Source organism: Dipteris shenzhenensis, chromosome 2, assembly GCF_047967505.1.
Source record: "Dipteris shenzhenensis isolate YYH24624 ecotype China chromosome 2, Dip_SZ_1.0, whole genome shotgun sequence".
In the NCBI taxonomy this organism is placed as follows: Eukaryota; Viridiplantae; Streptophyta; class Polypodiopsida; order Gleicheniales; family Dipteridaceae; genus Dipteris; species Dipteris shenzhenensis.
Genome location: NC_141597.1, coordinates 9,754,085 through 9,826,173, shown reverse-complemented (window position 1 = coordinate 9,826,173; position 72,089 = coordinate 9,754,085). Strand labels below are relative to the sequence as shown.

Genomic DNA, 72,089 nt, shown 5'->3' with positions numbered 1-72,089 from the left:
ACCTTCCAACAACCATTTCTTGTCTAAGGTGCCTTCTAGATGAGCAAAGGTTAGAACCTGATCCCATGGAGAGGGACTACAAGGAGAACATGTTACACGCCTAGTTGTTCGATATGAATACTGTGGAGAGGGTGAATATTCTATCCTTTTTTCTTGGTTTCATGAATCATGTCAACCGACCATAAGCTAGCTTATGATATAAGTTTGTGTAGGAAATGGAGCAAGCTCAAAGGTGTATTGAGAGAGAAGGAAAATATGAGAAAATATTGAAGCAAAAGGAGGAGTTACTGTTCGCTATAAGGAGGCAAAAAATTGTAAGAAAGCGGTGGTGAGACTTTGTCAGGAGGTTTGCGAGAGTGCACGAGACTGGCCACGAGATCTGTCATTGGACTGCTTTAGAGAGATTGATGGAATAGTCAAGAGTTTAGAATTCCACTGGTATGTGGGCTGCTGACCCAAAGAGATGCCAGATTTATTGCTGCCACATTTTCTCCACTTAGGCTAGATTGGGCTACGTGGTATGGTGACCTTTGGACTTACGTGGGAGGATCACTGATTCAGGGATTGATCTCTCTCAGTGGGCTCGGCCTGCCATTATAGTTGACGTGTTCTTGGTTTGGTTAAAGGTCAATGGGAAAGGTATGTGTCATTTGATAGGCTAGAGATTTGGCCGCTTAGATTATCCTGGGTGAGGATTGCTACATGATCGCTTCAGCTCAATTTTCTTCTTGTGTTGCTGGGGGGGATTTAAGGCTCTCAGCAATTGTTGAGTCTTTATAAATGCAATCTATTTTGTTTAATTTTTACTCCATGGATCTCTCACTAGTTGCAGAGTTGATAATTTTTATGAACTGTCTTTGGATGTAGATGTAATCTCTTTTGTTCAATTTTTGCTCGATGAGGCTCTCAGCAATTTTTGAGCTGTTATAAGTTGTCTTTGGATGTAATCTCTTTGTTCAACTTTTGCTCTCATTAATGGCTGAGTTGTTCTATCCTCATCCGATGTAACCTCTTTTGAGTTTCAACCTTAATATAAATAATACTATCATCACAGTCATTGCTAGTAGCTATTGTTGCTAGTTACAGTTGTTGTAGAAGCAATTGGTGCACAAGGAAACACATTTTCTTTGGTTTTAGGATTAACTGCAAGCAGCTCTAAAGTAGTTCCAAGAAGCAGCACTGTGGTTGCAAGGAAATACATTTTCCTTGGTTTATGATTAATTGCAACCCACACTAAAATAGAACCAACGTGGTGGTTGCAAACAAAAATATATTTCCCCTTGGTTTTAGGATTAACTGAAAGTAGTTTTGAAATAGTTTCAAGAACTAACATAAGAACCAACATGGTGGTGGTTGCAAGGAGATACATTTTCCTTGGTTTAGAATTAACTCCAACCCCCACTAGCATAAAACCAGTGCAGTGGTTGCACAAGGAAACACATTTTCCTTCATTTAGGATTAACTTTAAAACAAATGAAAATGTATTTCCTTCGTTTAGGATTAGCTTTTAAATGGAGGAGAATGTTTAGCTTTGTGCAACCACTGCATAAAATAGAACCAATGTGATTGTTATAGGAAAATAAATTTTCATTAGTTTAGGATTAATTGCAACCCACACTAAAATAGAACCAACATAGTGGTTGCATAGGGAAATACATTTTCCTTCGTTTAGGAGTAACTTTTTACCACTTGTTTTAAACTTGATGCAAAATATATGAACAATTGTGGGACTCCAATTCGGGTCTCACATGACCCATCCAATTAATGCAAAACATTTCCTTTGGTTTAATTAGGAGTAGCTATAACCACCTCCAAGAACTAGTGCGATGGTTGCTCCAAGCCAATGTCAGCGCAATGGTTGCAAATCTAGGTTAGTGCATAGATGACAGGTGGCAAGCTACCGGTAGTTGACAAGTGGCGAGTTGCAAGTGGATGATAAGCGGTGAGTAGTGGATAGATAACATGACAGACTGTGGACAATTTGATGTACAAAGATGTGCATAGAGACTACGCAAAGCAGGGTAGAATTGCTTGTGTAGTGACATGTATCAAGCTCTATAGAGCATCAAGTTTTGACAAATTGCGTTTCATTATTATGCCAACAAGCAAATCATGATCTTGGGAAAATTTCCGACGAGAGCTCGATTCCGTCCCAAATTCAAAATATCGCCCACCAGCATGTCGTCCCATGGTTCCAAAACTACCCCAAAATAGTTTCGTGATTGGCTACAATCAATCATGCATTGACCCATGATTATTGTTAGCTTTTGATTTTGGTTACATTAAGTTATTTTGGGGAAACAATTAAAAATATACTACACTTTATTCCATGTCATTTGCATTTTCATTACTAGGTTAACGACTTTAGAGCAAGGCTATCCATTTATGTAAAAGTGGCTTTGATTAGAATGACAAGATGGCTTGTATATATATACAAACCACTTTCCTATTATAGTTCTTATTGTACAAAAACCATTATAGCCAATGTTTTGTAATATGAAGGTCATTGTAAGCCTTGTTTAATGAAAGAGAACCCATAGGAACTAGACTTTTTAATAAAGTAAAAAGCATTCTTTCACAAAAAGTAGCCACATAACCCAAAGTAGTCTCATTTGAGAGAATGGGGCATGCATGTCCCATTAACACTAGGAGTACTTTCCAATGTTAGAATATATTTGCAACAGGGATAGTGGGTTTTGTACGAGATAGGAGGTTAAGGATACAAATTATGGGGTTGGATGGTGGGACATGAAATTACATTAGGGCATTAGTGTGTACTCTTACCATGCAAAATTTGGCATGTGTTTTTTAGGGTTAGAATAACATCTACAATAGGGATAGAGGGTTATGTGTGAGATAGGAGGTTAAGGGTATACATTTTTGTGGGGTTGTATGGTGGGGCATCTAATTATAGTTGAGCATGAGTGTGTACTCTTTCCATCCAAAATTAGGCACGTGTTCTTCAATGTTAGAATACATTTACAATAGGGATAGAGGGTTTGTGTGAGACAGGAGGTTAAGGGTATAAATTATGCATTTGGATGGTGGGACATCAAATTCTAGTAGGGCATGAATGCATACTCTTGCCATGCAAATTAGGCATGTCTTTTCTTTATAGGGTGAACCTAAATGATAGGTATATTGATGTTAAGAGTCAAAATAAGATCAATTCTGAATAGCTTCCTTGTTTTTTTAAAAATAAAGGTGGCTACAATGCCCCCCATCACTTCTACCACCAACCCCCTAAGCCCACCTCTTCCTTTCTTTTAATAGTAGCCCCCTTGGAGGAGTAGCCCCTTTTATAATGGGGGTGTTGACATAATTCCTTATCTCTTATTTATTATAATGGTTCCTAATTAGAACCCACCCCACCACACCTTACCCTTTCCCATATATACAACACTATAAACCATAATTTATTGTATTACATGTAGTAACAATAGGGTTTACCTTACCTTTGAGATTTGTTTTACATGAGAATACCAAAATGATGTGTGTATGAGTGATGTTTTCTTAGGACTTAGAAAAGGTATCACATCAAGAAGTGTTTATAATTGCAAATGGTCATGGAATCCTTTAGGTCCATGAGAAGTCATCAACTGGATAATCGCACTTAGTATAATTGAAAAACTATTGGCATAAATGATCATTTTATCTAGCAGTTGAAGGTTCGCATGAATAAAATTTGGGGGATGTTAACAACAAAATTACACGAGTAAAAATGGATCGAAATAATTCAGCATGGATTTCATGATTGTATTTAGTGTGGGTCACGATGGCATGCTATAATTATATTTGAAGGGAGGATCATCATTCTACATGTAAATAGAGACTAGAGGACATTATCTTCTTATGATTTTTTTCAATATAAGGTAGTTATGGCAATTCTTTTTTTCTTCTTTGAAGCTTTATTATGGTTGCTAGTTTTACTTCCCCTTATGTTTCACAACTCCACCATGGCCTCTTTTATTAGAAGCCCACCAAGCTCAACACTATTGCTCCCCTAGTGTAAGCAATTCCAAAAGCTCTTAATTAATGCTCAAATTTGATAGCCTTAACACCTAGACTCCTCCCAAGCCATTAGTCGCCTTTCCCAAAAGAAGAGAAAGGGCTTAGATGATGCATTTGCTAAAACTCAAGATATTTAAAAGAAGGAAAGGGGGGGGGACAGTGGATTCTTCTCGCAAGATTATAGTTATTAGTGTCATTTAATATAGATATTTCACGTGGTGTGTTGCTTGGACCCCATTAGGCATGATGCAACACATACTTATTTTCTTATCTTTATAAGGACCTCCCTTAGAGGAGCTAGCATGTGCTTTGCCTAGTCTTTAGTAGGACTTTTTTCTTCATTAAGTCCTCCATGTAACTTTACAAAGGGACCACCTAGTGGTTGATGGGTAGATGCTCAAAGGAGTGGGGACAAGGGTCTCCTTAAAAAATCCTCATGTTGTTTTAGACATCATAAGGTTACCTTCACATAAACAGAAATACCAAGAAAAGATTTGCAATCCCCACTCTTGGATGGAGATTCATAATTGATTCTACAAAGTTCAAATAGACTACCTTTTAATGATATAAATTATATTTTCTTATACTGAAATGTATAATATTTATTATGGGCAAAGCTATTTATACAATCGAATCACACATTCACTAAAGAATCAAGCATCAATCCAAGTAGTTGCAAGTGTCCCTAATACATTGATCACTAACCATACCTTGCCTTGTTACTAAAGCCTAAAAATTGTATGGAGCCCCTTGGGAAAATTATCCACATAGCACGTGATGTACACTCAATATATGTAGAGAATGTGAATATTTGGGGAAAATATAAAAATCCTATTATAAAAAATAATATGAGTGCTCCTAGCTCCAATGACTCATTGTATCTTCTAATAATACAACAATAGATGGGGTTACTCTTTGGTATATGAAAGGCTCGTTGTTAGTCCTTTGCAAAAACTTAGATTCATATTAGATACTAAATGATAGTAGGTAAGTTTTCAATCATAACCTACAATGCAAAAAATAATAATTCATGTATGTCCATTCAAAAATAGACATTATAGCATTCAAAAGAATTGCTTAACTTAAAGCTAGAGTGTTGATGGATGTGTACCTTACAAAACCTATGTTTAATGTGTACTGTCCAAAACGTATTTTAAGTGAAACATTATGTAAAGGAATATGATGCAAACCTATTCAAGCAAATCATTGTTGTGGTACAACTGACTTTCCTTAAAGGGCAACATATGGGGAAACATTATGTAAATAAATATGGTGCAATTCAATCAAATCATTATTGCAATACAAGTGACTTTCCTTAAAGGGTAACATATGCTATGCAAATTTGGCTCGAAGACTTATTAAGGGAATACCACTATACTTGTAAATGTTTAAGAGGAGGCGCAATAAGAGAACTTCAACAAAATCTTGAAGTGATACCCTTGTCCTTCTGAAATGAAAAGGAGGTCATGTGTGTGTGTGCGTGTGATGTGCATGTGCGTGCTTGTGTGCTCACATGCACGGATGTATATGTGCTGAGCTTGGTTCTTTCTATCGTAGACGATGGTTTGATGAGTGGATAGGAAGGGGGGGGTGTGTGTGTGTGTGCATGCGCCTGTGTGTTAGAGAGAGAGAGAGAGAGAGAGAGAGAGAGAGAGAGAGAGAGAGAGAGAGAGAGAGAATATTTTAAAATGAGTAGATGCCCCTTGTGAGAGATTATGACTGGTGTCAACCATGAGGTAGTTGTTAGGGGAACATTGTTTTTTCATACGTTTCGAATGCTAAGAGCTCATTGATAGTGATGGTGAATTCATGGCAAGGATGATAAGTTAACTTCTAATAAGGTGTGGTTTGAAGAGCTAAAAGTTAATTGTGACTTGTTGGTGAAAGAGGTTCACCCCTTGCAAAAGATTACTTAATTGGATAGTTACTTTGCACTCTCGCTTGATGTGATGCTTGTTTTGGTGAATTGGCGACAATACCTTTACCCTAAGCCCTAAAGAATCTCAAGGGAATTTTTAAAACTATGTTAATTCCATCAAAGTTAAGATATGCCTTTACGTTTTACTTGTCAATGGGGAGGATGCTTTTCTCTTTTATGGTAGAGGATGCACTTGTGGGATAGATATGGGTATATATCAGGTTTATTCAATGTAGCCCATTTGGACTACTTAGGGGGATCATAATAGCCCTCATGTGTGCTCTTAAAGAGTCTATTAGCGAGGGCCACTTGGGAAGTTAGGACCTAAGTTAGAAAGCGGAGGAAAGAGCACGGCTCCCACACAATGCTCATGGAGCAAAACTTGGCATCTTGAGCAAATTGGGGGCCAATTATCTTTGTTCCCGCGACCTCTCTTCATGTAGAGTGGTTGCACATTGTAAGCTTAAAGTGGCTTTGGTGAAGGGTGAGCTTGGATGGTCTAGGAGAGGTTGGAGGCCTTTTAGGGGCTATTATCCGATAAAACAATGTATATAAAAGTTGAACCTTGTAGTCATTGTCTTTTTCATTTTGACAAATTTGCACATATGTTCGAATTGCGTCCGATTTTAATTTTAATCCCGTCTAAAGCGCGATGGCCTTTCAGCATTAACTGCCACTTGCCCCAGGACCGAGGGGGCCCGCAAGGGTCACTCAAACCGGCGGCGTGTGATGAGGGGATTTGAATCGGGATTCAGCGTATAAAATAAAATTGGTCCCGTCGCGAGTGATTGTCCCGGGAGTTGTAACTGGGGCACCGGCTGCATTCAAAGGTCAACTTTATTCCATCAAGATATGGTACGTGGAAGCAGCAGATTGAAAGGAAGATTTGAATCTACTGTACGCGAGAGCGTGAATGCGGCACTCAAAAGGGCCAAGGGGGAGGGTCGAGGCGACCGATAGGATTCAGGCTGTGCTGTGTGTACAGCACTGCAGGTATCCGGGCCAGAGGGACAAAGCATGGGAATTTGGGATGGGCTGTAAGAGACTGAGAGCCTCGGGTGGCACACTGCAACTGGACCAGGTACTCAGGAGTCAGGCCTCCAGGTTAGGAGGCCGCCTAGAAGTAGAAGAGGTGCCGGGCAGCCAGAGAGAAGAGAGAAAAGAGTTTGAACGCCTCGACTCGAGGCCTTCAAAGCTCCCTCGACTCTCCAGTCACTGCAGTCTGGAAGACTTAATAAGAGCGGCGCAGCCAGCTTGGGTTTGTTATTATTAGGCATAGATCGTTAAAAACGAAAGCCGGCCGCGGGATTGGAGATATTGTGTCTGGACTCTGCAGGCAGCTGGGACTAGTTTGTATATAGAGCTTGCAATGCCGCAATACGCCCGCCGATCTTCTACTATAAAAATAGAGGGAGGCGAAAGGGCCAGAGTCCGGAGGCCGGACAAGAATGGATGAATGGAGCGAGATTCTTTATCCAGGAAATCGAGATTGAACTCAATGGAAGTGCGGATCCGCCGATCATCGGCAGTTGAGGGACGCGTGACGTGGGCGCAGCCGGAGGCCAGCCAAGCAAGCACCCGGTCGGTTGAGCGTGGGCGGTGCGCGGGAATGGCTTGGGCGGGCGGGGGTTCCGCGCCGACGTGGCACGAGCGTGCTGATCACAGATGAGCGAAACAGGCCCGGCGCGCCGACGTGGCACGAGAGTGCTGATCACAGCGGAGCGAAACAGGCCAGCCGCGTGGGATGTTGTGACGTAAGCGAGATGACGTCATGCAGATGGTGGGAAGGGGAGGCCACGTCATACGAAGTGCGTGTGGTTTGACTTGGGTTGGGTAGAGCTAGTGTCCATAATAAACCTACTGCAAGGAGTATTCCGACCACCATTCTAATTTCTTGAGTGTGGATTCTTCTGTTCTGTGTCGGAGCGCTACGACACAACAAGATTATATGAGGAGGAAGCTGCTCATCACAACAGCTGAGAGAAGAGAAGGGAACAACCATGTCTCTAGCTTCGTCTTCCTTCGATTCTTCAGGTCGTTGTGGCCAACCCAAATGGTCCAGAACTCATTCCCTTCGTCCCCTCGTCTATTCCGCACCACCTTCTTCTTCTTCTTCTTCTCCTGATGCTGCTCCAGCTCCACTACCCGGAACCTTGCCTCGCTTCAACCTCTCCCAACAACAGCAGCTCTTCCGCTCCTTCCTCGCCATGAAACACCTTCCTCCCCTCCCCCCTCCTCTCTCCTCCTCCCCCCTCGACCGATTCCTCTCCCTGAAACTCCACCACTCCCACCGCCTCGCTGCTTCTTCCAGCTCCCTCTCCATGCCCCCCCCCTCTTCCTCCTCCTCCTCCTCCTCCTCCCCTCTCTCCCCTCAAGAATCCTCCACCATCTCTTCCAAACCCCCTTCCTCCTCCTCCTACCATGTTGACCCCTATCGCTTCCTCCGCAGCACCGAGCCGCCCTGCGTCCACAGCCAGCCCTCCTCCCTCTATGGCAACCTCTCCTACAACCCGCGTGCAGCCACCTCTTTCAACCAAGACTTGCAGCTCTCCGACCTTCCTGTCGTTTGCGGACCCGCTGCCTTCCAAAGCCCCGTGGCCGCGGCTGCATCCTTGCCAAACGGCAGCAGCAGCATCGGCAATGTCAGCTCCTCCATCAAAGTTTGTGAGGATGCCAGGCCTAACGAGCAAGCCAAGCGCTTAAAGCGGACGCTAGAGGATTTGGAACGAGAGCTTTTGAGCGACGATTCCGACCTCACCGAACGCTCAATCTTCGATAGGCAGCTGTCCATCGTCGCTGACCTTCCTGAACGGGACTGGACCGACGTAATCGAAGATCTTCTCTCCGCTGAGAGCTCTCCCTTCGCGGTGGAGTCCAGCTCCACAGCCTTGCTCGATCAATCCACTATCACCTGCAGCAGCGGCGAAATCGAGCGATCTACGGATACAACCGCAAGTCAGCCTAATCAACTCCTTCTTTCATGTGCGGCCGCCATTGATCAGATTGATTTCGAGCTCGCTAGCAGCATCTTGGTCACGTTGAAGCAATCGGTCTCTATATACGGCGATCCCATGCAACGTTTAGCAGTTTACATGGCGGAAGGCCTTGCTGCTCGAATAGACTCATCCATTCGAGGCCAGAGCACCTGCAGCTTAAAATTTAACGAACCTTCTGTTGCCGAGTGCCGTCGCGCCGCAGAGGTCCTCTATCACTCCTGCCCTTACTTCAAATTTGGCTACATGGCAGCCAACGGCGCTATTGCGGAGGCGTTCAGGACTGAACCTAGAGTCCACATAGTCGACTTCGAGATCGGCCAAGGAAACCAGTGGCCAGCGCTCATTGGTGCTTTTTCTCGGCGTCCAGGGGGTCCTCCTCATGTAAGTAGTTCTGCACAGAAAGTTAGGAAGGGCTCGCATGGCAAACAATCAGATCTATCGGTCAAACGTTTCGATGTCGAAATTCAAAGAAAACCCACAGGGATCATCCATTCTTGACATGCTTTGATGATCTCTGTTGCAGGTACGGCTCACGGGGGTTGCTGATCCAAACTCCCTAACCAGCCCGAGTGGTGGATTGGAACGCGTTGGACAACGTCTGAAGGAAGTAGCCAAGGCTGCTGGGGTGCGTTTCGAATTCAACGCGCTGCCGATGGAAGCCTCGCAGGTGCAGCCGTGGATGCTGGACAGGAAACCGGGGGAGGCATTGGCAGTCAACTTTGCGTTCCAGCTGCATCACATGCCGGACGAGAGCGTGAGCACAAGCAACCCACGAGATTCCTTGCTGAGGAAGGTGCGGGCGATGGAGCCCAAAGTGGTAACTCTGGTGGAGCACGAAGCGAACACGAACACAGCACCGTTCTACCCTCGATTTGTGGAAGCGCTGAGCTATTTCAGCGCAGTGTTTGAGTCCTTGGAAGCCTCGCTACCAAAAGATAGCAGAGATAGAGTGAACGCGGAGCAGCATTGCTTGGCAAGGGATATAGTGAATATAATAGCTTGCGAGGGCTCGGAAAGAGTGGAGAGGTATGAGCTGGGAGGGAAATGGCGAGCCAGGATGAGCATGGCTGGCTTCCGCCCTTGCCCTCTCAGCTCTTTCATCAACAAAACCATCAAGGAACTTCTTCAGCACTACTCCTCAAATTACAGGCTCAGGGAAGAAGCTGGAGCCCTCTATCTTGATTGGCTTCAAAGAGGACTTATAGTTGCTTCAGCCTGGAAGTAACTACCCACTTTCCACATCTCCTCGTTGTGCATATCTTGTTCTCTCAGCCCAGCAAATCCCTGACGGCACGACAAGCTTACCTGCTGCTGATTTCTGGAGTTGCATTTTTCCTCAACTCTGGTAGCTTGCACAGAATTGTTTGTAACGAAGCCATATACTTACTTACCCCAGTTGGGCTTCCTAATCGAGTCGAAGCCTTACTGCAAATTTGAATTACTTGAGCTGCAGCATCTGTTCTCATGGACTCAGGAGCTGGTGGATTTTGCCTGCTTCCAGCACTGGCCATTGCTCGCCCCTCATTTTCTGCCTCATTGAAACCAGCTCTTAACTTTTTCATCAGACTGGCCATTGTCCTTTGCATTATAAGAAAATTGGGACCCGTCGTTGGCCAGGAAGGGACTCATTCCAAACTTTTATAATACTTTACGTTGATGTTATGCTATCGTCCAAAGGTACTGAATTTTCACGTTCTTGTGAGCATGTGCCGCTTTTCTTGGGTTAATTTCTACAAGCCTGTCTGACCTAATTGTGGAGAGAGAGAGAGAGAGAGAGAGAGAGAGAGTGTTTTCTAATAGATGCGCTCGTTGGACTTTTTTACGTGTGTTCAACGAATGTTACAGGTTTAAGAAAGTTACCGGTATTTCCTTTTCTGTTAATACAATTTTGATTCTCGAAGAATAAAAAAGCTTGAGTTTCGTAAGAAATCTAAGTAATTGAAGCTAAAATAGGTGCCCACGACATTGGAAAATAGGGTGTTACTAATTAGTCGAAGGGCGAGCGATTGCGATTAACCTAAGATTGCAACGATTAATAAGTCGGTTTCCAAAAGCTTCATGTTCGAGAAACTTCCTGTCGCCCCGAGCACCTATATAATAGAAGGGAAGGGAGATAGGAGTAAGGGGGGCTAAGAGGAGGGAGTGGGGAAAGGAGGAGAGGGGCACGGAGAGCAGCAAAGTGGGGCTGAGGGCAGAGGAAATGGAGGGAGAGGGAGAGGATTGCAGAGAGAGAGAGAGTGGAGGGAGAGGGAGAGCGGGTCGGCCGAGTTGAAGGAGGACTCACTAGCTTCGTTGGCTACTCCACTACCCTCTTCACGATGTTCTCTCCTCCGGTCACTGTGTTTGTCTCGACGGCTTCTTCTCTGCTCTCAGCCACGAGGCAAACGGGAAGAAAATTAACTGAAGCACCTTTTGATAATCAAACATGATGTGCAAAAAATTAATGAGTGAGGGAGGGGAGAGAGGGGGAGACAGGGTAGAGTCATGTGCAAAAATTTAATGAGTGAGGGAGGGGAGAGAGGGGGGACGGGGTAGAGTCGTGCTCTAAATTTTCTACATAAAATTAGCGATCTATTGCAATTGATCTTGATTGGAAATCGTTTGTAGTTTGGTAGCAGTGAATTTACCAAGTACACTGAGCGATTAGTACTAGTGGTTTGAAGCTAGTATAGTAATTGAAGCTATTAGGAGGATATATAATTGAAGCTATATAGTAATTGAAGCTATTAGGAGGATATATAACTGAAGCTATTTAGTAATTGAAGCTAATAGGGGGGCCTAACGCTCTAAAAAAAAATTCATTGATTAGTTGAAGAGATGGCGATTAAGATTACGCGAGGTGCAAAAGTAATGAATCAATGCGATGTTTCTCGAAGATTCTAACCGCCTCTACATCTCCAATATCAATGTTTTTGTGTCTCGATTGATGCACAGGCGAGAGAAGGTGAGAGGGCCAAGGGAGGGAGGAGAACATAGGGTGGAGGAGTTGAGTGAAGGGGGAACGGAAGGTGGAGACGATGGCCAACGAATGGTGAGGGAAGGAGGATGACCAGCTTAGGGGAAAGGATGCGGAGTTGGAGAGGAAGGCAGCGGAAGGTAGGGGAGGGGGAGCGAAAGGTAGCAGGGGAGGTAGGCGGCAATCACGAGAGGAAGACAACAGAAGGTAGTAGAGGGGGAAGTTGAGGGGCAAAACGTGTTCCGAAATTTTGAACACAAAATTACAAAAATCATGATGGTGCTAGTTTGAAGGCGATCAGAGCTCTATAGTGAGAGTTCGGAATTTTTGAAGGGAGGAGAGCCATTAGGAGAGCTATTAGGAGGATATACTTTAGTAATTGAAGCTATTGGGAGTATCTATAATTGAAGCTATTAGGAGGATATACTTGGAGAGGACATAATTTTGCACATATTTTCATGTGTGTATTTTTTAAGTGTCTTATGTTTATTTGAGATGTGGCCATTCCAATGGCCATTAAAGGGAATAGCCCCCCTTTAACACTAATAAAGCTAAGCCTTTGTGAGTGATATAGTGCGTTAGAAAAAAAAATCAAGGATATAATATAAACTTAGCACCTTGTAAAAGAATATTAAAATAAATAAATAAACAAGACTTGAATTGTATAGGGTGGTCAATCCTAGAAAAAGAAGACCAAATATGAAGGACTATCCACCTTATTTTTTAAAGCTATGTTAAGGCCTTATGACATTTTGGTAGTTGGGAAATGGGGAATTTAATGCAAGGTGGGATTTGGTCCCCCAACATTTTCCATCTTTTTCTCACAAAACCATTGAGTTCTTGAGGTCAATGGTTTTGTTGGGGAAATAAATTTTCTGAAGGATTTAAGGGTTTAAAATGACATAAATCCACATTTTCACCGAACATTATGATATTTAACATGGGGAATAAGCTTTTCCCGTTAAAACTCTTTTCCCCCCCATGTCATTAGGGTGTAAGCTGGTTGCTTTTTCTCCTCTTAACTTTCTATTTTTTGGCTATACTCTCTCTCTCTCTCTCTCTCTCTCTCTCTCATAATCTCACATAATTTCCACTTTCAATATAGCATAAGCAATGCTCATGGCATTCATGTTCTCTTGTTATGGAATGCTAATTTAAGAATTTTTGAGAATGAAGATTAATCAAAAACATATAACACGTTTTGCTAATCTGTTGACATGCACAAAAGTGTTTTTGTCTAAGATTAGAAACTCTTCTAACTCATATGAAACATACACCTCCCCTAAGTTAAAGTAAATAAAGGAAAGTCACGAGCTTAGGGCCCATTTCCACCTGTGACTATATTACATTATATTACACTACAAACTAAAGGTGACATGAAGAAGGCAATATTGTTTTCTCAGTGGGTCAAATCAACCTAGAAATTCAACACATGTCAAGGAATCACCGGGTCCCATGTTATCACAAAGGGTAAGTGCGTGTATGATGTTATGTATTGTAGGGCTCATACCCACCTATCAATGTGTTACATTATGTTATGTCACATATTACAGGTGTTTCAAAGAAGGCAATTTTGTTTTCTTAGTGGGTCAAATCAATGGGAAAATTCAACACATGTCGAGGAACTGCAATGGGTCCCATGATACCATTCGTTTGGAAAAGAGAACAAAGGGTGAGCATGCAAGAGTGCTTCTATGATGTTATGTATCATTTTATTCATTATTCAAAAGCATTTAAATATTGATCTTCAAAAGCCATTTAAATATTGATCTTCAGAAGCATTGCATGTGCCCTTAGTTTTTGCAAAATTGATTTATATCTAAGCACACAAGGTCCCATTTATGAACACCTATCCTCAAAGTGTTAAGAGATTGCTCGGTGCCCAAAGGCTTGCCACTTTTTCCACAACCCATCAAGGAAAGAGATTGTTCGGTGCCCAAAGGCTTGCCACTTTTTCTACCATCCATCAAGGAAAGAGACATAGTAAGCCTGAAATGGTAAATAAGTATTTAGATGTGTAGCCTTGCATGCTCAAATCATCAATATTGAGTATTCTTGAAATTGACTTTGGATTTGCTTTTGTGCCACATATACATCTCTAGTGTGCACGGAAAGAAATGGTTCCACAAGTTTTAATGGTCACGAAAAGAGCAACATTGAGGTGGGGCAATGAAACAAAGCCCATATGAGTATGTGTTTGAGATTTAATCTCCAACTAACTACACATGCTTCACATGGAAACTCCATGGAAAAGGGGACCATGGCACAAATGCTAAATAATAAAGAAGTAGCATCAAAAACCACAAGGAAGATTTAGAAAATAGAAAGTTCATTGCCATGATTAATTTACAATTGAAATCTCCATAGGAAGGTACTCCCCATTAACTTTTATTGAGGCATATCCTTGTGAAAATAGTATAAAAGACCCTTTATCTTCATCATCCTTGCGAACATAATATATTTGTATGCCATCGTTCACTCTATTAGATATCAATGCTCCACTCTTGTGTAACTATGCGGGAACCAGCTAACTCTACTTGTAAGCCCCCCATATGAGGAGAAGGCAATTAAGTAGCTCGGTTATTCGGTAGGTCCTGGTTTGGACACCAGATGGGGGCCATGTGTGGCCTAATGGCTAGACGGAGTTGGCACATTGCCAACGAGGCTACATGCAAGTGTGGGAAGGCATCTCATGACTGATCGCACTGAGGGTAGATGGAGCATTTCCCAGGGCAGCCCACTCTCGGGTTGCGAGGCCCGTTTGGAGCCTCAGATGATCCCGGTCAGTTGCTCTATTTTGCGCACCGATTCTATCGTGTGGTCAGTGGCCTATTTTGGGACCAACCCCTAGCCGGCCATTTTGGGTAGACTAGGCCAGTCACCCAATTGGCTCTAACCAACTACTTGTGGTGGCTATATAAGAGCAAGCCTGTGAAGCCCATTTCATCATTGGCTACAGCAACCCTGATTCCTTAGCATCCAGCCTCCGTCTTCTACTGTTTCCAGCATGTCATCGAAGCTTCTCTCATAGGAGCGCACGGTTGGGAGGCAATGCCATCTATTGTATCAGTTTTATAGTAATCAAATTTTTTGATTCTCCATACTATCTGCTTTTCTCTCTTGCATACGAGATCCTATTATCTGTTGAGCACAGACGTATTGTTTTCTTACACACTCTTCTTACATATCATCTCATTAAACAAAATTCAAAATCTCTCTCTCTCTCTCTCTCACACACACACACACACACACACACACAGACACAGGATTTAATGGATTGATGTGACAATTATTGTTCTCATATGCGGATTTGATAAGTTCAATATTTTGAACTGTTGTCCTTTTGACCCATGGTATGATGGCATATCTAGTTCTTGACTTCCTACTCCTTGCCATCCCCCTATCAAGGAGTTTCGATTAAAGAATAGTGGAGGGTAGGGGGCATTAAAGAGGGAGCTACAAGAGGTTGGAGGGAGGGGGGACCACTTATGAAGGGGGCATTAAAGAAAAAGGGATGTGCCAAAGGGAGAGAGGGAGGAGGGACCATTATAGTATTATAATTATCTTTAGAGCTATTATTCTAATCTATAGCTTAGTGGTAGAGCTCACGTGTGTGAATCCAAGATTATGGATTCGACTCCCTTCTTGAATTTCACATCTAATGTGCACATTAGGCTTAAAAGATTAGCCTATGCATAAAATAAATTAACCCATGGATAAACATAGGTTAATTAATCTCATGTATAAAGTTGAGTTGAGTGATTATGTTCCCATTAATGTCTTAAAGCTATGAAGAGTGCATACGATAAAGCTTTATAATGGATTCTCATTATCTTTGATGATTACAGGTAAATTTGCTTGAGCTTTATAGTCATCACAGAGAGGAATGCATAAGAAGATCATGCTTAGCTAGTCATTGCACTATAATTTAATCATGAATGTGTGGTGACTTGTCCCATATAAGCACTACAACTTCTCTAAAGAATGGGAACTTCGATTGTATATTGTCTTTCTGTTACATTTAAGATTCCTAGATATTGTCTTTCTATTACTTACATATAAAGATTCCTAGATCTTGTCTACACTTAACATCAAATCTCCATGAAGGGCCTAGTCCTACTTGCATATAACCCAGACTAGAGTTGAGATCCTCAACAAAATTTTGCATTACAATTGGGATTCAAGGGTGCTCAATGATAAATTGGGATGCTATTTTAACAAATTTTGAGGGCCAAGGCTAAGTCAAAACAATACTACATGAGTATTCACATGAAACTCATGAAGAAAAGAACCCATTGTAATTTCAACAATATATAATGTACATCATAGTGTGGAAAGAATTCATTTGGCATGAAAAGAGATTTATAATATTGTAATACCAACATAAAAGAAATAGTCTTATTACTTTTAACTTTGGAATAACCAATTACTAGTGTTTCTTTATAAAGGAGTCCTTACGATGACCTTGCTCAAAGGAGTGACAAGTTAGCGTTGTTTTTCTTATCCATCATGCATAGTACTCACCTAAAGTACTACTTCTAGACATATTAGAATCTTTTTTACAACTAAAATTCCCCTAGCAAATATACAGTTGGTCTAGATTAGTCATACAACATCACGGGAAAAAATATGTTAAAAGAAGTTTTAAAACGTAAAAATGAATTAAAAACTTTTAAGGACAAATGGAATACCATCTAAGTCAAAGATCCATTTCTTGATCAATTAACTGAAGTATCATGCTATGACCATTGCATGGTAAGCATTTTCTTTAGAAAAATTGCAAATGTCACCTGTTGTACAACATCGGACTATAATTTATATTCATTGTTCTTGTTTAAAATGGATTCTCTATTATATTCCCCCTTTGCACTACCCCTTGTGTTTTGTTGTTTGTCCTTTTTTGGTCAAAGTGTAATTAATCAAACACAAGGCATTAGAATAGTACCCCTTTATTTTGTCACAATATTCTCTTTCTGATGATGTGTAATGTGATGCGAGTGTTTTGATTAGGATTAAATGCTTTTCTTTATAGACCTTCTTATCTTGAATATGTTATCTTCTTTATGGGTTGTTAGTGCAAATGTAAGGCATTATTTTAATTATTATGTTGGATATAGCTCTAAAAACTAAATAGAGTGTAGTGAGTACACATGGGTGAGCAAAATATAAAACTTAAAATTCCTTATAAGTGAAGCTAGCTAATACTAAAGTTCTCAAAGGCCATAAGGAAAAGATTTTGATTCTATTGAAGGATAATGGATTGAAGCCTTTCTTGTGACATCGTATCTCTAACATGCCTTTCCTCTAGAATCTAGGTTGATGAATATACATATCGTACTCCATCGTAATTCCCTTAGGATCATAAGGAATACAAATAACAAGTGCTGAACTATTCAAGATGTATCACTCCTAAACCATGTTTCACTCCACCACAATTGGAAGAAGGAGGCTTTTGTATTCCTAGTTCATTTGCAAACGAACTTTCTCTATGCTTCCTTGTATTTGCAAGTGGAATAAGGTTATTTTGCCATGATCCCCCAAAATGGTCTTGGATGGATGGATTATGGGTGGCTTTAGGAGATCAAGGTGGATTTGTTGCCCACTTTGTAGGGAGAGTTCTGTACTTTGTCCTTGCCTTGGAAGGCAATTGCATAATATGCCTCTACAAGCCTTAACCTTTTGCTTGGCATTGAGATGATTGATTTTAAGAGCCACACTATCTTCTGAGACAAAGCACGGCTTGAGGAAACTCAGTAAAGAAAATTAACACTAAGTAGGTCGAGATGGAAGGGGAGTCGACCCTAGAAAATTGATGCGAGAGCAGTAAAGAAAATGACCAAAGACTTTAGCCCATGCTAACATGTCTAATTTTGGAGTCCAGAGCAGCTCAAAACTTCACTAATTGCTATAGGTGATGGATGGAGGAGCATTGGAGTCCTTTTAGGTGGGGATATTGAACATGCCATCATCTTTATTGGCTTTTGATTTCTATACCTGACTTCTTTATTCATGTTTAAGCTCATGCTTTGCAAGGGCTTTGGGGTCCTTAGGATTCCTTAGTTTGAGACTACATGGTTTGGTTTTGTCCACTATGTATCATCTCTCAAGCTCTTATAAAGCTGGTAGGCCCTTCTTGCATTTGCCTAGGTGCTTCTTTCACTAGGAAAAGAAGGGAGTAAGTAGAGGGACACCCTTCTTCTAGCCTGGGTATTGAGATGGACTACACATGGCTCAAGATGGTCAGGAACTTCTTGACTAATGGCCAAGGTCATAGTGCCCAAAGGTCGAGTTCAACTACCCAAGTGAGATAGGATAGTAGGGATGGATAGTATTAGCTGGTGGGTGAGAAAACAATGGATCCCCCAAGTACAAATCTAGAGATACTCTCCCGCCTTCTCCTTTTTCAAATACTCTGTTTGAATGATAGGAGCCTTGCTCACTATATCTTGCTCTGGGTTAAGTAGCATGATTGGCCTTAACTTCTTCTATGGACCATTTTGTTGCTAATGGGTCCTTGGACCATGAACTGGAGGACATACGCTTGTTTTGATTTGAGATTAGAATATCACATCCAAGTCCACTATAGTTTCCACACTACAAGAGATATCATTACAAAAAATTTGGACAAAAAAAGAGGCATTGTAAGAGAGCCCTTGGGCCAGTGACATGGAAGGATAAGGTGAATACAAGTGAGTAAAATATTGGACAGTGAATAAAACTGAGTAAAATATTGGATAGTGGAGGGAAATAGAAAATTGGAATGGGCTTGACTTTTGTATTTCTTATTCAAAGGCCCAAAGTTTGATGTAGGCCTCCCACTTGCTGCCTCCACTCTCTGATCACATTTTTGAATAGTAACCATACTGAAAAACCTAGGTTTTGAACCAAACTTGCACCATTTGTCCTATAACCAAATCCTCCCATACAACTATCACACTCCTCTCATTCTCTCTCATTCCTCTTTCCTCTCCCTCATTTATTCATGATCTTTTCAAAATTCTCTTGCTCAAACCCTTTTGAAATCTGCTCCTTTCTTTTGAGCGGGAAGCTTCTCTCTTTGTTCTCATCATGGGACATAATCTCATGCCAAAATCTCATCATTTTCCTTCTTCACTTGCATTTCCCTCCCATTTCACTCTCATTCTTTCAAAACTTTCAAGATTTTTGAGAGATATTCACTCTACCTTCTTCTTGCTCTATCTTGGGCGCTTTTCGCTCAAATTCTATCACTTCTTCTCTAATCTAAAATTTTGTTGTGATCTCAAATCATTTTTGTGAAGAAACTCGAGGCAATCAATGTTCTAGGTGAACCATGAATGATGGAATGTGTTTCAAGCTTAAAAGGAGCTAGTGGATCACATTCTTTGAGAAAGGTTGAAAGAAGATTGATTTTCAAGCATTACACTTGGCTATGCATGAAAATAATTGTTTCTTTTGTCCATATCTCAACATTGGTCTATAGGAGGACATGATTTCGAAGAGCTCGTGAAGTTTTGGGGTCTATCCAAGTATCTTTCATGGAGATTGAGGTTAGTTGAGGTGAGATATCCTTTGGAACAATGTAAGACAATAGAAAATGATGCAACTTTAAAGAAAAAAATAGTTTATACTTCGTTTTTTGTAGTTGTGTTGGTTTCTTTTACTACATTGTTTGATAATATTCAAAGATTTGTTTGTTTTGAAAGTCATTTCATGAAAAGTGAGCTTATAGAGGCTTTCTTACAAGAAAGAGCAGCCACTACACTCTTACTATGTATAATTTTCTCCAAAAGATTGTTTGAAATAGATTTCAAGATGTTTGGCATGATATGATTTGTTTTGGAGCAAGATCCATTAACTTCAGCCTCTTAGAATGCAAAAGGGGCCCACTGAGGAGGGTCAGGTGATGGTCATTCAAAAGTTTTTGTTTTATTTTACATTTGATAGTTTAACATGTGATTTGTGTCATTTATTTATGTTTTTTGAAGTCAAGTGTAGGCCCTCTAAGTTTGATAGATGGAAGTAAATTTATTTATTGTTTGTGTGATATCTTTATATGTGATATTAGTTTTGGTTTCTATCACTTTACAATGTATTAGCTTTTTGAAAAACATTATTTGAAATAGATTTCAAGATGTTTAGGAGAATATAATTTGTTTGGAGCAAGATCCATCAACATCAACATCTTGGAATACAATAGGAACAATTGAGAAGCAGGTGTAACTGTTCATTCAAAAGTTTTTGATTTATTTGACATTTCATAGTTTAACAATGTTTATAGTATTCATATGTGATTTGTGTTTGTAGCTATTTATGATTTACAAAGTTAAGTGTGCATCTACATTTGCTAAATACAAGTCAATTTATCTATTGTTTGTGTGATATCTTTACATGTGATATTAGTTTTGTTTATTGTCACTTTACAATGTATATATGCTGATGTTATTGATATAGTTAGTTTTAAATTCTGATTTATTTTACATGCAAATAGTTTAATAATCTCTGTGATCTTAAATTGTATTATGTGTTTTAATTGTATTATGTTTGTGTTGTTTATTTATGATTCTTGAAGTCAAGTGTACCTCTAAATTTGCTAATTGCAAGTCAATTTATTTATTGTTTGTGTGATATCTTATGTGATATTAATTTTGATTTCTATCACTTTACAGTGTATTAGTTTTCTACAAAAGATTATTTAAAATAGATTTCAAGATGTTTACGAGAATATAATCTATTTTAGAGCAAGATCCATCAACTTCAGCTTCTTGGAATACAAGAGGAACAACTGAGAATCAGGTATTGTTCCGTTAGGAGTTTTTCATTTCTTTGACATTTTATAGTTGCACATTTTTTGTAGTATTTAGATGTGATTTGTGTTTGTAGTTATTTATGATTTATGAAGTCAAGTGTGCCTCCACATTTGCTAAATGTAAGTTATTTTATTTATTGTTTGTATGATATCTTTGTATGTGATATTAGTTTTGTTTTCTCTTTACAATGTATATATGTTGATGTTATTGATATTATTTTTTAAAGCATGTTTGATATAGTTAGTTTTAAATCTTGATTTATGCAATAGTTTAACAATGTCTGTGATCTTAAATTGTATTATGTGTTTTAGTTGTATTAAATGTTTGTGCATTTAATTGTATCATGTTCTGTGTAATTTACTAAGTCAAGTGTCTTACTATGTTTTTGTAAGGCAAGGTTATTTTATTTATTATTTAGATGATTTGTGCAATATTATCTTATAAGTGTAAAGTGTATGAAACCATGGAGGCCCTCAAGAAAAAGAAAATGGTGGACATCCATTTTCAAATTGATGTAGAAAATGCACCATTTCTAAAGAGGAATGAATCCTCCTTGGTGAGTGAAAGTGGTTTGGTAGTTCTTCAAAATCAAGGAAAAACACATGGATTTGTGGAGGCAATCGATGGAGCGAGTGGGAAAAAGAGAGCAAGCCCAAAAGAGCAAGCAATAATTTGTTGAAGCAGCAACAAAATCAAGCAAGCAATCTAAGTACCCCATAAAATAATTTATTAAAGTAGAAAGTATACAAAAGTGGGGTTATATGTCACATTTCTTGAAATTAAGTAGTCCAAAGTTAAGGAGTATTTTAACATGACCCCATTTGGGTTTGGCAATTACCCCGTAGGGGGGGGGTTCATTCATAAACATGTGACATAGCACATTATTGTACTGAGGAATTTTTTTTAAATGGTGGGACCTAAATTCCTTTTTATCTACATGAAGGGATTATAAAGTAATAACTTAATCTAATTTGTGTATGTAGATTCATGAAGGAGTATCACAATTTTAATTTTGAAAACGTAAACATGTAGAGGGGTTTTTCCAATTACATTAGAAAATGTAAAAAATGCAAGAATAGGGGTAATTCTTAACCCATGCTTGCTCACACACGCTTTATGGGTTTATGAAGAGTGACCCACCTAAATGCAATTAAAAGATGGAGGATTCTAAAGTTTGCCTTTTTTTTTGGCCAAAAAAGCGAATGCCTTCTTGTTCCCTATTATGGGAAACCACAGCTTTAAACTTGGTGCAACAAACTGGCCAAAAACTCACAAAAATGCACAAAATTATTTAAATAATGCAAAAAGTAATGATATTCATTCAAAGCATGCCTTGTCATTCGATTTGATATGTAACATTATGCCATTTTGATAATCAAAGGATGCAGGATTGTTAAAAACTCGTCTTGTTTGTCAGTATAGTGATCAATTGAAGCCATCCCTCCCTGAAGATCCTTTTGTTCCACCTTACACATAGCATACTCATCAATCTGCAAAATATCCTGGAATGAACATATTACGTCAACACCTTAAGCCATGATTTATGATTATAACAACATATTTACGGTAGGGAAAACTTAGGAACCTAATGAATAATATTTTTAAATCAAGTTAGGGTTTGAAGAAAACAATTTTATTTTTGGTTTTCCTTTCACCCATGTGGTCCAATAGCAGAGAAAATGCACATGGTGAGATCTGACACTTTTTTAAGTGGGCTCTGGGCACATGATGTCAGATTTCCCTCTTCCTGGGTTTAAAATTTATCATGTGCATTTTCTCTGCTATTGGAGCACATGGGTGAAAGGAAAACCAAAAATAAATTTGTTTTCTTCAAACCCTAAATTTTTTGGTAAGAATTCTTTCTTCTAATTTTGGGGTCCCTAAACTCACAATACTCTTTAGATGTGTTGAATGATCACATCGATATGAAAAAAATGAGTTTTTTTTGGTGTTTGGATGCTAAACTGAAAACCCTAGTTTGATTCCCTAAACCATAAACCATGGTTCAATCTAGAACAGTGGAATTTTTGCATAATTTTTATCAATGTTGAATGAAAATATTAAACATTGATGTATTCTATATGGTGAAATAATATTTTGGTGGGAAACTAGAAGATAATATTCCAACTGGAAAATTTAAGGTTCCAAGTGAACAATTTCTTTTTGGATTTTCCTTGAACCCAAGTGCTCCAATGGCCATGCTTGTGCATAGGGTGAATTTCTAGCACCAGAAAAAACTTGGAATGCAAAAAGTAGGCCTTGGTCGCATGGTGTCAAATTTCATGCTTTCAGGGTGCAAAGACTAGAGGCCTCGGTTGCATGATGTCAGATTTCATGCTTCCAGAGATTTTCTAGTGCTAGAAATGAAACCCATGCACTAGCATTGCCATTGGGGCACGTGGGTTCAAGAAAATCCAAAACGACATTGTTCGCTTGGAACCCTAAATTTTTAGGTTGGAATCTGATCTTCCACTTTTCCACCAAAATATTTATGAGTTGTTAGGTTTCGCTATGCTAAGCCCTAAACCCTAGTTTTAATTTCCTACTGATTGAAGACATGGTATGGATTTGGCATTTAAAATAGAATCTATTGAAGTATATAGATGATATGATTCAAATGATGAAAATAAGCCCTAAACCCTAAGCTATTAAAGGTACACACATTTTTTGCCTCATCGTCGCAAAGGGTATCAACTGCAATGTCCAATTGGAATCCCTTTTCTGGTGGATCTTGTACTTCTTATTGACTTGAGGTGCCATCTTCTTCATCTTTGTCCCCGAACAATGACCTCTGCAAATCTATAAATTCCTCCTTCGACATTTGGTACTCTAGCTCTGCATCCTCGATTGCTTTCTATGTGAGATGGGTGGCCTCTAAATCACTAAGGCTAGAGTCATTGTAGCATGCTATCTCATTGAATTTTGAATCAATGGGAGCACTAAAGTCAATGACATCTTTGTAGGCATCATTTGCTAGCTACTAGCATAGCACTTCATCCTCTCGAACAAAGACTAGTTTCCTCCATCACTTCTAAGAGGGTAAGGTATTCCTCACCCTCGATAGTGATGCGAGGTGTGGCCTTGTTGCTACCTTATCATGATTATAGGTGGAGGATGGGTATGCATGACTCGGATAGGCCAATAGGATGACTTGGATCTCTATTTGCTCTTTAGCTAGGTCTATCACATGCCCTTGAGGTTCTATATCTAGGTTCACCTTGCCCGCTCCATGACTTGTGGACAGAACTACTCCACCACTAATGGATGTAGAAGGACCTTTAGGCTATTGTTCAAGATCCTCATCAAACTTGCTGCTAAGGCATGAGAATGAGTAGATGAAATCCAACAGTCAAAATCTTTTGTAGGGGAAGCCATGAGTGTGGGAGGATGCTTGGGAAGATGAAAAATAAGGATGCTTAGGATGACAAAGAAGGTTGTGAGAAGTAGGAGTGTGAGCTGTGAATGTGAAAATGACATTTAGTAATGCACTTTCTATATAAGGGGCCACTTCCCTAAAAATAAAAATAAAAAAAATAAAAATATAATTATGCCCCCCCCCATCCCCCCCTACCCCTTCCTCTCTCCCTTCCTCTCTCCCACCTGCCCCTTCCCTCTCTCCCTTCCTCTCTACCTCTCCCTCTCTTTCCATGTTTCTCCCCCTTCCTCCCTACCTCTCCCTCTTTTTTTGTCTCCCTCTCCCTCTCCCTCTCTCTATCCCTATGCTTTTCCCTCTCTTTCACTCTTTTATAGCTATCTAATGAGTGAAGTTTACTCTAGGCTCTAAGGCCAAACATTGTGTGTGTTTTTATTATTTCCTTGGGAAAGATTGCATAAGAAAGGTACAAAGTACTCACTTTATTCTCTTCATCATCTATTTCCATGGCTACAAATAGCAATGCATCTACAATGAATCAAGAATATTGCTCTCAAGGGTATCTGTCACTCCATCCTTGACAAATATTTTATTTTGTGTTGAGTAAAGGTAAACTCTTGGAGTAGTAGGAACATCCACCTCATCACCATCAACATAGGATAGTTATGTCTAAGCTTTTGCATGTTGTATATCATGCCCAAAGGTCCACTTTTAGTGGTGATGTACTTTTTTGTCTGATTGAACATCCTACTTGCATAGAAAATACAATCCCTTTCCCTCTCTCCCTCTCCCTCTCCCTCTCCCTCTACCTCTCCCTCTGCTTCCCCCTCTCCCTTTGCCTCTCCCTCTCCCTCTCCCTCTCTTTCTATCTTCCTCTACTTGTCCCAGAGCCACAGAGGTTTAAAATTACAAACATCCGCATAGATTGAAAATTACGAAGATATATATATTTGTCCCTCGTACACCATAGAGAGCCATCAATTCAAAGTTTTAAATGATTTAACACAAATGAATAAAACATCACTTTGTATTATTAGTTCTATTCATACATCTAACAATTGCTCATGGCTAATTGCATTGTTGAAGCACTAAGAATCTAAATGCTTGATCTCAAATTTGTGGAGCAAAAAATATGAGCCCCTGCCATCATATTTTTATTATTTCAAGAGAATGTGGGGCACATCAAATTTTCCAAAGGATGTTTGTCTCATCCCTATATCTATCTTTGCGATTGTCAAGTCTAAAATAGTAGTCTTGTGGATGAATGAAACATCACTTTGTATTATTTGTTCTATACATACATCTAACAATGCCTCATGGCCATGTTGATTGTTGAAGCACTGAGAATCCAAACATTTGATCTCAAATCTTTGGAACAAAAAATATGAGTCCGTTTCATCATGTTTCTATTATTTCAAGAGTATGTGGGGACAACAATTCATACAAAGGATGTTTGTCTCATCCCTATATCTAACTTTGTGATTGTCAAGTATAAAATAGTAGTCCTGGGTTGTTGTTGCCAACTGAATCTCTTCTTTAATGAACCTCATGGTCCATTCCTCTTCCAATTCCAACCTTAGATCAAGATGTCCTTGTTAAGAAATAAATACTTCAACAAAACGGGACTATGAGTCCATCATGCAAATCATCATCCATTGTTTCCCATTACAAAATTTTCTGTCTAGACCATCTATGTGTCAAAGACATGCAAAGATTTTGCCTTCCAATGAAATACCTACAAAAATTGGAATCTGTCAATACATACAATCTTGTAACATTATACAAACAAGAATCATTAAACCCTCTTACTGAAATGTCACATCTGAAAGTGTTCAATCGACATTGTACCAAGTCTTCACTATGACATGTTCTTGTTGTCCACCCATTGTCAAATAATTCAAACAACCAGTCCAAGTCTAAGCTTTTGCAAGTATATACTATATTTATTTCTCTCAATTGCATACAACCATCAAAGAAATCAACAAAACATGGGAATATAAGAAACCACTAGAGTCTAGCATTTCTTCCACAAGTAGTTGGCTTCATAGTATTTCTCATATCATTGAACATTCTATTTCTAAATGATTTTTTTGTCTTTGTGATTGGAAGTGGCCACTGTAGACTATCAAAAGAAGGCAAGGGAAGTAGTTCTAATCTTCCACATTGGCCTTCTAGATCCAGCACTATGAACATTGAGTCAGAAAAGAAGTTCATCCTTTTTCAATGATGATGGTGTGTGACCTTTGTACTAAAGACTCCCAATCTCAACATGGAGGACATGCAACGCCCTTGTTATGCATGCTACAAGCTCCCACTCTTTGTAAGTAGATGGATACAAATCTGTAAAACAAGTACAAGACATAAGAAAGTCCCTAGACAAATGCAAATACTTTGAAGCATAACACTAGTTTACTTTGGAATACTTACAAATGGATCTACGATATGGAAGGCCTGCAATTGGATGCACAAATATGTCTATGTGGGTAAAGACATATTGAGTGAATATATACTCAGGTTACTATTTTGCTACTGGGAGACATCTCAAAGTCCAATATCCTTCCCTTCCAATGTTTGGAGATGTCCCTTGCATCCTTCCAAGCGAGTTTATAGCACCCACGATTAGTGGTTGCATTCTTATCCACCATGAATATTTTTTGTAGAGCTAACAGATCCATTCCCCATACTCATTTTTGATATATATATCAAGTTGTAAACTACCTCAATATCTATCATTCTCCATCTCCATAGTTTCTATCCTAGTTTCATATGATTAACAACATCTCTCTTCTTCTCTCATTCCAACCATAAATAAACATAATAATCATTTCTCATAATTCTCTCTCTCTCTCTCTCTCTCTCTCTCTCTCTCTCTCTCTCTCTCTCTCTCCCCCCCTCTCTCTCTTTCTCTCTTTCTCTCTTTATCTCTCTCTCTTCTCTCTCTGTCGCTCCCTCTCTCCTTTAACCTACCTGTCACACAAATAAACAAAATATTATTTTGAAATATATAGGTTACTTTGACCTCTCTCTCTCTGTCTCTCTCTCTCTAGTATCTACCTTAAATAATTCAAAAATCATAGCAGCTCCAGATTACTCTCTCTCTCTCTCTCTCTCTCTTCTCTCTCTATTGCTCCCTCTCTCCTTTAACCTACCCCTCACACAAACAAACAAAATACTATTTCAAAATATGTAGATTACTTTGATCTCTCTCTCTCTCTCTCTCTCTCTCTCTCCCCCTCTCTCCCCCTGCCTCTCTCTCTCTCTCCCTCTCTCCCTCCTCTACCAGAGAAGAAACAAATGTTGAAGTAATGTTAGGGCTCTGAATATTTGTCTTCTCTTCCTCTCTACCTTTTTGCAACAAACATATAGACAATTGTGACAAAAAAGGTAATAAAGATACAATTTTGAAAGTGAAATCACTTCATTACCTTGAAACTATGTGTTCTTTCTTCTGAATTGATTCTCTATGCTCCAATAAGGTAGAGAAAGAGGTGAAAATGATAGAACCTCCTTTTTTTGTACTTCTTATGAGAAGAATTAGGTCACATCTTTGGTTTCTAACCTCTCTCTCTCTCTCTCTCTCTCTCTCTCTCTCTCTCTCTCTCTCTCTCTCTCTCTCTCTCTCTCTCTCTCTCTCTCTCTCCACCCCTCTCCCTCTCTCGCTCCCTCTATGCCTCCCTCCTCTACCAGAGAAGAAACAAATGTCAAAATAATGTTATGGCTCTAGATATCGTCCACCTTTTTCTTCTCTTCCTCTCTACCTTTTTTGCAACAAACATATAGATGAATTGTGAGACTAAAATGTAAGAGATAATTTTCAAATTGAAATCACTTCATTACCTTGAAACGATGTGTTCTTTCTTTCAAAGTTGATTCTCTATGCTCCAATAAGCTAGAGAAAGAGTTGAAATAGATAGAATACCCTTTTTTCGTACTTCTTCTGAGAAGAATCAGGTCACACCTTTGGTTTCTAAGAAGAGAGTAGTAATGTACAAATGAATGAAAGTGATAATGAAATAGGAGAGAAGAGGGACAAATAAAGTTTGGATGAAAGTCTTTGCAGGTGTAAGAAAAATGTGAACCAAGACGAGAAAAAAGACTAATCAAGAGTAAAATAGAGATAGTTTGAAATAAGGTGCTAGAAGATGGTGGGAATGCATTTTTTGAGTACATAGAGGAGGTGAAACGTCTTGGAAGAGAGAGAACAATGAGAGAGTTGGTTTGAAAGTCAAAGGTTAAACTAGAAGGAAAATGTGAGCATAGTTCTAGTTTAGGGCTAGTTTGGATGGGAGGAAAATAAGGAGGCTTGACATGGTCAGGCTAGTCTTGCCATGGGCAATATTTTGTTGTGAAGCAGCAACGACTGTTTTTGGAATATTTTGGGAAAAAAAAGGAATTTCTCCTAGAATTAGGGAGCCTCTGTTACAGAGAAGTTCACATGGCTTAATCTCCTTGATGGATACCATATTCCCCTATTGAGGCCTCTAATATTTTAATAGTTCTCTGAAAGGCCCCTTTGAGTCCAACGTTTTTGTAATGTTCATCGGTTCATCATTCAGTTAGTTTAGTGAGTAAATACCACATCACAATGAGGCTTTGAGTAGATTTTAAATGACCAACTTTATGAGTCGCCTAGATGTTACATAATGTTATAGATGATTCTATTGCCTTGAAAGTTACCCATGTGAGGGCATAATGGTTGATGATGATATACTTAAAAATGAACACTTCCCTCCTCTTGAATGAAGGCCGCTCATCGCAAGTGCAGTATGAGTATTCATCTACGCTAAGCTTGGATTTTGAGTAGATGGCCATTTCCTCTAAGGAGCATCAAAATGAACATGAAGACTAACTTAGAGAAAAAAGAGAATGACTTTGTCAATACTCGACTAATATTCCATAGGAATTATGCCATGAAAGATATGAAGGAAGACGGAGCAAACCCATAGTGAGCTACAAATGGTGTGAAGAAGATAGACTCAAACAGTCACTGCCAAGTCAAGGGAGCTCATGGGTGTTGCAAGATCCAACATCTAGTTACAACATGCGTCAGCAAAGATGCAACAAAGGGTTGACCCAAAGATCTATCAGAAGACCCAGGATAAAATTGAGATGCTCGAAAAGAGAACACCCAGCTATACGAAAAGTAGCTGCTGACATTGAAGAACTCAAGAAGGAGAACACTCGGTTACAAGAAAAGTTGGAGCACTATGTCCAACTTCAATAACTTATTTGACTTCTCCTAGCTCCAAATGAACACCTCATTCCCTTGTAAGCTACCTCGAAGAAAGCCACGAGACCAAGATGATTTAGTAGGTTAGGCTGGTGTACGCGAGCTCTCATAGGCAAACACCTAGGCAGGTACCTAGAGATCAAAGACCGTGCAAGGTGGAGGTACATCAAGGGCAAAGGCAACAAAGGAGGTACATCAAGGTCTAAGGCAACAAAGGAGGTAGAAGCCCAAGCACTGCTACTTTTTCTTGATCCAGTGGGTAGAGTGAAGTATAGAAGTATGGCCACATAGACTTGCTACAATTTTACAGATGCCAGTGTTCAAGTCACAATGTTGACAAACAATTGCAATGTTAGAGTTCAAACGGTCGAGCCGACGCAAGACCTTCATGAGGTTGTGCCAGCTCCCAGAGTTTTGCACCAAGTACCAGGTCGAGAGGCAATACTTGTCAAATATTGCATGGTGGTAGATTGAAGAGGTTAACTGCTCCACCACAGTCGATGCATCAAGGTGTTGTGGCAAGTACAACCCATTATATCCTCATAAGATCAGGCTATAAAAGACTTTAACCATTTTGTGGAAGAGTAAGCCGTGTGCCAATGTAATATTTTCAAGGTTGAGCGACAATTGGTCACTGCTCAGATCCGCTAACTACCTAAATTGACAATCCTCGAGTACCCTTCCTACTATTCAAATATTTTGTGAGAGCTCGAGAAGCTAATCACAATAGCCATGTCACTAAAGCAATGACAATGAGGAATCATGTCCAAAACCTGTGTAAGGATCCACTCACCAAGTGGCAGGAGAGAGTGACCCCACTGTGTTGCTACATGACTAGCTTTGAAATGGCATTAGATGTCACTGATATGCATGGCTCTAGATCCAATTTTGTTGAGATGTGGACTACTGATTGGCTCACCAATATCAAGCCATTACATCCGTGGCTTCCTCAAGGGAAACAAAGTTCCTTCAACCTCTCCTTCCCGAGCCTCACCTGTAGATGAAACTAGTCCTTCCATTCAGCCAACTCAACACAATCTACCACACCAATGAAGATGCCATCCTTCAAGATGCCCCCGTGGTTTCAATCCGGGAGACTCAATGTATGAGCAGCAGTGGCGACTACTTTTTGTGAGTCTATGAGGACATGGATCACTTATAGCTAAGGAAAAATGTTAGCCCTCGAGTCAAGCTAACATGGCAAGGATCAAAGTACAATTATAGAGTGTGGACTTATTTGAAAGTGGTGGAACATTCACACCATTTTGTAATTAAGGTGCAAGAGATTGTGAGAGATCAACCAATATCAAGTAGTCACATGGTGCACCAAGCACTATGGATTTTAAAAGGTGGTTTTGCATAGTTAGATCGAATCAAGGTGATGGCTCGCATCTGTGAGTTGATTTCCCCCGCTTTGATATTATAATATATCATATCTATCTATGTATTATAACAAGGAGAGAGAAGAGAACAATAGAGTAGCATGGTGAGTTCTCTTCCTCTCACCTGAGATTGCTAGGTTAGGAAGCTTACTAAGTGTTCATTGCAAGCTGAGGCACCTTGGTTGTAAGCAGAATATCAATACGAGTTGATTCCATTTGTGTATTCTTGTCCTAGTGTATTGCACTCAATTTTATTTTCTTTAGTGTGTATGAACACGGAATTCTCCCATCATCATGAATACGGTTCTCTTGTCATCATACGGTTCTCCTATGAACAACTAACCCTAAACTTTGAGTGTTAATGTTGCCATCTGTTCTATCACTTGAGCATGTTGTACTTAAAGATTTCAAGAGTGAGCATCTTTGCTGAGCATTACACATGGTCGCGTTGCATTGAGCACTTTAAGTTATCTGTGGGTGGGTGAATCGAAGTGTCAACACTTTGAAATTAACTACCCCAAAAATATACACACTTCCCCAATAAAACAGTTAAAAAAGTAAGACAAAAACTTAAGAAATAAACATGTGAGAACCTAAGGTTCCATATAGAGACAATTGAAGTTCAAATTCATTATTACTACAAAGAAATTTCAAAATCAATCAACTAGTTTCCTCTTTCTTTTCATTACATAGTACACAATTATGAATCTATAGCACAAAATGAGTAAACTCACACTCCATTGCATGCAAACAACTTCATAGCATCTTTCACATGTTGTGAACATAACTCCTAAAATAAATCTCAACTCATATTCAAAAATTAATGCCATTTCTACTCACTCATACATCCTCTTCATTATAAAGACAGGCCTCACTTGGTGTACAAAAGCCTAATGAAAATATACCTCTCATTTGGCATTCAAAAACCTGAATTATTGAAACATATTCATCCAACTTCTTGGAAATAATGCGCACATAAGCATTGCTTCCACTTCATTATGCTAACATTTTCTCAAATAAAATTATTGTGAATATATTCTATTATACAAGGCAAATTTGGAAATTTGACTTCGAGTTCTACACTCCAAAAACCAGCTAGAACCCCAAAAAAGGTAGACAAACCTCAGCATTACATTCACTTCACTATACAAGAAGACATTATCGCATAGCGCGATCTAAAAACTAGCTATGTATACCTTCTCATTATACAAAATAGAGTAGAAATTTTCTACGTGTGAGTTCATAATAGATACTATAGTTTACATACGTAAATGTTCGACATTTCCTATGTAGAATGTACAAGCAACCTGTGGAAAAAAACATACTTCTTGTCTGAAAATTTGGTAGCCCCTACTTTGTTAAATTAAGAACACTCCACAACACATACAGTTCTTTGCCAAAGTACACACTCTATCATTAAAATTTCCAAATTCATGTGCCACATTTTCTACACAATTACATAAACAATTCTAGGGTCAAAAAAACATGTATATGTCTCAATAATATAATCTCATCATTCTGGAAACAAAATCTTCCAAAACATGTACATATCTCAATAATGCAATGTCTTCATTCTAAAAATAAAATCTTCCATCAAGCTCTGCAAATTGACACATACCTACAAATTTAACTCATGCAAATGAAAAATAAATGCCAAACCAAACAGCTATGCATGGATACACACTTCTTTAGACTAACATGTGCATATTTATATACATGTCTTTAAGCATTAAGGAAACTGGTTTATTCAAAATGTATAAAGGTTTTCTCTTAGAACAAGGGTAATGGGGCAAAAAGTTCTTTGGATCACAACTTTTCTAGCACCTTGACCCACAATTTGCAACTATCGAACAATATTTGGAAGCATTAACTATATAACACTTCTTGCTACTGTGTCACAAGATTTGTTCTTACAGCATGTTTCTTTTCATCCATTTGGCTTTGAATTTGAAACACAATTTACATAGTGAAATTGAGAATGATAGTTCACAAACTATAGGACTTGTACAACAACCACAGAAAATGCAATTGCTCATAAAATGCACCAAAATGTTTACCTATCCATGTAAAATTGAAATGACAAAAGGAAAGAACACTAATTGGATGGAAGAGGTCATCACATTGTAGACATTATTGAGGAAAAAATTTAGTACACATCTTAAATGAAAAATTTCCAACATCAATATGTGTTGCACTACTAGACATAAAATCTTATCCATTAAATTAAGAAGAAAAAATAGAACCGCATCATATGAAGATGAGTCCAACAAACAGAATAATAACGGCCATGAAGAGACTGAACAATATGCAAACACTACAATAGTAAATGCAACAAACAAAAACACCATCTACAAATAACATCAACAAAACAAAAGAGTAAATTAATGCACATAACAAATGACTCTATAATGCTACATAACTATTTAGTAACATTTAGAACTCCCTCAAAATTTATAAATAGATACATTACTACAATCGAAGATGCTCCAATACATGAATGGATTGTATACAATATGGATAATGTTTTTCTAGCAACATTTTGTAGCAGAATATAACTACAATGATTGAAACATAAAAATTAGAAAGGACCAAGAATCATAAGATTTACAAAGTTCAACATGGTAAAAGACACATAGAATTGCTATACTACCCCTTCAAAGATGATGAGAATTATGAACTATCAATACATGGAACTTGGTAAGAAGCTTATAATTCTTGGCATGAAACTCTTCTACAAAACAAAGCTTTGTATTCACAGGATCACAGCAGCCAAGAAACTGTTAAATTACACAGTGCAGCAGAACAAAAACTGAACAAAGAATAGAGAGTACATAGCAAACTGAAGACGAAAAATTTTTCCTTCAATACTGATGTAGTATAGATGATGGTTCCATCCACCCGTGCACTCCCACAATGAAGCGTAGATGGCGATCTAGACAGATACTAGGTAAAGAGCTACTAGTTGGAAGATCTCTGCTGGAAGATTTGATCTGGTACAATGGACTGGGGAGGTCGCTTCTTTATGAGGGCGGTAGTCGGATCAATGTAGTCGGTGGAACCAACCAGTCAACCTAGTTGGTGAAGCCGATCAGTCAGACTAGTCAATAGTCGTCCATGTAATATTCAAGGAATATTTCCTATACTGTCGCCTCAGGGGCTCTCGCCCCCAAACCCCACCAGGGGGGCCACTGGCCCCCAAGCCCCAGCAAGAATAAGGGGCTCCCACAAAATCACCTTTCTACCATCAATGGTCTCATTGATAGACCTCATCTGACATGTAAGTCAGGATTCGCCGTCCAGTGTCCCGGGCTCACACATGGCTTCTCCTTATATGGGGGCCTTACAACTTGAAAAAGTCAGGATTCGCCGTCCAGTGTCCCGGGCTCACACATGGCTTCTCCTTATATGGGGGCCTTACAACTTGAGCACCTTGGACCACTGGTGGTTATCGGGAGGGTGGGGCATTGAGCATATCTAACACCCCCTCTCGATTAATGGAAGCCCATACCTCAACCAACATGTTCTCTACATACCCAATGTACTCGTCATGCATGCTTCACCATTGTATATTAAGATAGAGCTCTTGAAAACATTCACATAATCATCATTACTTGGTTTGTACACAATATCTTTCACCTAACTAATGATTTTGCCTAACAAATGAGCAGAGAGTGCAAAATTGAAATCAAATTTTGTGTTTGTAAATAAAGATTCACCACATTATTAACAAAGAAACAAACCCCTTAATAATTTATGGACACGCACACACCGATGCACCCACATATCTCACCCCCTCCATGCAAAAGCCCTTCCCCCACCATGCAAAACTACCCTTTTATCAAAACACTCTGGCACAACACCATGTTTGATTATATTTGACGTGACTATGCTAATAGCCAAGTGAGCAAAGAACTAGTTAGAAGTTTTGGAGAAAACTTAAAAAAAAAAATTTGACAATTTGAAAGTAGTATGTCACTAAGGTAGGATTCACACTTGTCCCTGGACATGAACCAAAAAAGGATCTCTACAAATAAAATTCGAGATCCATATTTCAAGCCTTCTACACACATCCTTGGACAATCCCATGTCCCATATACAAAAAATGATTTTTTCATGGGGGCCTCCCAAGGCCACCCGCCGTGAGTTTGTCCAGCTTCACAAATAAAAGATGGTTGGTTGCAAATGGGATTCAAACTCCTGATTACTACTACACTCTAAAGACCCTACCACGATGCCACAATTGATTGGTGATTACATTGGAGCGCATTTAATATTTTTTTTATTAGCACTGCCTTCGAGTGAGCGCTCTACTTACATTTTCTTTTAAAAAGTGTCCCGGACAACCTTTTGCCACATGGATTCTTTCTATTCTCTCTCTCTCTCTCTGTCTCTCTGTCTCTCTCTCTCTCTCTCTCGCGAGTAGTCCTTCTCTACTTCCCTCCCTCCCTCTCCCTCCCCCCCTTCCTCGCTCCCGTAGTAAAGGCACTGCTCATGCATACTTGTACTCGCTTATTATTTGTCCGCCCTTTGTGGATCAATGCGGGGACAAACCTCTCAAAATGTCTCAAAAAAAGGGGGGTAGGTTTTTGTTGTGTAGTGATTGAAGAAGTGTTGGATGTTGTCAATGTCCCCTCTTAGTATAATGTTCTTAACATTTTTGGCCGTTGGATCCATGGTCTTTCGAATTTCATTCTCCTTCGATTTAAAGACGATCGTTGTGAGGCGATTCAGAGCAAAATTGATTAGCTGTATACGTGAAAATTCTTTGGGTCATTCTTTCAGGTATCCTTGTTACGGCGCTCTCCCAAATATTTTGAAATCTGAGGGAATTGTTTGCAAATCATGACATTGTTCTTTCGTATTAGGGTTAAATGGAACGGTGATACGTTTGAGTGTTTTGGCGATTTGAACAGACTGCGTCAAATGGAGCGGCTGGACGAGACAATTGAGTCAGTGGAGTTAAACCATAAGCGAGGCATGGAGCCACTGCAAGACACCATTTACCGTCTTCTGCAGTGTTGCATCGAAGGGAAAAACCTGGCAGCTGGCAGGCGAGTGCATTCCCTCATGGTCAGCAGCCGCCTGAACTCTATGGACATATTAAAAGACCACGTCACCCGCATGTTCAGTCTGTGCAGAAGCTTATTTGAAGCTAATCTAGTGTTTTGCAACATTTCACAACCAACTGTTTATTCTTGGCTTGCAGTCATCTCAGCACATGCCTTGCACGGAGAAAATGATATGGTTCTTAAACTATATCAGAGTATGCAACTGCAGGGTATAGTGCCAAACAAAGATATATTCATATGGAGCTTGAAAGCGTGTGCCAGCATAGGGGCCACTAGGCAAGGGAAGCTAATACATGACCAGATTGTTGTTACTGCTCTTGAACTAGATGTGATTGTTGGGACTGTCCTCATTGACACGTATGTCAAATGTGGGAGCTTAGAGGAGGCACGGAAAGTTTTTGATAAAATGGAGGATAGGAATGTGGTGTCTTGGGGTACAATGATTGCAGGGTATGCCCAGCATGGTGAAGGAATATCTGCTCTTGAATTACATCAACAAATGCAACGTGCTGGCATAGAACCTGACAAATTTGTATACCCTTGCATCTTGAAAGCATGTGGTAGCATAGGAGCCTTGGGGCAGGGCAAGCTGATACATGAAGACATTATCAGAAACGGACTTGAATTAGAGGTGGTCACTGGGAGTGCCCTTGTTGACATGTATGGAAAATGTGGAAGCTTGGAAGAGGCATGCCAAGTGTTTGACAGATTGCCAAGTAGAAATGTGGTTACATGGGGTGCTTTGATTACAGGACATGCACAGCATGGACACGGTTGTTCTGCTCTTGAAATCTTTCAGAGAATGGAGCTTGAGGGCGTTAAGCCCGGCAAAGTTACATTGTTGTGTGCCTTAAGTGCATGTGGCAGGATAGGCGCCTTGCGACAAGGCAAGCTGATACATGACCAGATGATCAGAGGGGGGCTATTATCAGACATAGCGGTCCGTAACACGCTTGTTGACATGTATGCCAAGTGTGAGAGCCTGGAGGAGGCACGCAATGTGTTTGAAGATTTGAGAGGCAGAAATGTAGTCTCATGGGGTGCAATAATTGCAGGATATACCCAACATGGCAGAGGTTCTCTTGTTCTTGATCTTTTTGAGAAGATGCAACAGGAGGGCATAAAACCAAACATTTTCATATTCTCATGCATTCTGAAAGCTTGTGGCAGCATAAGATCATTGAAGCCTGGCAAGCTGCTACATGATGAAATTGTCCGAAATGGATTTGAAGGAGACACAGTTGTTGGGAGCAGCCTCATTGACATGTATGCCAAATGTGGAGATTTAGAGAATGCTCGGAAAGTGTTTGACAAATTGGAGGATAGGAACGTGGTGTCATGGGGTGTGATGATTGGTGGATATGCTCAGCAGGGAGATAGTCTGCTTGCTCTTGACCTTTTTGAAAATATGAAACAAGAGAGGGTAAAGCCAAATCAAGCAATGTACCTTTGCGTCATGAAAGCATGTGGGGACATAGGAGCGTTATTTGACGGTAAGCTTTTACATGAACAACTTATCAAGAATGGAATTGAAATAGATGTGGTGATTGGGAGCTCCCTAATAGACATGTATGCCAAATGTGGCAGCCTGAAAGAGGCAAGTGAAGTGTTCTATAAAATTCCAAATCAAAATGTAGTTTCATGGAGTGCAATGATCGCAGGATATGCATACCATGGACATGGTCGGTATGCTCTAGAGCTTTTCAAGAGAATGCAACAGGAGGGCATCAGACCAGACAATGTGACGTTTCTTTGTGCCCTGAAAGCAAGTGGCAGCATGGGGGCCATAGACCAGGGCCAGTTCCTGCATGGTGAGATCATTAGAAGTGGACTCACATCAGATCTTATGATTGGAAATGCCCTCATTGATACATATGCCAAATGTGGTAGCCTGGAGGAGTCACACAGAGTGTTTGAAAGTCTGTTACATCGAGATCATGTGTCATGGACTGCAATGATTGCCGGGTATGTCCTGCATGGGCAAGCACTGACTGCTTTTGGACTTTTTGAAGCAATGCAACAAGAGGGCCTAAAACCAGACAGAGCCACACTACTGTGCATCTTGAAAGCTTGTGGCAGCATAGGAGCCTTAGGGCAGGGCAAACTTATACATGACCGGATCAGCTGTAGTCGGCTCAACTTTGATATGGCTGTTGGGAACACACTTGTTGACATGTATGCAAAATGTGGGAGCCTCGAGGAGGCACGTAAGGTCTTTGATGATATGCCAGAGCGAGATATTGTGTCGTGGGGTTCAATGATTGCTGGGTATGCCCAGCAGGGCAACTTTGTCCAGGCTTGGCAATGCCTGGAGGACATGCAATGTCAAGGATTGAAGCCAAACCGCATGACGTATACTTGTATTTTCTCAGCCTGTAGGCATGCTGGTTATGTTGAGGCTGGGTGTCGATATTTCAGGTTTATGAGAGAAGATCATTGCATCATGCCAACAACCGAACATTTCAACTGCATGGTTGACCTTCTTGGCCATGCAGGATGCTTGAAGGAGGCAGAGCATTTGCTCCAAACTATGCCAAGCCAACCTGATATTTTTGGGTGGATGTCTTTGCTTACTGCATGTAGAACACATGGCAACACAAATCTTGGAAGGCAATGCTTTAATAACGTTTTGGGACTGGATCCCAACTTTGCAGCTGGGTATGCACTAATGACTGATGTGTATACTGATGCCCGCCAGTCAGAGAATGCTCACAAAATTCAGGAGGTAGGAAACTACTCTAGGGCATGGAAAAAGCCAGGGAAGGCATGGATTGAGATTGATGACAATGTGCACGAGTTCTTTGTGGGAGAGTTAACCCACCCTTATTGTGATAAGGTGTGTGCCACTTTAAAAAGACTAACAGAATTAATGAAAGGGGAAGGATATGTACCACACTTGGACATGAAGACAGGGCCAATATACCAAAAGGATGAGGACAATGTCTTGTACAGCACTGAGAAATTGACCATTGCTTTTGGCCTTCTCATGGCAACAGAGGGTGCATCTATGCTGGCTACAAGCAATTTCCGAGTATGCATTCGACGCAATGCTTGTAACATTAAAACCAGGATTAGCAGACGAATTATTTTAATGAGTGGTTCTCACTGCATTGTGTCTTCAAGGATATTGTGTTTTATCCCTTTTTTTTGGATTTGAATTATCCTTCAATCACTTTAAAATAAGTTCGTGGTTGTACAAAAGTTTGGGTGTACTGAAACAAACAAACCCTTCAAATCTTTGGGGCTTAGAAGGCAACGTAACATATGCAAATAGAAGGCACAGGGCTTATGTGACAGCCCTAGCCCTAAAATATTGTGGCTCCCCCTTGGCCTCGTCCTCCTCAGTTGGGGGTGCGCATGTGGGGAAATGACCCTTATTCTCTGACACCCCCTTTCATCAATCCAATGCAGGCCTACACCACTCAATCAAAGAGGTGCTCCAGCTTTGTGGGAGAGCTCTAAGGAACAAGAGTTCTCACGAACAAGCCAGTGTCCTTGGGCACTGGTCCAATCACCCACATTTCCTGCTCTTCAGATACGGCTCTGCAAAGTCCACGAACCTTCTGAGCCAAAGTGGAACACAAGCATCACAATACCCTCCACACATGGCATTGCTAGACACAGTCAAACCTGCCAGAATCTTCCATATGCCTGGGCACCACCATCCATAGAGTCACCATGTCCATTGATGAATCTGGCACCAAGCTCCTTTAGAGCTCCACTCAGGTGTGCATCCTGAGTTCGTCAAGGTCACTCGCAAATTCTCTTCTTTTTTATGGCTCCCTTATCTCCAACACACAGACTTCGACTGGTCAACCATCATAATATGCATGCTAGTGGGCCTCACTTCCTGATGAGCTGCCCCTCTCAGTAACTCAGTCGCCCTTGAAACCAGAAGGTAATTCTTTTCACACAAATTCACCACCTTAATCAATTGGAGAAGAAGAGCACAATCACACCACGAGAACAATAGCAGATTGGGTACAATCTCCCCCCCCTAGATGAGTGGCTCACGCTTCCTCATCTAGAGTTTTTATGATATTTCATAAAAGCACCAAGGAGCCAAAATTATCCCTCTCATCCAAAAATGATGGATTTGCTTTACATAGCCATCTTAGGTCCTAAAATGAATTATGTCCTCAACAAAATATATTGCTCAAACTCACAATAATAAAACAAATACAAAATTGGCCCATGGCCATATCTAATGCGCCATGCGACACCTCGATCGGTACCCTCGCACTAACTCCAATCCTCGCTATGAGTTCCATCACCTGTACTCAAGCCACCAATTACATTAGTTATTAACAATCGATTGAACGAATCACCGAATCAATCGATCCCAACATAATCGCGCTCAAAGCACAATAATTAAGCACAACACCAATAACACTAGCGACATCAGTATTAACATGGAATCACCCACAATACCGACCATCTCGCATGGCAACAACACAAGCTAGTCAGGCATCCCCAACTAACCACATAAAGTATCCACTAGGACCCCCGCCGCGTCTGGTGCGCTTCTATGGAGTACTTTGCCATAGTTACACTTGACTAAAATAATAATATCCAAAGCAAGATATATTAGAAAATATAATTTCTGTAACATCCCTCTTGCTTGGATTGCAACTGACCTCAGTTGCGTGTTTGATTATAGGAACTAAGGAGGTCTGGAAAAGTTCGAAACAACCGCTCAGGCATCCACTGAGCATCATCTCTTGGATGATTCTTAAACTTGAGCAAGTATTTAGTATGGACATTTCCTTTTCGGGTCGAGGTTTGTTGATGATCAATAATGCATCCAGGATCTAGAATTTCTTCTTCATCAACAATCAATGGAGCCTTTTCATAGACAGGATGAATAGGTAAAGGTGCTTTGAAGGGCTTTAAGAGGCTGATATGGAAAGCATTATGTATTTTCCAATTATCAGGTAATTCAAGCCTATAAGCTAGATCATTGATTTTTTGAATCACCTTAAATGGTCCATAAAAACGTGGTGACATCTTGATTATTGGCCATTTCTCAACACTCTTCAATCTTCTTTTCTCAATCCGAAGAAGCACATAATCACCTTCTTTAAAAAGCATGTGTTTCTGTTTCTTATTAGCTTATTTTGTGTACTTCTCTTGAGCGATTGCAATGGCTTCTCGAACCTCTTTGAGAATATTTTGATAGCCATGGGTAAATGCATTTGCTACTTCCACTCTACGAGTCAATCTACGAGTCAATCGTGTGATAGGAATAGGTAAAACCTTCCCATAGATAATCTCAAAGGGTGCTTGTGCAGTTGCAGAATGAGGAGTATTATTATAAGCAAACTGTAAGAGATGAATGTATTTGTCCCAAGTCTTTGGTTGACTTCTAGCATAAGCTCTTATCATATCCAGAATAGTACTGTTTGTAACTTTAGTTTGTCCATTCGATTCTGGATGAAAAGCTGATGAGAAATCTAACTTAGTGCCTAGATTATGAAATAATGCAGTCCAGAAATTACTGCAAAACTTTGAATCTCGATCAGACACTATAATCTTTGGCAAGCCATGATGAACAAAGATATGCTTAATGAATAAATGTGCAGCTTGCTGAGCTGTTAAAGTCTTCTTGCATGGGATGAAATAAGCTTGCTTACTAAAGCTACTATCATCCAAATCATATCATTTTGGTTCGCTGTAGTAGAAAAACCTTTTATGAAATCCATGGATATTTGTTCCCAAGGCTGCGTAGGAATAGGCAAAGGCATTAGCAATCATGGGGTCTTTTCTTTGTAACTCTTGATCTTTTGGCAAGTGATGCATTCGGCTACAAACTTAGCCACATCTTTTCTTATAGTAGGCCAATGAAATTCTCTTGCTATCACTTGTAAAGTGGCAGTCACTCCCCTATGTCCCATATATGGTGGTGGGTGCATTTCCTCCATTACAATTTGTCTAAAGGGTCGAGTGATGCATAATTTCTTTTGATAAAAGAGGTATCCATCATTGCGTGAATAGTCCAACATAGTATTCCAATTATTATTCTCTAATTTGTTCCATATATCGAAAAAGTTTGGATCCCCTTGATAAGAATTCTTCATACTTTTGAAAGGCTGGGTCTCTACGGCAGTGATGTGATTAATACTTGGCTTTCTACTAAGAGCATCATCAACTACATTCTCTTTTCCAAGTTGATATTGAATCATGGGCTTAAAACTCTCTATAAATGATGCCCACTTGATGTGCCCATCAGATATTAGTGGCCGAGTCAACAAATGCTTGATACTTTGCTGATCGGTTTTGATAAGAAACTCATATCCCATCAAATAATGTTTCCACATTTGTAAGGCATGTACAATAGCGGTTAATCCTTTATCATATGTACTATAATTGCATTTCACTGGTTTTAATTTTCGGCTCTCATATGCTATTGGATGTCCATCTTGCATAAGCACGGCTCCAATTCCATATCCACTAGCATCGGTTACAACTACAAAGAATGGTCTAGAGAAATCAGGTAGTTGCAACACAGGAGCTTGTGTGAGAGCTTCTTTCAAAGCTGTAAAAGATTTATCTTGACACTGAGTCCATAAGAAATGCTTAGCTTTTCTAAGAAGGTCTGTCAATGGATGTGCAATGTACGCGAAATTCTTGACAAACTTTCTATAAAAGCTACACAATCCCAAGAATGATCTCAATTCATGTATATCTCGGGGTTTACGCCATGTGACTATGCACTCAATCTTCTTTGGATCTACTCAAATCCCATCGACGGATACAATGTGACCCATATACTCTATATGATCTTAAAAGAAACTGCTCTTTTTAGGATTTATGTACAATTGATTTTCTTTCAAGAGTGAAAAGACTAGCTTCAGATGTTCCTTATGCTCCTCAACATCTTTGCTAAACAGCATAATATCATCAAAAAATACTACCACACAATCTTGGTGTTTAAGAAAGATTCGGTTCATCATTCTATTAAAAGTAGCTGGAGCATTAGTTAGCCCAAAAGGCATAACTAGAAACTCATAATGTTTGGTTGGAGTTCTACAGGCAGTCTTATATATATCCTCTTCTTCCATACGAACTTGATGATAGCCAAATTTGAGATCTATCTTACTAAAGACCTTGGCCCCTTTCAATTTGTCCAAAAGATCATCAATCCTAGGGATTGGATATTTGTTCTTCACTGTGATTTTGTTTAGTGCACGATAGTCTATGCACATTCGACAAGTTCCATTTTTCTTTTTTACTAATAAGACAAGTGCTCCATAAGGAGAACTGCTGCGTCTTATCAATCCTCTCTCTATCAGTTCCTCCAGTTGCTTTTGTATTTCCTTTTGCTCTAGCTGGTTGACTCTATAAGGAGCTTTGCAAGGTGGAGTATTGCCTGGTGGGATTTCTATCCTATGATCTTCAAGTCAAGAACATGGTAGTCCAGGTGGTAAATCCTCTAAGAAACAATCAAAAAATTGAGAAAGAAACTTTTGGGGTGTAGGCTTAGTGTTTGAGTGAGTAGCCGGTACCGTATTCAACAAAATAAGATATGTCTTCTCACATTTTGTAATTGCTCTTTTGGCTTGTGTGTGGTTGAGTAAAGGATTGACCTCAGATTTCATTGAGCTTTTCAGACATATTTCTTTTCTGTCCTTCTCAATCCGCATCTGATGTGTATTGTAATCTATCTTAGGATTGTATTGATGCCTCCATGGCATTCCTAAGATGATGTTCACTCCCTGTAGGCATGCCACTAGAAAGTCTCATGTATCCTTGTAGTCTTTGATTGAGATTTCAAGATTCTTGACTTCTCTAGTGCAATTGCATTTGGTTTTGGTTAAAGCATCTTTGACCTTATTGCTAGATGGGAAAGACTCTAGGTTTAGCTTTGCTAAGGTTCTTTCTGAAATGAAATCATGTGTACTACCATCGTCATGCAAAATAACAACTTCTTTGCCATTAATGAAAGCTTTCATCTTTAGAAGAGCATGACAATTATACTTACCTCCCTCTTGCTTGGCTGCTTCGTCGTCAATCATGTGCACTTTCGCTATCGGGGTCTTCTTTCTTTCGGGACACTCAATGGCTATGTGTCCCACCTTGTTGCATTTGAAACACCTTATTTCTTTCTTTGGAAAATTCCCACCGTCCGGATTCGAAGAAGAATCTGTCTTCTGTGGAGCAAAACCATTTTTAGATTTAAAGAAGGGCTTTTTATCAAATCTCTTTTTCTTATGGAAGGGTACATGCCGTTCCGGATCTTTTCCTTCTTTTGGGATCCCATTCTTCCTTTCTCAATTCATTGCAAGAGAAATTGTAGAGCTCAGTGAGCGAGGGTGAAACATGTTAATCTCAGCTCTCACCTTAGACTGTAGACCTGCCACATACTTTCTGCGTTGATCTCGCTCATTAACTTTCTCCAAGGATTGTAATTGGATCAACGTTTGCCAAAATCTATCAGTATATGTGGAGATCATTTCCTTATCAAACTGCCTGAAAGTATCTCACTGTTGTCTGGTTTTTGCTTTGAAGTGTGAGGGAAGAAAATCTCCCTTGATGAGCTTTTGAAAAGACTTCCAAGATTTTGGTCGCCTTTTATTGTGTTTAGTGATGTTCCACCAAAGTGCATCACTCTCTACTAAATGATTTGCAGCACATTTAATCTTGTCTTTTTCAAAGAATTTCTCCCCTGAAAAATAATCATCTAGCTAATTGATCCAAGACAAGACACTGCGTGCTTCTTTCTTTGCATCAAAAATTTGAAATAAGAAAGCTTTTCCACTTATCTTACTCTCCTTCCTCGAATTTTGTGCTCTCAATGTGGCTTTGACTGTCCTGATAATAGTATCATCGTTGGATGACTCATCGTCAGATGAATAATGCCTTTTACTTTTCTTACCATTGATTTTCTTTTCCAATTTCTCCCTATGCTCACACTCATCGGCCAACTGTGCTTGAAGTGCATCTAACTACTCCTGGAGCATGGGTGGTTATGGTTGATGCACCATGATAATGCAATAAATACAAATAGAGTAGAGTGGAGAAAAATAATGATACTAAGTGTATGAAAATTAAGCAGATGAAAAGTGTAATTCGAGTGTATAATTCGAGTGTATAGTAAGAAATGGATGGCGGAAAATACTAAGTGTATGAAATATAAAGCAATATCTCGCTCTTTTATCGGAGGTAGAAAGGACTAGAGTGGGAGATAGGTGACCAACGATGTCGCTCGTAGTCATCTTTGCACTTGAATGATCTCCAATTAATTGTGAGAGTGCTCTCAACGGAAGCAAGAATGGAAGAGAGAGAGAGAGAAACAGAGAGCCACCCACATTTTGGTGGGCGCAGAACCCCCTAATCTTCTTTTTTATTAATTTATATATGCATTTGAGTATTGTACATAACCGGGGTAAAGTCACAGCGACCTTTAACCCCCATAACCTCCCACTTAAAGGACAATGTGCCTTTAAGAGAGAACAACCAGTGAGCATACTATCCAATGCCCATCAATACATGACAATACTCAAACCGCTGACTAGGTAGACTCTTCGTCAGCATATCTGCAGGGTTATCATCTGTATAAACCTTGACAAGCTCTATGCGCTTGTCCTCAAGTACCTTCCTGATGAAATGGTACCTGACCTCAATGTGTTTGGTCTTTGCATGAAAGACTGGATTCTGTGCTAGCTGAATAGCACTCATGGAATCACTATGCAATGTTGGTACACCAAACACTATGAATCCCTAAATCTCCCACTAGTTGATCAAGCCATATAGCCTCCTTGTAACCCTCTGTGGCTACAACATACTCAACCTCTGTGGTAGACAAAGCAATGCACTTCTATGTGCGAGACATCCACGACACTGCACCACCTGCAAAGGTGAACACATAACCAGAAGTGGATCTCCTACTATCCACATGCCCTGCATAGTCTGAATCTGTGTACCCAAGTACACGCATGTCTCCTTTACCAAAGCAGATGCACATCTCCTTGGTACCCTTCATGTACCTCATGATGCACTTAACTGCCTCCCAATGCCTCTTTCTTGGATTAGCCATATACCGGCTAACAACTCCCACTGCAAATGCAATGTCTGTTCTAGTAGCTATCATAGCATACATAAGACTCCCAACTGCTGATGCATAAGGAACCTTGGCCATCATGGCCCTCTCCTCATCTGATTTGGGACTATCTGTATGACTCAGTTTCACATATGGAGGCAATGGAGTACTCACTGCCTTCCCCCCTTCCATATTGAAACACTGCAATACTTTTGTAACATACTCCTTCTGTGAAAGCCAAAGGAGTTTCCTACTCCAATCATGCATGATGCGCATACCAAGAATATGACCTGCAAGTCCCAAATCGTTCATATCAAAGGCCTCATGCAACTTGGCCTTTAATTCATCTAGCTCATAAGTATTCTTGCTAGCCAATAGCATCTCATCCACATTTTGAACCTCATGCATCATAGCCTCTCTGTAGCAAGAAGGCTCCCTGCAATCAGTAAGCATCACATAGTCTACCCTTAGAACAAACCTATCAGGCGGTCTAGACACTCTAGATGATCTTCTCAAGGGCATTTCAGCTTGCTGTCCCACCTGCATATCAGCCATATTTGGCTCATCATTTTCACCAATAGATGATCCATCATCTACCATTGATTGTATACCTGTGGGAGTATTTGGTGGTACCATTTCTTGCACATTTGGTGCATGGACAGCTTGCTGTCTATCAACATATGCAGGTGGATTCACATCCTGGAAAGTGATTCTCCTCATTTCAACATCCCTCATGGGTGCCTTATGCATCTTCTTCTCATTGAAGACTACATCATGGCTACATATGATCTTCTTTGCTTCTGGATCCTAGAGACGATAGCCCATCTCTCCACTTTCACTATAACCCAGAAAGATGCATTTCCTAGACTTAGGATCTAGCTTCTTTCGAAGCTCTTTTGGCACATGTGCATATGCCTCACACCCAAATATACGCAAATGAGAGTAAGAGGGCTTCTTGCCACTCCATGCCTCTTCAGGAAAACCACCATCCAAACTCTTACTAGGTGATCTATTGATCACATGCACTGCAGTCTTCATTGCCTCAGTCCAAAAACCACCAGAAAGACTTGCATTGGAAAGCATACATTGTAACCTTTCTTGAATGGTATGGTTCATCTTTTCTGCAACTAGATTTTGCTCTAGAGTATGAGGGGATGTGAGTTCCCTCTTAATCCCACGTGTATCATAGAAATGCTGAAAGTCATGAGAGAGATACTCTCCACCATTGTCAGTTCGTACGCATTTAAGCGTTCTACCTGACTGATTCTCAACCAAGGCCAGCATTTCTGAAATACCTGGAACACATCACTCTTCCGAGCTATAGCATAAGCCCACACTTTCCTAGTTGCATCATCAATGAATGTCACATAGTATTCAGCCCCGCCTAATGACCGTGTAGGCATGGGACCACATACATTTAAATGCACCAAATCAAGCTTTTCAAACTCTTTCTTTCCCCTTCTTTTATGGGCTGATTTAGTCTGCTTCCCATAGAGACACTGCTCACAAAATTCAAAATCAGAGAAACTCAAATGCGGTACATAACCTTAATGGCATAAGAGTTTCATTCCATTTTGGCTCATGTGCCCCAACCTGTAATGCCACAAAGAAGTGCTTGGCTACTTTGTTATTGCAACAACATGATCAAATACCCCTGATACATATAAGGGATACAAAGTCCCACACTTGGCACCCATCAAGTGTGCCTTTGATGTATTTCAGCACCCACATCCCTACCCTCCAATGGTTCTCTCGGGGCTTATTGGAAAACCTGCTTAGTACACCAGTCGCAAAACTAATGTTCGGCCGTGTGTTGCACAGGTTAATCAAGCTGCCCACAAGCCTTCTGTACTTCGCTTCATCCACCAGTGGTGATGAATCCTCGTTTAAGAGCTTCGCATCAACCTCCATAGGGGTACCAACTGTTTTGCACTTAGCCATGCCAAATGCCTTCAGTATCTCTCTAGCATACTACAACTATGAAATGAAGATCTGTTTCAGCTCGTGCCAAACTTCAATCCCCAAACAAAAATGCATCAATCCGATATCTATCATTTCAAACTCTCTTCCTAGCAAATGCTTCATCTATGAGATCTTCTCTTCATGGTTCCCTATTATGACAAGTTTGTCCACATAAAGGACCATGATCATACACCTGCCTCCTTCTCTGAAGATATACAAATTTGCATCAGATGGGCTCCTCCTGAACCCGTTTTGGAGAAAGTAGGCATCAATTCGTTGGTACAATGCTCGTGGGGCCTGTTGTTTCAGCCCGTAAAGTGCCTTCTTCAGTTTGCAGAGTTTACCTTCTGAACTAGGGATCTCAAAACTTGGTGGTTGTTCCACGTATACCTCCTCCTTGAGATCTCCATTCAGAAAGGTAGATTTCACATCCATCTGAAACACGGGCCAACTTCCCGTGGTAGCTAAAGCCAAAACATTGCGAATTGTGGTTAGTCGAGCTATGGGAGCAAAAGTATCTTGATAATCAAAACCATGTACCTGTGCAAATCCTTTTGCGATGAGTTGAGCCTTGTACTTATCCAATGTGCCGTCGGCTTTGGTGGGAGAATCCATATGCACCTTCGTGCTAGATTCTCGCTGGTTATGGTGATACCGATCGTAGTCATCTAATCGTGTAGATTCTTCACCCTGGTGATGAACTTCTCTACCGCTTCAGACTCAGACAACATCTCGTTTGCAAGTTGAGTCTCCAGATTCTGAATCCGCATCTAATTCGTGGTCTCGTACTGATTTTTCAAGACCGTCCATGCCTCCTCCACTGTGATGACATGTTGAATTAACACCATGACGGAATCACTAACACTGTAGACAATAGAACACAGTGCATTTGCATTTCTTCTTGTTTACGTGAGAATCTCATCCACAATTGGTACTATCTGTTGTCCTGCATTGGCTAGATCCTCGGCCTCACGACCACCCCAGTAGCAGTGTCCAAAAGCTCATATGTGCTTCGGATGGTCTTCATCTTGAACTTCCAGAGAGGATAGTTAGAGCCGTCCAACTTTTCGCTTTCGTTGAATGGTGGGATTCGCAGTCTTGCGGGCTGGGCCATCTCTCACAATCTGCTCACAAGCAGAAACACACTACCAAATCTTCTTGCTAGAGTCCAGGCTCTAATACCATGTAAGAAAATAAAACGTCTGTGCTCAACAGATAACAATATCTCGTACACGAGAGAAAACAAGATAGTATGGAGAATCAAAATTTTGATTACTATAGAACTGATACAATAGATGGCGCTGCCTCCCAACCGTGTGCTCATATTGTAACTTGGTTGGAGTGCCAATGCATGGATTGGATCTTTTTTGGTTCTTTGAAAGTGCCCTTGTAGATCTACCTCAGTACATCCACTATGCAGGAGGCTTTCTCATTTCCAAAGGCACAAGATAGCTGTGGGCCGAATAGAGACCGTAGGTTAGTTGCTCTATTTTGCACACCGGTTCTATCGTATGGTTGGTGGCCTATTTTAGGACCGACCCCTAGCCGACCATTTTGGGCAGACTGGATCGGCCACCCAATTGAGCCTAACCGACTACGATTGGTGGCTATATAAGAGCAAGCCCATGAAGCCATCACTGGCTATAGCAACCCTGATTCCTTAGCATCCAGCCTCTGTCTTCTACTATTTCCACCATGCCATCGAAGCTTCTTTTGTCCAAATTGTGTTTGTGCATATTGTAGGCATCGTTCATAAACACTATCACTTTTATATATCCGATGATAGGATGCATGACACTCATTTTGTTCAGCATTGCTTTATGCTCCATTATAAATGGATGAAAGATCAAGGCATTCAGGTCAATGAACATTGGGTGTGGTCAGATGGGATAGCCTCACAATTCAAAGCAGAGGCCTTTTTACTTCGTTTCTCGATATGGCACAATGACAGGAATGAAAATGACACATAATTTTTTTGGTTCAGGACATGGAAAGGGTGAACACGTGGTGCAGGGGCTGTTCTTAAAAGGCATCTCAATCATGAGCAGCTAAAGCAAATGGTGCAAAGATCCAATGTGCAAAGGAAGTGGTGTTATTTCTAAGAGAGACATTGTTTGAAGGGGCTAATGCCACATACCCCTAAAAGGCTTGCTCCATTACCCAAGTGTTTTGAAAAATCAAGGAAGGTGATGTGGACAAAAGCAAGAATCGGGATTGTAAAGTTGTGCCTAATTCACATGAGTTGCATTGTGTGTTGAGCTATTCTTTAACAAATGGAATAGCTTTAAGGTGCAGGCAATTTTTGTGTTTTTGTAGTGCTTGCATGTAGGAAAAATGGAGGAGGTGTTCCAATACATCACACGTGCCCTTTTGTGATTATGTTACCCTACAACCCTCAGAGAATATCATTGAAGATGAGGACGAAACTGATGATCCAGCATTTGATGGACACCATGATGCCTTGAGTAATGCACTTTGTGTTGGTGATAATTTTGTTGTTATAGCTCCTCATGACAATGATGAGCTTGTGGATTTCTATATTCTAAAATGCACACAGGGGAAGGAAAAGACAACTGTTCCACTTAAAGATGCATGGGGGAATGTTTGTGGTCAAGGTTCATTTGTGGTTAGGGGACTTTGGTACAAGCAAACTCAAGGAAATCCATATGAGTACAAGCTTTTAAGGTTGGAGCCTGAAGTCTTCATTGAGTCCCACCTTGTTAGAGCTATCAAGTGAGAAGGATGTGTGAGAACATATGTATTGTCCTCTAAAGTGTATGAAGTTGTCTATAACAACATTCCATTTGATATGTAGAACAAGCATCATGTAATACAATGCTATCACATAATCTAAGAAGTTAGCAGAGATTAGAAATAGGAACAAGTATAGGCTACCGCTTACTTTCTTGATAACTTCCATTAAATGAAGTGCATTTTGTTCTCTGTTTTCATTGGTTCTTTTCATGACTTTGATCTCATTAGCAATACTTGAAAATGGGGCACTTAATGTAGAATAGGTTTACACATTTGTGATGACTAGGCATCCACATTTAGGTGCATGGAGTCAAGGTGCCTCATGCTAGCCTAGCATCAAAGAAGAGGGTTAATATTGTGAGCAATGTCATTGTACGTGGTTGCTATCAATTTCCTCTAGAGTAGGTGATCTCTCCCATGATGCTAGCTATGGGCTACTTTATGGCTTGACCTCCTAGGTAAAATTATGTGTGGTGGTAGCTACCACCTGTTATGTTGGTAGTTACCACTTGGCAAACATTATGCTCTCTGTTGTGGTGGTAGCTACCACTTGGCAAAAATTATGTTCACTATTATGATGGTAGCTACCTACAACTCAATCGCTAGCAACCACCTGGGATAAATTCGGCTCTCTGTTATGATGGTATCTACTAGCTAATTAACTGATTGATTAACTCAAACTCCTTCCAAAAAAGGCATGTACACAAGCAATCCTAAGATTCTAATCTTTCAATCAGTTGTGCATCACCATCCAACACAAACTTTCTTCAAGAGAATATTAAATACCACATGTCGATAGAATACTCAAAGAGCACCATTTATTCATGTATAAGTGAAATACATTGCCTTGGATCACATATTCCCTAGATTGTATCAAAATTATGTGTGGTGGTAGCTACCACCTATTATGTTGGTAGTTACCACCTGGCAAACATTATGCTCTCTGTTGTGGTGGTAGCTACCACCTACAAAAATTATGGTCACTGTTATGATGGTAGCTACCTACAACTAGACCACTAGCAACCACCTGGTGCATTAATTTAGCTCTCTGTTATGATGATATCTACTAACTAATTAACTAATTGACTAACTCAAACCCCTTCCCAAAAAAGCATGTACACAAACAATACTTAGATTCTAGAATTCTCAATCTTTCAATCAGTTGTGCATAACCATGCAACACACACTTTCTTCAAGAGAATATTAAATACCACATGTTGATAGAATACTAAAAGAGAACCATTTATTTATGTATAAGTGTTGCCTTGGATCACATAGTCCCCAAAAGGGCATATCAAAGAGCAATTACAAAATGTATCAACAAATTGCAAGCTTTTTCGTTACATTACGACATGACTCCAAGTCCTGCCAATGCTTCATTACATACATGGACTCCATATCCTTTTCATTACATAGCATATTTTGCTGCACATATGCCCTTGGATATTCTACTTCTTTCCATTTAAGCAGCCATGGCAATAGAGCATTGGTGAGGAAGAAAGGGTCCCACAACAACACAAAGCAACTATAGATGCGCTTGGTAGACGCGCAAAATAGCGGGCACGTCTATAGGCATTGCTTTAGTAGAGGAATTATGGGTGCATCTAAATGTGTGTCTAAAAGCTCGTCTATTTGCGCGTAAATTACTGCGTCTATGTGCGCGTCTAACCTGAGAAAATACGGGCCCGTTTAACATCGTGTTTATTAGCACGTCTATTTGCATGTGTATTAGCGCGTTTATTTGTGCGTTTATGCTGAGAATCAGACGCGCATTTAGATGCATAGATAAATGCAAATCAGAGAATACAAAAAGTGAGATTTTGGTGTACATCATTGCTTTCCAAACATTGCCCATGATTACCAAAGCACATAATTTTTTGCAAGCCCACATATACAAGAATTAAGTGAGATGAGGAGAATGAGACAATATGTAAAATAGTTTTACCAATATCAATTATGGGGCTATGGTTCAATCTCATCCTCAATGAGATCAACCCTTGCCAAACTATCTACTTCAAAATCCAAACAAGTGTTTAGATCTACAAATACATTCAACCCACTACTACTTGTGCCACTCATGTGCTCATCGAAATCAGCATCTTGAATGGTAGGCTTGTCCTCACAGGTAATGGCCTCAATATCTATATCTCCTATCTCATGATCATCCTCCTCTCTCATATCATGGTCATCATCACGTCCATGGCCATGATCATCCTCCATAGGCTCCATATTAGTAAATGTACTATACATCACTTTGGAACGTGGCATAATAGGTATGACATGCCACCATCTATTATTATCCACCATTGGTTGATAGACAAGCTAATTCAAACACAAATACAATCATGTTACTTTTCTTGCATCAAATATTTAAAAGCGAGTATTTTTATATGTGTGCACAGTACATGTTCACATTGTTGCGGTAGTACTAGTGTGTCCTTCCTACTTTGCCAAAACTTTGTGGAGTCAATAGTTACAAAGCCACTTGCATGGCGTTTGATTGTTGCATTAGGGCCTCTTTCCACCACATCCTTAAACCACTTTACATCCAAAACATACACAAAGAAGCGTCGAAAGTCAAGCATAATAATATCTTGGATTATGCCACAATAATCATCCATGGCTCCATTGGCTCCCTCAAAGCTAGCAATGATGCCACAATCTTGTATGTTTCTCTTATCATCAATCCTTTGTGTTCGAAAATGCTTGCCCTCACACCATATAGCATTGAACATAGTGCACTACACCAAGAAAAAATCAATTAAATAAGCAATCTAAATTATTGAAAGCTCCTAACTTATGCATAACATTCTATATACCGACCTTGCTCATGCATCCCCTAGCATACTCCCATTCTTCCATTGTGATATGCATCCCCTCGTCTTTCTTTGCTTTCTCCATTTCATCAAGTAGCCAATCCACATGAATATCCTTTGGAAGTGCTCTTAGATACTGAGGGTATGGCACACGAGATCCGTGGTGTGTACGAAAGAGGGCCCTTTCTTCTTGTCTTCTTGCCTTTGCATCCTCGTATCTTGTCACCCATATTTTCATCACATCACTATTAAGCACGCAAAAGAGATTGATACTATTATGCAACTCCATGTCTATTACTTTTTTGTGTCCTTTCCCTTGAGGCACAATAGAGGTCATCCTTAGGTCTTCATCATCTCTCCATAGTCGTGGGAGAGAGCTATCCACATCAACAAGAAACTCAGAAATATATACAAGTGACTCTTGTACCAACCAACCCTCGGCCATGCTACCTTCGAGTCTTGCATTTTGTCTCACGAAGCCCTTCAAGGTCTTCATGAAGCGCTCCAGGAAGAACAACCATCGTGCATGTATAGTACTGCATATAGCAATCTCATCCACCAAATGCACTATGAGATGTAGTTGGCTTGTGAGAATAGAACATGGAAATGTCTCCTCCACTAAACAAACCGCCTCCACTGACATAACTCGAGCATTCTCAAGCGTGGTAGGATCTATTTCCTTTGAGCTCACATACCTCACAAGCTCGCCCATCTTGTAAATACAATCTTTCACGTCCTTCGATGCACTACGTGAAATGCTAGTAGGTAGTATGAACTGAACCCGCGAGGAGGTGGTTGATTAGTTGCTTATAGCTATTCACTCACAAATTTGAAAGGAAAAAGATATTATGCACATAAAATACTTACTTGGAGCATCTTGTGCCAATCATGAGATTTCAAGCCATATAATTGCTCTACACCTCTTTTCTTGCTCTTTGTAAAGGCTCCCTTCAAACACCTCATGCATCTAGTGGGAGTACGAATTGGGAGTACGAATTGTAGTAATAGCGCGCTTCACCATCACCATCTTTAGCTTTGATAACATCCACGGTGCACGAGGTAAAAAAACATGCCCATTTGGTCTCTCTTGAGGCCAAGCTTCATGCATCCTCCCTATGGTACGTAGATCCTCCCTTATGCCTGCCGAATCTCGTGTCCCATTCAAATGCTCCCAAATGGTAGATGCCACATTCTTGAAGATATGCATGGGATCAAGCAGGTGATTGATCTTGAGGTGGGACCAATATGGTAAACGATAAAAGATGGAGTATCTAAACAAAATAAAGTGTTAGTGTGCAATCTTTACTTTCAGCCAATATAGCGAATCTTTACTTCCAGCCAATAGTTACAAACCCTTACCGGCTCATGCCAAGTGGTGGAGGAGTCGTGGAACCGTCCCAAATTCTCATCCAATCTCCCACGGTGAGTGATTGTGGGAGGACTTCATTCCAAGGGGCAGCATATCTAGGATGATCAGGTGGGAGAAATCGATGGTGATTCTCATAGATTACCTTATTCAATGCATCTGCCCGTGAGCCAACTAGCGAAGGACCACAAACAAGACATGCATGGTAACCGGATGTAGTGAGACCTGAACAATAGATGCAATTAAGAGTGGAAGGTGGATTTAGGGTGCCACATCCTTTGCCTATTCATAATTAAAAATGCAATGCTTACCTAAACACTCGCCATAGCTTGGGAAGTCATGGATCGTCCACATCAAGACTGCTTTGTAGTTGAAGTCTCGTGATGAGGGAGGCCTGCTCACATCATGCACCTCGATACCTCTCCAAAGTATCTCTAGCTCATCAATCAAAGGCTCCAAATAAACATCAGGGTTTTTGACTTTATGTTTCCCTGGAATTAGAAGGGACAGCATAACATGTCCTTTCTTAATAGCCATAGAGGGTGGAAGATTGTAATTCACCAATACCACTGGCCATACACTGTAAGACGTGCTTTTGAGACCAAATGGGTTCACACCATCCATACCCAATCCAAGTCTCAAGCTCCTAGGTTCTTCCTTGAAGCTTGGCCATGTGTCTTCAATATGCTTCCACGCAGGAGAGTCCGTGGGAGTTCTCCACTTGCCATCGGTTGATCGATGGGAGGAATGCCATGACATGAGCTCTACAATAGATTTGCACTTGTGGCATATGTTGGATGCGAGGGATTATGGGAAAATGTCGCAATACCTTACGAGGCACGTCCAAGGTTTTGAGATCTGCTCTATATCTTGCCTCTCCACAAGTAGGACACTCTCTTGCATCCTTATGTAGTCCACGAAACAAAACGCAATCATTGACACATGCATGGATGTGCTTGTAATCTAATCCTTCAAGAGAGGTCACATGTTGCCTTGCCATATCTCTTGAGGTCGGTAGTTTATTCTCCCTTGGAAGAATTTTACACAATAGCCTACACGTGAAGACCATAAATGAGAAAAAGCATTCGCGTAATGGACCCACTAGCATAATTCAGCATGTTTGCAAAATCGACTTTAAAGCTTACTTGAGTAATACATTCAAACTTGCATTGCTCCATCCATAGATGGTTTACAATTTTAGTAACTCAAGGGAGGCACGTAGAATAGAGAATGTGCACCCCTCAAACAATGGAGTCAATGCTGCAGTAAAAAGATCATCCTGCTCCATGCTATTATCCCCCCCTTGATGGACATATAAATCCCGCACCATATCATCAAACACCTCCTCCTCGACGGCTTCATGAGGTAATGGTGGAGGGCTACTATCACCATCACTCCATGCATCCGTAACGGTCCCTCCTGAAGATCCCACCTCATATCGCCGATGCTTTGCCTCCTCACGGCGAGCATAGGGTAACATATGCGGGTGTGGCACTGCATCCTGTATCAAATTAAAACAGGATCATAACTCAAACATATGAACACCCATAGGTATCTCAATCAACCTTAACTTACAAACCCTTACCCTGTTATGGTTACATCCCATTCTCCATACTTTGAGATATGATTGACCTTAACTTACAAACCCTTACCCTGTTACGGTCACATCCCATTCTCCATACTTTGAGATATGATTGAGTGTAATCCTACGTGCACGATACATGTTTCCTCGACATCGATCACACAAACATTTGATTTTTTGCTCCAACCACATTTCGCGATGGTGGATACAGAGCGATTCATCCTCACTGGAGCTACTTGTTGAAGATGATGACATCCTACAAACAAACAACCCACCAAATTTTCTCTTCTTCAAATGTTTAATTTAAACTCTGTGGCATGTCTAAAGGCATGTCTAAAAGTGCATCTAAAATCGCATCTAAAGGCGCATCTAAAAGCGCATCTACTCTGTGTATTTAGACGCGCCTATAGATGCGCTATTAGACGTGGCTTTTAAACCTGATTTTTAGCGTGCCGCTCGCTTTGCTTTTCTTCACATTACTTATACTTCGCGCGGCTTGCTTCCTTCCTTATTAGCATATCCATAGTTTCGATGCTTAAGAGGAAGGCTCCCATACTTACTTCCAAGCTTACACTTAAGAGGAAGGCACCCACACTTACTTCTAAGCTTAAAGGAGAGGAGGACGAACAAGGAGGAGAAGCAACTTTGAAAAAGAAAGATGAACCTTCCATACCTCTATCCAAGTAAGTCTTTTTGTAGTTGATCTTGTTTGGAAGTTTGCTCTCTTTAAATTTGTGCTTTCTCGTATCCAAGAAGCACATGATCTATGTATCAGTGTCACATTTGTGTGTCGGGTGCAATGTCCTTTTCTACTTTTTAGGAATCCCGTCTGTCAGAGTGCGTCTATAGGCATGTCTCAAAGCACATCTAAAAGCGCGTCTATAGGCACGTCTAAATGCGTGTCTAGCCTGTTTGCAGACACAGACAGACGCGTCGATAGACGCTCTGTTAGACGCTCTATTAGACGCTCTGTTAAACGCTCTATTAGACACTCTGTTAGATGCTCTGTTAGATGCACAAATCAGACGCATCTATAGATGCGCTCTAATAGTAAGCCTCTCTTCCCTTCCCCTTTCTTCTCAGCTCATCAGTAATAGATTTTTTTCCTTTTTTCCAGTTCAACATGTGGCCAGGAAGTGCTTCCAGCTCACTTGATCCCCGGGAATCTATTTGAAAGGACTTATATAACCTTTTAGGGCACCCTCCTAGTCCTGCGGAGTTATAGGGGTATATGATGGGTACTCTAAACACTCCCCAGGAGTCGGCACTACAGACTCCAAGCCACCCCACACTGCCTGAGATCACCCCAGCGGAGTCAGCACAGCCGTCTTATGCCCCTTCTTATGCCCCTTTTCCCATACCGTCTTATGTCCCTTTCCCCATGCCGTCTTATATCCCTTCTGCCATCCCATCTTATGTCCCTTCCCCCATGCCATCAGGAGGTCCTTCTGTCTCGCAGAGCTGTCGACGTACTCCTGTGCTATCGAGACTCGGTTCTCTAGCTATTCATGAGTGGTCAACATAGTCTCGTGCAGTCTCCAGCTACGAGTGGCCAGCGTACGAGATCGACATGATAGGGTAGCAGGCGTAGTAGCAAGGAGAGCGGTGGGGGATGCATGGCATAGTGCTTTGGGCCATGTGGCGGTGGGGAGGATGATGATTCAAATGATTTAGACGTGCCTCTGGGTGATGGTACGATTTATTATGACATCACTCAGATAGGAGGCATCTTGATGGATGCACGGGGGAAGGACATCATGGCCTTCATGTGCTCTGTAATTGCTAACAATTATAGAGATTGCTTTATCCACTACAAAGACCACCCAAAGAGGTTGGCTGATGAGACCCTCGCTACTGTTCGCTCTAGGTATCCTAACCCCCCCAATCGCCAGTTCACAAATAAATGGGCCAAGTCAAAGATTGTTACGATACTTGGCAATAAAAGATCTTCGCTTAAGAGGCAGGCACTAGCGGAGCTTGCCAGGCTTGAAGGTCAACCACCAAGGGGCCCGCTCCACACCACTCACAAGCGTGAGTGGAAGAAGGCAATGAAGTCAGCGAGGGAGGACCCCAGTCTGCAGCATGTGGAGACACGGAGGATCCAGATGGAGGAATATGGAAGCGCACATTTTGGAGGAGGGGGTGTTGAATCATGGGAGGCCCAATTTGTAAGTATCGATCTCAAATTATATCGCTTATGTAGTTTATTAGGAGGTTGTTTCTTTGTACTAATCCCTCCGCAAAGTGTGTCGTCATGCAGCTTGAGATCATGGGCAGATACCCTACTCCTGTGGAGATAGCCTACCAGCACCACCATCGCAGAGGAGATACATGGAGGCACTTCTATGATGACGGGTTGATTACTAAGGAGCAGTATACCCGGGCTACTGGAGCGGCCCCCCAGGTATTTGAAAGTAATTAAATAATGCCAAAATTATAAATAAAGATTTGATTTTTCATACATTGATATATGTTATCCCTTGTTTACAGGCCCATGCACAAGGCGATGAGGAAGAGGAGGAAGGAGGCATAGAAGGGAGCGTGGAAGGGAGCAAGGATCTGGAGAACATAGATTAGTCGTACAAATAGTGCTAGCTACTCTTTTTTGTACTTAAAGCCTCTGGCTTGGCTTTGTGCCTCTCATATATACACTCCTCTTATTTTTTGTACTTGAAGCCACATAACATGGCTTAGCTTCATGCTATATGTATATACAAGCACTTTTTGAGCTTTCAATTTTATTGCGTTTTGGAGTTGTAATGTTTTATTTGGAATTGTAATTAAAATGCGGTTGGCTATAAGAATTGAATTACACAATGTGAATATGGGATTCTTGTAACTATATAGCATACACAACATACACAGCATTCTGTAAAATTAAACCAAAAAAAAAATAAAGCGCGTCTATCAGTGCGTTTAAAAACGCATTTATATACGCATCTGTCTGTTCGACTTGCATTTATATTTGCATCTATAAATGCGTTCATAAGCACGTCTATTTATGCATCTAAGTGTGCATCTATATGCGTGTGTGTCTGATATATAGACGCGCAATTAGATGTAGGTCTCTAGATGTGCAAATAGATGCGCATGTAAGTTTTTTATTTAGTTTAGTAAACGCGTCTGTGCACGCGTCTATGGGTGCTTTGTCTTGTTGTGTCCTACTCATCATCCATTGGATCAAGCAACGTCAGACAAATCATTGACCAAGACGAAGTCAACATGTTCTTGTACTTGGTGTCATCAACTAGCAACACCTTGTATTTTCTCCACTCAGGATGCCCCGCAATCAAGTCCTTTACACATTTCATGAAGACTGGCTTGTTGTGGTCCTTTTGCTGGCACTTGCGTGAGTGTGAAAAATGCCTCCATGCAATTCTCTTATGACAGGATATCACTCCAAATACTTAGACACAAGTTCTCAAAGTAGTCTTCTAGTGTGCATGGAATATTATTTCTCATGCAAGATGACCACAAGCATAGAATAAACTCGTTAGAGCAAGAATGAACAAACTACTTCGCATCAAGCTAGATGATGTAAGTGAAGGCATGGCTTGTGCAGAATTGATTTTTTACATGGTGAACCTTGTATTTAAGTGCAGCTACCTTGAAATCAACATTCTCCTTCATGCCCTGAATTTGTCTATACCTTAGCAAAAGTAAACCATTCATATCGAGAACTAGGACTTTAGGGGCTGCAATGTGAATAGTCTTTTTGAGAGAAGCAAGTGCCGCCACACTCTGCTCCTGAATTTCATCAGCATTCGCAATATGAGCAAGTCTCCTTTCCACAACTGCAAGTGTGCCTCATGGGGAATCTTGATCACTTGCTTCTCTCATTTACTCTTTGGTGAGATTTTTGGGGAATCCACAATAATTGCTTCAACTTCATTGTTTGGCTGATATGCAGCCGTACCTTCCTCATGTGCATGGTGGATCACACCCAACATCCACAGCTTTTATGGCACTGAGTACATCCTCACATTCACACATCATGTGTAAGCCAAATCCTTGGTCCTTGCAAAAGTCTAGGAACACTGCCATGCCTCTCTATCCCCATGGCAGCTTCCAGGAAAATTTTGGTGCAAAAAACTCTTCGCCTTCTGAGCAATCCTCAACACTCCCCTCTTGTTCATTGCTTTCCTGATATGCATCCCTGCCTTCCTCTCATGAGCCATGTGTATCACACCCTACTGCTGCAGCTTTTATGGCACATACTACATCTTCGAATGTATGATACAAGTCCAAGCCAAAACTATTATCCTTGCAAGGGTCCAGGAGCACTACCATGCCCTTCACTCCCCATGGCAATTTCCATCAATTCTCCATAACATAAATCTCTGTATCAGGACACACGACATTATTTTACAACTACTTGTACAATCAAGGTTACATATTCATGATGTGCATGATAATGAGTCTGAGGAACATATGTCAAAGTGCTACATTACAATCTATAAGACAACTTTATTGGATAATGTGCTCGAAGAAAAGACATTGAAGAACAAAAAATTCCATTGGAAACGATTGTCAGTGGGATATTACAAGGCCAAAAGTAGCCATAGTCTTTTGATAGAGATTTTTTTTTATAACACTAGCTTCTCATTAGCTTCCAATAGAAACAACTAGGAAGGCAAGCATTTTTTGGCCTTGGAAGTAGCAACACCTTCCCTTGCATCTTGACCAGTGTCATTCTTTGTGGTAGGTTCAATTGCCATGGTAGTTTGAATATGGTGAGAATACTTGTATAGAGAAAAGGCTATAGTAAAGTCTCCATTTTCTTTGCAACAATCGCATGGTTGCTATTTGGACTTAGAGAAATTGTTCGATGAACAAAAGGGTGTAGTGAACCATTGTTATTGTCCAGCATGCAAAACAAAAATTCAAGTTGGATGATTTGTGAACATACCCTGATGAAAGCTTTCATATGATGCGTCACAACTATCAAAGAGCACCAACAAACATATCTTTGGTGTAATTATTTGGATGCATTGTTTGTCCATACACTGGTCTGAGCTGGCCAACGAGGTGTGCAAAATAGTACATGTGGTATGTGTGCTTACATGGAAGCAAGAACATGCCTAATGCTTTGGTATCATACATCAACCACCCACAAGTTGTACAAATATAGCATGAATCATATGTGTAAGCATCAGCAGATGGCACCTTCATTGGTGAAACACTCAACAAAACATGATTTTTTTCCCCTGCATGTTTTTTACAAACTCCATCTAGGCTTCTGCACACATTATTGTCATTTCTTTCAGGTCGAACTCTACTTGAGCCCTGGCCATGGCATCAACAGATTTGTGTCTACAAAAGAACCATTAAGTGTCTCAATGGTCAATGTCAAGCACCCAATTGTGTGCTTTTGTTGGTCCATCTTGATTACATCAATTGTCATAGCACTCTCCTCTGCTTGCAAGAAGGCAGCCTTAGCAGTCTCTAGTTGTTCCATAAAAGTATCTACTAGTGCTCTTGCACCCTCATCACGATGCATATCCTCCTTGTGTGCCTCAAGTGCCTTAGCCACCTCATTTTGTTCTAATAGTGTTGAGGAATGCATTTTGGAAACTTGGACCAGCACACTATCCAAGTCTACAAGAGGTAGGGCATCTAAAATTTTCTTCTTTAACCTTTGGAAATTTGACGAGGTGGGTGTAACCCCTACCTCAACTGGCATACCCTTCATTTGATGAGAGTAAGGAGGTGACTCCACCCCATAGAGTGGAAAGATGCCCACCTCTATCGCTTCAGCATCAGCTTGGCGAGTTCCATATTTGCAAGTACACTCTCAGAGAAAGATGCCCAATCAACCAGCCCCTTTAGATGTTCAAAGAGGAACCTCCTTGCAAATGATTTTGTGACCTCCAAACCATAATTCCCAAGAGGTTCTTGGTACACAGATGTAAACAAAGTATAGAATTCTTCCCAAAACTCTGGCCTCATGGTCCTACACTTAACCTTGGCACCTCTCTTGGGCACAACATTGAAACAAATCAACCAATCTTGCATAGTGAAATCATCCTTGCCAAGGAGTTGTGCATCTTGGCCACTGCTATTGCAGAGGTTGTATACCTCATGTGCTTGGGTTTTAGTTGTGTAGAATACTTTTTTCCTCTCGAATGCCACATATAGAGGATGCCACTGATTCATCTGCTAAAACACACAGTGGGAGAAGAAGGCATGCTATGAGAAGGTGCATGCATTTTCTCTAAAAGTCAACCTTTGGCACTCTCGATGGTGTTTCTTTCTTTTTTTTGTGCAGAGTAGAAGCTAATGATGGACTATCAACCTTGGGCAACCTTGATGGTTTTCCTTTCATCTTTTTCTACAGAGGAGAAGGTGACGATGAAGCTAAAGATTAAGAGGGAGATACTACCTTCCGTTTTCCTCTCCCTACTTTCTTTAGAGAGGTAGAGTGGATGGGGGAGGAAACCTCCTTCACACGTGTCTTCATTCTGCCCCTTGGCTATGTGAAGCTTTTGCTAACACCCACAATAGGATATTCAGTAGGGAATAATACTAAACTTGGCAACCAGCATTGAATCCTAGAGTAGTTTTCAAATAAGAGTATCATGTTCAAATTAAGATGAACTACCAGTCACTAAGTGTGGTAGCAAGCCATCTTTGTAGCCCCCACAAAAAGTGCTAGCTAGTGTACCACATAATCATGCATACACCCCATTATACAAATTGTTAAAATCCCTCATGTCTTGGATGAATTGTATCAGCACTCTTGCTTGCCTTGAGCCTTAGCTCACATTCCTCTTAGCACTTGCATACCAATTTTTGCACCTTGGTGAGACTCGGGTTGGGATATTCACCACCCGAGACCCAGTGGTGGAGATGAAGGAGAACATCCACAACCTTAGGATGAGGGAGGAAAAAATCAAGTAGCAACTTCATCATGTACAGAGCAAGAATGTGGTATTGATGGCCATAATAGTTAAATCAGATGCCTATCCTGCTATGCCTGCTATGCAACAGGGTCCGAAATGCATGGTCTACCATACCCCTATCATGAATGAGAAGGTCGGGCTCAATGAACCCAAATATTTTGATTGCTAAACGAACATGAGACTGACAATTGAGAAGGTCAGGCTCAATGAACTCTCTCCCTATTCAAGTGCAATACAGACACAACTAAGAGCCCATTTCAAAATCTAGCCCCAAAACTCTATACACTGATCCAAACTCTGTACACCGATCCACCTAGTCCGAATATATGGCATACCCAAATAACTTTGGAATGCTGTTGTTCTATCTGAAAACAATGTTGGATGGCATTGTCGCAGAAACAAACTTGGAGAAGGAGGAAAATAGATGCAAGGAGGACATGCTTCAATGGTGGGTGTATTACTTGGAGTCAGCAGAGATGGTGAATATTAATTTGCCTGGCTATTATTTTTCTTCCTCCTTTAAGGTACTTGTCAAGCTCAGGTAGGACATGATAGAGGTGCGAAGCTATATAGAGCGCAAAGACTAGGATGAAGAGGACCCCCAGTGAAAGGAGGAGTTACTATGGGTGTATAAGTCAGCAGAGTCAAGCAAGCAGTGTGTAATCCAAGTGTGTGCAGAGGTCTGCCATTCATTTGCAACATTCATTTGCAATAGACTGGCCTGAAGAGCTCGGAGATGCTTGCCATAGAGAGGCTGATAAGATAGTTGGGAGTTTGGAATTTCCTTGAAAAATCAATATGTCATTGTGTTTTGAAACAATTAAAATCTTGTAGACATTTCTTAGACTTGTGGATATTCTCATGGTGCTCGTAATAACTAATTTTGTATCGACCCGCTTCTATGTTAGGACTTAAATATTTTAAGTAGCCCAGTGGTTGAAATTTGATAATTAACGATAACCAGTCTAAAGGGCACTAGCACTGTGCAACAAATTTTAGGATAGCATAGCAATAGTGTAGGAATAGCATGGTAGTAGTGCAGGATAAGTTATCACCAGCAGGGTGGTTGGTTGCTCTAGGATATGAACAGCCACCAGCGTGGTGGTTTGATTCTATTATTACAAGATGAATGGATTTGTAGGATGTGTGGATTCGTTATGGGAAATCAGCACGGTGGTTATTGGGATATACTAAATGCAAGCATGGGATGAAATCTGACGGTTAACGAAATGATAAATAGTCTATTTAGGGCAATGTTTTAGTATAGCACTATGCAACAAATTTTAGGATAGCACAGTAGTAGTGTAGGGATAGCACAGTAGTAGTGTAGGATTAGTGCAGGATATGTTATCACCAGCACAGTGGTTGGTTTGCACTAGGATATTAACAACCACTAGCATGGTGGTTTGCTTCTATTATTACAAGATGAATGGATTTGTAGGATGTGTGGATTCGTTATGGAAAACCAGCACGGTGGATTCGTTATGGAAAACCAGCACGGTGGTTATTGGGATGTACTAAAAACAAGCATGGGATTTACTGTTTGGGATTTACAAAAACAATGTAATAAAACCAGCACAGTGGTTGTTGGGATATACTAAAAAGACGTAGTCTCAAATACAAATTCCATTTTGTAGGACAAGTGGACATATTGTTTCCTTGCAATGAGACTACATACATTTTCTTAGTACTATCTCAATCATCCTCATCCACTACTCCAAGACACCCCAAGATATGCTCATGTGTATCTAAATCCAATTTGAAGACACTCTTGCCCTTCTTTCATTGTTGCACAGGTTGCATTCGGAACTTAATAGCTCTTACCAGATAAGAGTACACACATGTTTGTGGACTCTTATGTAGTAGTTCGTAATTGCAACCTCTTTTGGATGTTTTTTCGTACCAAAAATCACTGACTACTACATCCCACTTCTCATAGGTTGTTCCCCAATTATCCTTAAATATTCCTTAAACCTTGTACTTAGGTTTTGTGCACTATAACAAAAAGTATGGGTCATCTTCCTTGTTCTCCCCAGAATCTGCGACAACTGCAAAGTTATCCCCCTCTTCCAGATAGTTACTGAGGTCATTGAAACTCTCCCTAAACTGTGGTGAGTCATTTGTCTCTCCATTGTTTGTTAGTCCATCTGAATGTAGAGGCAAAACCAGAACTCTCTCCCATGATCCCCGATGATGCATGCACTACAAAAACAAGAAAGTTTTCTTGTTTTAATCAAATGGTTGTTTGAAAAGTCCCATATGTTGTGTAGATCACAAGCTCCTTTAATTTTCTCGCAATCGTGTCAGCTTCTCCTTTGCACTTCATCCATTTTCACTTCATGGAACACTCTACATACTACAGTATTCTTAAGGCTTTGTTTACTGCATGTTGGATGCATGCCTATGGAGAGGTTGGTTGTAAGCCATGTTACAGCATCATGGGCATCATTGAGTTTTTCTTGAGGGCATGCTAATTGGTGTTTAAATAGAGCTTGCTTAATAACAACATCGCATCCATCATGTTCACCCTTGCCATGGCTAGACCTAAAGAAATTCCACATCATTTCCGGTCAGGGATTCAAACATTGACATGAAGTACAATCCACATGCTGATTTAGATTGAGAGGCAACACCATCTGACCACACCCAATGTTGTTTTATATTTTCTGCATGGGGATTTTCCTTTTTTAGCCATTCCTAATGCAATAGAAAAGCATGCTGCACAAATAGGGTGTCATGTTTCCTATCATCTGAAATGTAGAAATGGTACATGCATTGCACTAACCTAGACTCTTGTGAGTCAGCAAGTAGATTGCCATCAGGAATGGAATAATAAAGTAAATGATTGTACATGATATGCACAAGAATTGTTATCTACTTGTTGTACCAGTGAGCACTTTGTATCTCATTTTGTTCTTGAAAAGAATATATTTTTACAAAATCTATGACAGATACAATAGTGTCACAAGGAAAATTGGCAAGGCATGTCCTGAAGTGCTTATCCTACCAGCTAGCCATGAAATTGTGAAGCACATATTTTGGGATGGGATTGAACCACATGACCTACAAGCTCCCTTGGCTAGGTGCTTATATGACAATAGCCATCTCTTTTTATCGGACCCCTCAACATTGACATTTTCAAATCTCCTCCATTTCTGAGCAACATGGTTGTCTTCCCTCATTTCATTTGGATAGACATTGAATGTCTTCTTCATCAGCTTCAAACTAATGCAATGCTTGCTGCATGTGCTGCAAATGCATTCAATCCTGTGCCACTCACGATCTCCCTTTGGACAAACCACTGGCTCCCACAGAGACCTTAGGCTACAAAACCTGCTCTCCCTTGCAACACATGATGAGGATCCAAATGGCCTACAAACTATGCATTCATTGGGGAGGCATGGGCATTGATCCCCATGGAGCAATGCTCCAACACGACTAGATCTCAAGTCATTCATCACTTTCTAGGTCAGGCCAAAGGCTATGTTTGTCTTGCCAATAACAAACATTAGGAGTCTTTGAGTTTCTTGATGTACCAGGGCTTACAATGCTCAAATCTCCTCTGCCCAATTGAAATGTCCAGATTCTAATCCATAATCTTGAGATACAACTCTCTCTACTGACTCAACATGTGGGAACAACTGAACAGTGAGCCCCCTTTTTGCTACTACTAAACAAATACAAAACACAGTCTAATTAAAGTATATAATTAAGCAAGACAATTTTCAACCACTGCGTTGGTTTAGGATAGTCACAATTTCAATCACCTTTATATCTATCCCAGATATTGGCAGAAAGGCTCTACATGCATACGAAAAGAGCATGTGGGAGAATATTGGTAAGTGTTGGGAATTGCTCACTTGATTTGTTTCATTGTCATCTCGAAGGAAGAGTATTCACACTTAACTTGTTCCATTTGTCCCCCAGCTCCTTATAAATATGGCCTAGTGATTACATTGGGGGATACATCTCCTTCCCCATTGCTACAAAGGTTTATTTGGTACCACCATAGAGTACTACAATAGAGACCACCATATTGGGAATGGGCTCTAATATTATATAAGGTGATAAGGCCTCTAAAATAGATGATGCCTACCCATATTGGACCACTACGTCCCTAATTAATACTAGGATATACGATTACCTCATACATTAATTGATACTTTGATCCATAATATAGATTAGCAAAATGACATTGTATAGATATCACAGTGAGGTTATAGACTTTGGCTAGTTTAGGACACGTTTAGGAAAATCAATCATCGGGATGGTTTAGGACACATTTAGGATAATCACAGTTTCAACCACAGGGGTGGTTTAGCCTAACAGTCTCAACTTCACATACTAGGCAATAACAAGTATATTGCTTTTCATTGCCAAATTTCATCATTAGAAAATAATAATATATTGCTTTTCATTTCTAAATTTCACAATTTAACAGTGGTAGATGACTTGAGTAGCAAGAAATTAAATTTAATGAATTTAAGTACTAAGAAACACATTAATTTCAACCACCGAGCTGGTCAAATACTAATGTTTGTTTAACCACGCTGGTTCAGGACAATCACATAACTGGTGATTGAGCTGAAGCAGCCACAGTTGCATGATGTTCCAACCACCAGGTTGGTTTAGTAAAATAACAATATATTGTAAAATATATTGCTATTAATTTTGCTCAACCATGCCACCGAGCTCGACAACAACTAATGTCTATTCAACCATGTTGATTCAGGACAATCACATAACTGGTGATTAAGTTGAACCAGCCTACGATTGCATGATGTTCCAACCACCGAGCTGGTTTAGGATAATCACATTTAGTCCAAGCCTGGTTTAAGAAATGAAACAAGTAAACTATCCCAAGGCTCAATCACAAACAACCACCGAGATGATTTAGGCATCACTGACCTGCAATGTATCTAGCATGTGTATGATGTGCTCCTCAAACACCTTGTGTCCTGTCTGCTTCTTATAGATGTCCTTTCTATTTGGAGAAACTCTTGTATTTTTGTGCCAAAATGTCATCACTGTAGCAATGATAGAGAGAATGGGGGGGTAGGAAAGAGAAGCTGCTACACATAGAGACAGAGAGAGAGAGAGAGAGAGAGAGAGAGAGAGAGAGAGAGAGACGGAGGAGGATTTGTAGCCGAAATGAGTAGAGGAGGACGGCCCAGAGCAAGAGGGGGCAGAGGTTTGCTGCAAGAGAGGAAAACCCCATATTCAAAAAATGAAGGAAAAAAGAGTCTAGACAAGAGAAAGAGGGTAGACCACCAGCTAGAGAGAGGGGGGGGGATCAAAAGTCACCCAAAAGGGCCCAACTCCTCTTAAATGCCATTTGGGGCTGATTTGGGGAAGGTGCACATGGAAGGAGGGTTAGGCATGGGTTAAGGGGGGGGGATGGTTTGGGTGGTCCCTACTGTAAGGGGAACAATCCATAGGGGCTCTTTGTAGTAGGTCCTTGAAATTAGGAAACACTATTTGGAGGCCCTTTTGAAACCCCATTTCTCCCCTAATGAATCCCTCCTTCTCAACGAATCCCTCTTGTAGTACCTCCCATGATCCCTCTTCTAACTCATGTGAGACCATTCCTAACTCCCATGAGCCCTTCCCTAACTCCTCGAAGCCCTCTTTGAACTCTTGTGATCCCTCCCTGACTCATTGCTCATAGTTTAACTCAGAAAGAAGGTAATGACTTCAATGTTACATTCATACCTATCATACAAATATCTTCCAACTGTCTTTTACTTGCCTGGGCCACCATCAGTGACTTATACATCCATCAAGTGGATGTGCAAACTGCCTTCTTGCATGGTCACTTGAATGAAGTAATTATAATTGCCTGGGGGGGTCACTCATAAACATGTAAGCATTATCACGTGGGTTCAAGAAGACAAGTTTTAAAAACCCCTTTTTACACCTTTCCTAGATATTGAAGGGTATCATATAAAGGGAGGATTTCGGAGATTGAATAGAAAAAGGGTGTATTTTATTCATTATAAATTTATAGATAAGGGGTTTTATAAAAAGGCCTTGAATGCACTTGTGATATAGGGTCTACACAAGGTGCACCCCCCCTCCCCCCGAGGTACGTGCATCCACCACTCAAGATCCACGATCCACTTCCCTTTACCCAGAAGGCAAAGTCTATCACCTCAATAAAGCTCTCTATGGCTTAAATAGGTCGCATGTTTTGGGAACATGAAGATTTTCAACATAGTTTTCATTACTGCTATAGTGACCTCAACCTCTACGTATGCACCTCTGAATCTCTTTCTTTGATTGTTGCATTATATGTAGATGATTTAAAATTAGCGTGCAACAATAGACACCGCTTTGACCTGTTTAAAAGGAGACTGCGGTCCAATGACTGACTTTGGTCCTATTCACTTTTGCCTCGGCATGCAAATCGACCGAAACCATCTTTGTGTGGTAAGGCCTAGCTTCATCAGCAACATATGTCCAAATGATACTTGACAGGTAGAATATGACTAATTGTACACCAATCAGTATGCATGTAAACTCAATCATTAAATTGACTACAAACATGTCTCCCTCCAGGCTGCATCGAAGACAAATATCTTCATATGACACACATTCCATGTTACAGCCTAGTGGGTTCTGATGTAGGCCATGGTATGTACAGGAGTAGACATTTCTACCACCGTCACCAAGTTAGTCTAAGTTATGCAAAACATACGTCTACAAAACTGAGACGAGTCTTACGCTATCTCAAAGGTACCACCACCATTGGTATTACTTACTATTCACTCTTCATTGATTTCTTCAGCTATGGTGACTCTGATTGGGTGGGCGAACATGACTATATGGTGGACTTGGGTATGTTTTCACACCGTATGCAGCCCGATTTCATGGGCATGCACCAAGCAAAAGTCCATAGTACTCTTCTCGACAGACATCTCCTTCTGCAACGGTAGCTAAAGACAATGTCTGGCTCACTTATCTCACAAAGGAACTTGGAATTCAGCTCTCCACCGCTCCGTACAGTGACAACAATGTTTGTATATGTCTCAATAAGAATGGATGGCAGCCTAAACGGAGTAAACACGTAGAAATACACTATCATACATCAGGGACCTTGTTCAAAAGGATGACTCAACTCACTCTCCAATACTGTCCCACTGTTGACATGTTAGCAGATCTGTTTACAAAGCCTTTATCCAAGGATGGTTGAATCCTTCCGTATATGCATTGGCCCTTTTTTCCAACTCCTTAGATACTTACTCAATATGTGTGTGTGTTCAGTGTTTCACTTTCGTATCTGAGGAGATCCTCAGGTTAAGCATATGCTTGCTATCCACACTTACCCCGATCAATATATCAATACGTGCGAGTGACTTTTCCAGGCACTCAGCCTTGCAAGCATTTTGTTTCCACTGTAGTTTCTTTGAGAGAATCATAAACAGTGAGCAAAAGCTATAACTCAGCCTGGGATAAATGGGATGTAATTAGCTGTCTTGAACTGTGCAAAACTACTTCATTCTCTTATCATTTCGTGGATCAATACAAGATTCTTGTGACAAAAACCTGCATAGTGATGCTGGGCTACATGCCGTGTGCGCTAGTTATCAGAGCTAACATGGACCCTTGTGCGATTGCCTTTGATGGTATGCGTCTGCTATGTCCTCCGCTATCTGTCGAGCGTTCATCGTAGCTCCAAATAAACCTTTCTCAGACAATCCAGCGGCATAAAGACCTCGTTGGCCCTTCCAAGAAGACCCGGACAAACCTCGATCATTGAAGAAACGGTCCTCATCCTGCACATGTAGCCGCGAATCGTACTGACACGTGCCGAATAAGAGAAGAAAATAACTTGACTCACAAGATCGATGGATTACTTACGATGAGCCAAGTCCCCACAACACTTTTGTAACCAGTAGCCATAATCACTGCATCATAGCTATCGCTTGTGCCATCCATAAAGCGCGCCCCAGTTGCAGTGAAGAATTCGATTCCTGGTCTAACCTGCCGAGAAAACCATTAGTCCTTTAGGCTGGAGAAAGCCGAAATCCACCTCGGTATGTATAGCAGAACGAAGCCAATGCAAAAAGGGAACAGTTCACCTTTATGTCTCCAGTCTTAATTCTTGAGAGCGTTCCAACATCAAGAACAGGTGTCTTTCCCATTTTGTTCTTCAGCTCCAGAGGGCCAGCTTTCGGCCTTCGTAGTCCATATACAGATGTATCACCGAGTCTCAACTGGGTGTACAAGACAAGGAGATAGTCTACGAGCCAGATAGGGAAAATTTTCGCAAGCTCCATAGCCAATGAGAAGGTGGATCTTCCAAACATCTCTCTCGGAAGAACATGAAGCTGCTCAAAAGTCGCGTAATATAATCATATGATTAAAGACTTACAACCTCAGACGGCGAGGTGCCAACTACAACTATGATTTGTAGAAAAAGAATAGCAATCAATTTACAGTACCAAACTACAACTATGATTTGTAGTAAAAGAATAGCAATCAATCTACAGTACCAAACTACATGTCTTTTTACAAAAAAATCAAACTGCATGTCTTAATCTTAACGCTGTACAAAGATCGGCATGGTACGAGGGACTCATGGTGTAGGAATTTGCTACACAAGTATCAAATGTCTGGCAAATCCCAAGCATATTGTACAGCAGCAACGCAACTGCTGGCCCTGTTCAAATGTAGAACAGTATACGGCGTCCCAAACTCCCAATGATCCCATGCACAGTAATCAGGTCTGCTCTACACATCAACCAACGTAGGCGAATAGAACTGACATCCCACGAACTGTAAACGCAAGTTGCAACATATCTGATACATATCACATCGGCGCGCACAATACAGCTTTGCGGGCTGCAACGATTGCACGTACCCGAGTAATTAGCGTAGGAAAAAGGGCTCGACTTACAGAGCTCCTGACGGCTATGGAGGATCGTGCTCCACTTCTGGCGAG

The 72,089-nt window shown here is 40.6% G+C and overlaps 3 protein-coding genes across 3 annotated transcripts in view; 2 read left to right on the top strand and 1 right to left on the bottom strand.

Moving 5' to 3' along the window:
• The first annotated feature begins 7,835 nt into the window (after positions 1-7,835).
• On the top strand, positions 7,836-10,566 carry LOC147904313 (scarecrow-like protein 21). The gene is made up of 2 exons (XM_087385774.1): positions 7,836-9,306; positions 9,449-10,566. Exons 1-2 carry the CDS (start codon positions 7,930-7,932, stop codon positions 10,148-10,150), a joined length of 2,079 nt encoding a protein of 692 aa, XP_087241900.1. The 5' UTR covers positions 7,836-7,929; the 3' UTR covers positions 10,151-10,566.
• A 24,761-nt stretch (positions 10,567-35,327) lies between these two features.
• Positions 35,328-38,881, top strand: LOC147904312 (pentatricopeptide repeat-containing protein At5g27110-like). The gene is made up of 2 exons (XM_087391138.1): positions 35,328-35,437; positions 35,569-38,881. The coding sequence occupies exons 1-2, from the start codon at positions 35,328-35,330 to the stop codon at positions 38,879-38,881; spliced, it is 3,423 nt and encodes a 1,140-aa protein (XP_087247264.1).
• A 31,856-nt stretch (positions 38,882-70,737) lies between these two features.
• Positions 70,738-72,089, bottom strand: part of LOC147904311 (putative indole-3-pyruvate monooxygenase YUCCA3) — a 1,990-nt gene continuing 638 nt past the window's right edge. Inside the window, exons 1-4 of the mRNA XM_087391134.1 lie at positions 72,045-72,089; positions 71,227-71,475; positions 71,006-71,128; positions 70,738-70,920 (exon numbers count right to left, since the gene is read on the bottom strand). The exon at positions 72,045-72,089 is cut by the window's right edge and continues 638 nt beyond it. Coding sequence (XP_087247260.1) covers positions 70,738-70,920; positions 71,006-71,128; positions 71,227-71,475; positions 72,045-72,089 — 600 coding nt within the window. The remainder of the gene's footprint in view (positions 70,921-71,005; positions 71,129-71,226; positions 71,476-72,044) is intronic.

Coding starts and splice junctions, on each gene's coding strand:
- LOC147904313 (XM_087385774.1), top strand. CDS start 7,930: ATGTCTCTAGCTTCGTCTTCCTTCGATTCTTCAGGTCGTTGTGGCCAA. Junction 9,307..9,448: donor GTCCAGGGGGTCCTCCTCAT/GTAAGTAGTTCT, acceptor TCTCTGTTGCAG/GTACGGCTCACGGGGGTTGC.
- LOC147904312 (XM_087391138.1), top strand. CDS start 35,328: ATGGTCTTTCGAATTTCATTCTCCTTCGATTTAAAGACGATCGTTGTG. Junction 35,438..35,568: donor TCTTTGGGTCATTCTTTCAG/GTATCCTTGTTA, acceptor CGATTTGAACAG/ACTGCGTCAAATGGAGCGGC.